The 71466-nt window shown below is 39.3% G+C and overlaps 6 protein-coding genes across 11 annotated transcripts; 1 reads left to right on the top strand and 5 right to left on the bottom strand.

Annotated features, from left to right (window-relative positions):
- Window positions 1-10877: 10877 nt before the first annotated feature.
- Window positions 10878-14649, top strand: AT-HF (HIS HF). Its single transcript, XM_078999715.1, has 19 exons — window positions 10878-11159; window positions 11255-11337; window positions 11458-11552; window positions 11623-11726; window positions 11812-11981; window positions 12054-12168; window positions 12253-12308; window positions 12377-12415; window positions 12493-12591; window positions 12748-12810; window positions 12970-13032; window positions 13114-13196; window positions 13269-13377; window positions 13451-13504; window positions 13604-13691; window positions 13765-13802; window positions 13911-14016; window positions 14094-14260; window positions 14345-14649. The coding sequence occupies exons 1-19, from the start codon at window positions 11000-11002 to the stop codon at window positions 14402-14404; spliced, it is 1752 nt and encodes a 583-aa protein (XP_078855841.1). The 5' UTR covers window positions 10878-10999; the 3' UTR covers window positions 14405-14649.
- An 8831-nt stretch (window positions 14650-23480) lies between these two features.
- LOC145051885 (uncharacterized) lies at window positions 23481-27596 on the bottom strand. Of its 3 annotated transcripts, none has more exons than XM_078999717.1 (2): window positions 26906-27596; window positions 23481-24122 (listed from the first exon to the last, which is right to left on the bottom strand). In XM_078999717.1, exon 2 carries the CDS (start codon window positions 24031-24033, stop codon window positions 23602-23604), a length of 432 nt encoding a protein of 143 aa, XP_078855843.1. In that variant the 5' UTR covers window positions 24034-24122; window positions 26906-27596; the 3' UTR covers window positions 23481-23601. The 3 variants fall into 3 exon arrangements, with proteins under 3 accessions (XP_078855843.1, XP_078855842.1, XP_078855844.1); XM_078999716.1 differs by having other exon boundaries at window positions 26866-27596; XM_078999718.1 differs by lacking the exon at window positions 26906-27596 and adding an exon at window positions 24307-24444.
- Window positions 27597-28038: 442 nt separating this feature from the next.
- LOC145049308 (uncharacterized) lies at window positions 28039-28521 on the bottom strand. Its single transcript, XM_078997734.1, has one exon. It carries the CDS (start codon window positions 28519-28521, stop codon window positions 28039-28041), a length of 483 nt encoding a protein of 160 aa, XP_078853860.1.
- A 15844-nt stretch (window positions 28522-44365) lies between these two features.
- Window positions 44366-46203, bottom strand: LOC145051886 (uncharacterized). Of its 3 annotated transcripts, none has more exons than XM_078999722.1 (5): window positions 45827-46203; window positions 45298-45711; window positions 45017-45216; window positions 44745-44926; window positions 44366-44588 (listed from the first exon to the last, which is right to left on the bottom strand). In XM_078999722.1, the coding sequence occupies exons 3-5, from the start codon at window positions 45204-45206 to the stop codon at window positions 44418-44420; spliced, it is 543 nt and encodes a 180-aa protein (XP_078855848.1). In that variant the 5' UTR covers window positions 45207-45216; window positions 45298-45711; window positions 45827-46203; the 3' UTR covers window positions 44366-44417. The 3 variants fall into 3 exon arrangements, with proteins under 3 accessions (XP_078855848.1, XP_078855847.1, XP_078855845.1); XM_078999721.1 differs by having other exon boundaries at window positions 45849-46201; XM_078999719.1 differs by having other exon boundaries at window positions 45298-45758; window positions 45849-46196.
- A 3750-nt stretch (window positions 46204-49953) lies between these two features.
- On the bottom strand, window positions 49954-50412 carry LOC145049309 (uncharacterized). The gene has a single exon (XM_078997735.1). It carries the CDS (start codon window positions 50410-50412, stop codon window positions 49954-49956), a length of 459 nt encoding a protein of 152 aa, XP_078853861.1.
- Window positions 50413-57149: 6737 nt separating this feature from the next.
- On the bottom strand, window positions 57150-61300 carry LOC145051887 (uncharacterized). 2 transcript variants are annotated; one of them, XM_078999723.1, is made up of 12 exons: window positions 61011-61300; window positions 60780-60847; window positions 60354-60536; window positions 60124-60215; window positions 59843-60042; window positions 59571-59752; window positions 58644-58990; window positions 58364-58557; window positions 58191-58275; window positions 58040-58109; window positions 57814-57966; window positions 57150-57718 (listed from the first exon to the last, which is right to left on the bottom strand). In XM_078999723.1, the coding sequence occupies exons 1-12, from the start codon at window positions 61126-61128 to the stop codon at window positions 57395-57397; spliced, it is 2016 nt and encodes a 671-aa protein (XP_078855849.1). In that variant the 5' UTR covers window positions 61129-61300; the 3' UTR covers window positions 57150-57394. The 2 variants fall into 2 exon arrangements, with proteins under 2 accessions (XP_078855849.1, XP_078855850.1); XM_078999724.1 differs by having other exon boundaries at window positions 57814-57954; window positions 61011-61299.
- Window positions 61301-71466: the final 10166 nt, after the last annotated feature.

Here is a 71466-nt window from a genome sequence, read left to right on the forward strand (position 1 = left end):
AGGCTCTGATACCACTGTTGGGTTTTGAGCATTCTAACACTCCTAAGTGTACATGCAACCCTAAATACCTTGGATCTATGTTTTCTCTATTATACATGCAAATAAGAACTTCCAAGGTATTATCCTAATCTAGCATACAAAACAATGAGTGTAACAAGATAGAATACATACCTCTTTGATGTAGAAAGTCTTCATGAAGCTTGAGTGCCTAGCCCCAATAGTGTGGAAGCCTCAAATGGAATCACAATTCACCAAAACACTTAGAATAACTTGAGAGAATTCTACACTTCATGAAATCGGCTAGCCCTCTTACTTCACACATTAGTGGCTGATTTTGGTCAAGAATAAGATGCTTATATAGTTAGGGTTACACCATGTAAACCCTAATTGACATGGCCTTTCATTTCCATGATCCATGGGTACAAATACACCATGGAGCATCCATGGAGCATCATATGGGTTTTAGCCCAACTAGATAATCCATGGAGCATTAGCCCACTATACAAGTATGGATGATTTACACAATCAACTCATATATTTAATTAGTCTTCTTTTGATCACTTAATTAATCCTAGATTAATTCTTGATCAATACTAATTAAATAATCTTATTATTCTTATTATTAATATACTAGAACTTATAATATATTAATAACCATAAGTGTCTTATTCCTCTCATTAAAGTCTATCCAAGTGCATGATGCCATGCAACCCAAATGGACCATGCCGGGTCGGGTCAAGTCTTACCAATTATAGTTATGGACTTAGACATTAATCCAACAATGAGTTCTTATAGTTCTCAGTTGGTTGCACAACAACTTGGAAGCAATGGCGGGCCCTTGAGCTGCCAGGTGGCAAGAAATTAAGATTGAGTTCAATCCATATGAGTTTGGATTTGTCATTATCCTTGTCTTGTGACTATGGTTTTGACAGTTCACATGGATAAGAACACATAGACCATTAAATCTAAGGGTCATAAGGATTCTCTCCGATTCATGAAAATGATGGTGAGGAAACACTTCCACCAAGTAGATTTGAAGTAGATAGCAATTGTGATATTTTCATTCTCAAAGTCGTTAGTGGAGCTGTGTGGTTAACCGACACACTAACATGGACTTGTGAGAAGTGGAAAAGGTCTAAACAATTGATACTATGATTACGGCAACCCTTTTCATAGTTCTAAAATTGTTTAGACACACCTGTGAGCTATCTAAAAGAGGTGTATGATTTTGATAAAGTTTTATCAAAACAATCTAGTATCAGAAATCTAAACTTTAGTAAGAAAGTCAGCTAATTTTTGAGTACATGTCAAAGCTAGTGGGAGCATAAGTGTTATGCTAATAATCATCATGTTAGTGGGAGCATGATAATTATGATAAAGGTTGCAAGTTAGCAATGTTAATCATAGAAAACAAAAGTTTCAATTGGGAAAGAGTTGTTTTACTATAATTAAGGGAGAGGAAATTATACTTCGTCTCAAATCTAAAAGCTTAGATTGAGGTTTTAATCGTATTTAGTCAAGGATATATATATGAATTTCATGTTGGAATGGCTCAACATAAGGAAATTCTGTATATGGGTCCATTATTTCCGTTCTAAAATTCGATTATGATTACGGCATCCTTTTTCATAATCTGAATTATGAGAACTTGGCAAATAGAAATGGAAATGTTATAGCAAAGGACTGGTTTAGTCTTTATGTGAGACATCATGAATTGTGTCCCATATGCTTCGGATATAGGATCGATTACATGTGCTATATTTATCCTTTCTAAAATTTTCCTAATGCCTGGGGCATTAAGAAAGGAAAAGGTACAGAATTGGATATGACTAAAAGGATTAAGCAATTGTTGAGGACAATCTAAGGTTTACCAAAGATTTGTTGCTCAAGGACAGTTGGAAGTATAGTGATAATTCTGGAAGGACCATATTGACATAATCTGTAAGGAGGCAACTCTTGTTCAGAAGTGATAGTCAAAATGAATCTGGAAATGTTTCAAAGTTAGAATTTTCAATCTGTGTAAGATTAAGGAAACTTAATGCAAGAAGGATGTTTCCAAGGAGTCGATCTCCTTTGGAATACTTTGTAATGTTTGTTGTCAAGTCCTTGTGATTTTGTGCATAATCATTACAAGAGGATCAATGCATATAAGTTTAGAATCTAACAGATTTCAGTAAATCGTATGAATTTGGAATTTTTGTATTTGCAGTAAGGATTTGGGACTGTGAAAGTGGATCATTGGAGTTATGTTCAAGTGATCTAATTCACAAAGTGAAGATCATAGACAAATATAGTATGCATACTTGGTGTATGGAATGATTAGTGTTTAGAAAACATAGTGTACATGCTTGGAGCATGGGACAACTATTGTTTTAAATTCAAGTATAAAGTTGATAGCTGAAACAGTATACAATGAATAACGTGTAATCATATGGTGATAAATAAAAGGTGTTTTATTTATGTTCATAGGTTTTGATACCATATTGGATTCAATTATTCTTGTGTTTCATTTTGCATGTTTTGACTTCCAGAATAACTAGGTCATTGTTCTGATTGACTAAGTTATTCAAACCATCCACAGTCGGTCATATGTTGGAAGTAGATATGAATTAAGACTGTCATGGGTTGGCTTGTAGAGGTTTAAGGTGTTGGACAAAGGGCTACAACACTCATGAGTGCTCATAAGTTATGAGTATTGGATTCAACCCGCGCTCATTGGAATCACTTCATGGATTTTATCACGAGTGATCATGAGACGATAATATCTTATATTCTTCAAACCTAGAGATATGAGTTGTTACTATGAGTTGGTTGTACATTGATTGCACGGAAGCGCATTGGTAACTCGATGTTATAAAACGTGCCTTTGTGTATGATTCAACAAGTAGTAGAACAAGCCATATGAGTCGAAGTTTATCCATTCCTTTTACCTTCGGGATAAAACCAATATCTTTGATGATGACAAATGGAAGTGCTCGGCCGGGCCAGGACTGATTTGATTTGTTCAATTAGTCAGTCGTCATAAATCGGAAATCGGGAAACAACAAATGGACAGAGAGAATGATTTATAATCCATGTATCAGTCCATATGATATCTAGAATGGAGGAATATATGATCCCTTATCTAATGGACAAGTCATTGACAAAGGTCAGAGTTCATCTACAAGGTCAGAGTTCGACAGAAGCTTTTGAGAGGTACGGTTGCTAGTCGGTTCTTAAAGTCATACGCAATAATAGTTTTAGACTTATCCAAGTGGGAGACTGTTGGATTAATGTCTAAGTCCATAACTATAATTGGTAAGACTTGACCCGACCCGACATGGTCTATTTGGGTTGCATGACATCATGCACATGGATAGACTATAATGAGAGAAATAACACTTATGGTTGGTTAATATATTATTAGTTCTAATATATTAATAAGATTATTTAATTAGTATTGATCAAGAAGTAATCTAGGATTAATTAAGTGATCAAAAGAAGACTAATTAAATATATGGGTTGATTGTTTAAATCATCCATACTTATATAGTGGGCTAATGCTCCATGGATTATCTAGTTGGGCTAAAACCCATATGATGCTCCATGGATGATCCATGGTGTTTTTGTACCCATGGATCATGGAAATGAAAGGCCATGTCAATTAGGGTTTACATGGTGTAACCCTAACTATATATGCATCTTATTCTTGACCAAAAATGGGCACTAGTGTGGGTAATAGAAGGGCTAGCCGATTTTCATGAAGTGTAGAATTCTCTCAAGTTATTCCAAGTGTACTTGGTGTTGTGTGAAACATTTGAGGTGTCACACTTGAGGAACTTGGCACTCAAGCTTTATGAAGACTCTCTACATCAAAGAGGTATGTATTCTATCTTGTTATATTCATTGTTTTGTATGCTAGATTAGGATAATACCTTGGATGTTCATATTTGTATGTATAATAGAGAAAACATAGATCCAAGGTATTTAGGGTTGCATGTACACTTAGGAGTGTTAGAATGCTCAAAACCCAACAGTTTATTCGGCCGAGCAGCTCACCGTGGGGAGCTCCGACCCTTTTTGTCAAGAAAAAGGATGGTTAACACCGGATGTGCATTGACTACCGAGAATTGAACAAGTTGACGGTCAAGAACCGTTACCCTTTACCGAGGATTAACGATTTGTTCGATCAGTTACAGGGAGCGTCTTGGTTCTCCAAGATCGATATGAGGTCTGGATATCATCAAGTGAGAGTGCGAGATGATGATATTCAGAAGACGACATTCAAGACTTGTTATGGGCATTACGAGTTCGTGGTGATGCCTTCCGGGCTCACCAATGCACCAACAACGTTCATGGACCTCATGAAGAGAGTGTGCAGGCCGATGTTGGATCGTTTGGTGATCGTGTTCATTGACGATATATTGGTTTACTCGAGATCCAGAGAGCAGCATGAAGAGCATTTGAGGGAGAACCTCGGAGTTCTGAGATCGGAGAGGCTTTATGACAAATTCTCCAAGTGTGATTTCTGGTTATGACAGGTTCGGTTCCTAGGACACCTCGTAAACCAGAATGGGATATTGGTCGATCTGGCTAAGTTTGAGACAGTGATGAGTTGGGGGTGCCGAGATCCCCCACTGAGATCAGGAGTTTCCTAGGGTTGGCCGACTACTATAAGAGGTTCATCAGGGATTTCTCCAAGATTTTCGTGCCTCTCACCAGGTTGACCCGGAAGGGTGTTGCTTTTACGTGGGGTCCGGAGCAGCAGACCTCGTTTGAGACTCTTCGCCAGAGATTATGCGAAGCCTTGGTGGTAGCCCTTCCGGAGGGGATGGAGGATTTTGTGGTGTATTGTGACACGTTGATATCGGGATTGGGAGCGATGCTGATGCAGAGAGGGCATGTGATCGCATACGCATCGAGGCAGCTGAAGCCTCATGAGACAAGATATCCCACCCACGATCTAGAGTTGGGGGCCATGGTGTTCGCCCTCAAGATCTGGCTTCACTATTTATATGGGGTCCGGTGTACTATATACACGGACCACAAGAGTTTGAAGTACTTGATGAATCATCCCAATCTGAATATGCGCCAGAGAAGATGGTTGGATGTGGTAAAGGATTACGATTGCGGGATCCTGTACCACCCTGGCAAGGCTAATGTTGTAGCCGATGCCCTGAGTCGTAGGGTGGAGAGTGCCCCGATACGAGAAATTTACATGAGATTGACAGTGATGACTCCAGTGTTGGACACCATTCGAGAGGCCCAGGTTGAGGCCGGGAGACCAGAGAACCGCAAGAGAGAGCGGGTAGTCAGGCAGGTGACCGAGTTTGTCACTGACAGTCGAGGGCTTTTGACCTTTCAGGGTCAGATTTGGGTGCCGTTTGAGGGTGGGGCACGCACCATTCTGATGGAAGAGGCGCATAGGTCGCGGTTCTCGATCCATCCCGGGGCCACTGAGATGTACTTGGACCTGAAGAGATAATATTAGTGGCCCTGTATGAAGAGGGATGTCACATGGTTTGTAGAGAGGTGCCTAACCTGTCGCAGAGTCAAGGCTGAGCATCAACGTCCGCATGGCAAATTGCAGCCATTAGAGATTCCCGAGTGGAAGTGGGAACAAATTTCCATGGATTTTATCACCAAATTGTCGAGGACTGCGAGAGGCGTCGATGTAATTTGGGTGATCGTTGATCGGTTGACGAAGAGCGCTCACTTCTTTGCTATCAGTGAGAGCTCTTCTGCTGAGAGGCTGGCGGAGTTGTACGTAAGGGAGGTGGTATCGCGACATGGAGTTCCAGTGTCAATTGTTTCAGATCGAGATCTGCATTTCACTTCCAGATTTTGGAAGAAATTCCATGAGGAGTTGGGTACGAGGCTGCATTTTAGTACCACATACCACCCACAGACGGACGGTCAGAGTGAGCGGACGATTCAGACACTCGAGGATATGCTTCGGGCATGTGTGTTGGACTTCGGGGGAAGTTGGGATACGTATCTGCATTTGGCTGAGTTTTCATATAACAACAATCATCATTCGAGCATTGGTATGCCTCCCTTTTGAGTTATTATATGGGAGGAGGTGTCGGACCCCTATTTGTTGGGGAGAATTCGGGCAGCGTGTGATGTGCAGCACAAAGATAGTGCTTCAGATGACTGAGCAGATTCAGCAGGTCAGGCAGAGATTGCTGACAACTCAGAGTCGTCAGAAGAGCTACGCGGATAGGCGTCGCTCGGAGCTCGAGTTTCAAGTTGGTGACTTCGTACTCCTGAAGGTATCTCCTTTGAAAGGAGTGATCCGATTCAGGAAGAGGGGCAAGTTAGGGCCCCGATATATGGTCCATTCAGGGTAACCGCAAGAGTAGGTAGGGTAGCATGTCGGTTGGATCTACCTGCGGAGTTAGGTCAGATTCATGACACCTTTCACGTATCGTAGTTGAGGAAGTGTGTGGCCGATGAGTCAGCAGTGGTACCATTAGAGGATATCCAGGTGGATGCGAGCATGAGCTACGTTGAGAGACTGGTTACAATTATGGATCGGGAGATCAAGGTTCTGAGGAACAAGGAAGTGCCCCTGGTGCAGGTTCGGTGGCAACATCGGAGAGGGTCCGAGCTGACTTGGAAGCCGGAGCGAGAGATGCGTGAGCAGCATCCAGAGTTGTTTGCGGAGAGAGACTTCGAGGGCGAAGTCTGATTCTAGTGGGGGAGAATTGTAACATCCAGATTTCTAGGTATATTATTTTATTCATTTAATTAGAGTTTGGGGAGGAACTCGGCGAGTTGATGCTTAGACTCGCTGAGTAGGACCGCGGGTTCTTATCCGGATTGAAGACCGGACTCGACGAGTCGACTCGTGGACTCGGCGAGTCCATGCTGTTAAGTGAAACCCTAATTTTTCGGGTTTGGTATCTATTTAAAGGCTCTTATAGCCTTCAGTTGCGGCTACCAGACCCCAGAGAGAAACCCTAAGAGAGCTAGAGCGTTTGTGAGGAAGGAGAGACCATTTTTTAATCCTTGTGTTGGTGTTTTTGCAAGAAGAAGGTGACCATGGCAAGAGGGAGCTGAAGAGGGTGCTATTCTGTAGATTTCAGAACCAGGGACTTCATATTTGAGGTATAGATTTGATCCTTCTTCAGTTTTGGTGTTAACCTTTGGAGTTAGGGTTTTCTAGACCCTTTAGAGGCTTGATTGGATGAGCATTTGGTCCCTTCTCGTATTGAGGCTTTGGATCTGGATCCAAAGAGGTCCAGAGACCTTAACCCTTTGATCTTTATGATTGATATTAGGAGTCATGAGCTTAGGATGTCATATTTGAGGTTATTTCTCCAAATAGAGCCTTTGGGCCTTTGCATGAGCATTAAGATCTGAACTTTACGTAATTATCGTGCTTGGGAAGGTCAGATCTATGGATTAGAGGAACAAATCTAACCTCAGGAGGTCATTTGAGTTTGGGCATGGCATGAACTCGCCGAGTCCAAGATCAGACTTGACGAGTAGGATTAGGTTCCCCGAGAATCACTCAGTTGGTGACTCGCTGAGTTGGGGAAATGACTCAGTGAGTCAGAGGGGATTTAGAGGACTTGAGTTCATGACTGAACTCGCCGAGTCAAGATCCGGACTCGACGATTTGGGACGGGTTGTCCCGCGATTCACGATCAGTGATGATTTGAAGAGTGGAGGGTTGACTCAGTGAGTCAAGTGAGGACCAAGAGTGTGAAGGACACGCATGGACTCGCCGAGTCACATTTGTGCACTCGACGAGTCTGGTCAAGGTTTGACCGTTGACTTTTGTTGACTCTTAGGGATTGGTCAACAATTGGACTTGTGGACCGTTTGAAGGGTAAAATGGTCTTTTAGCCTTCTTAGAGGACATATGAGGATCTAGTCTAACCGGAGATCCATTATTGATTGAGATGATTGTTTATGTGTTTAGGCAGAGGCTAGATTAGTGTTTGCGCGAGCGAGAGATTACCGAGACATCTGGGGTGAGTCTTCTCACTATACTTTATCTTGAGTGGTAACCAGAGTTATGTGACATAATATCTTGTATGCTATTTATGTGATGTGTTGTACTGCATTATTTCTATGTGATTTATGTTGTGTGTATTCCAGAGTTAGGACCAGAAGGTCCACGGAGTTAGAACCAGAGGGTCCACAGAGTTAGGGCCAGAGGGCCCACAGAGTTATAGCCTCGAGTGGCTAATATGTGTTATATGTGGTATTTTGGGGAACTCACTAAGCAATCATGCTTACAGTGTTATGTGTTATGTATTTCTGGTACTAGTGACGATCACGGGAAGGCGCCGACATGATTCGTACACACACACAGAGTTTTATATGTTTTGATCTTGGGATACGTTTTATGAATTGAGATGTGATACATTGAGATTTTTATAATAATTATGAATGGAAACGTGTTTTGAAAATGTGAAAAATTGTTTAAATTTTTACGGCGTTACACTTTTAATTTTATATAGCATAAGGGTGTATTTTAAACTTTTAATATACTTGATGATTTAATCTATTATAAATTATACTCTTAATTTAATTAAACTTAAACCATATGATTATAGATTTATAATACTCTTTTAATTAAACATTTAACTAACTACTAATAAAGTCATTAAGAGTTAATTGAACTATTCAAAAACATCAAGATGCTAAATCAAATAAAAACTATTTAATTAATTTTAAGTTATTAACCCATGAGTTATATTTTTTGAAAACTTTTCAAATTACTTGGGTTTCTATGAATTCAATATTTCTTAATTGAGACTTTTCAACTTTTAAAACTTAAGGGCAAGTTTGGTAATTCTTGAAAAACTTTTGAACTTCATAACTTAAGGAGTTAATTTGTTTTATGAAGATGAGACTTTTCAAGTTCCATAACTTATGAAACTCTTCAAAAACATTAAGATCAATTTCACTAATATTTATTTGTAACTCCTTAAAAAAACCTTTTGAGTTCTAAATTTGATGACAAAATTTGTAACTCCTTAAAACATTTAGATCAAATTATAAACTTAATAAAATAACCATTTTATCTTTTACCAATTTGATCATAATACAACTTTTGTAGTAAGATAATTTCAAATCAAATTACACTAATAATTAGTTTATCATATAATCTATTAATTATCTTAAAATTTGACAATTTATCTTTTTTAGTTTTGGATGATGAAAATCATTACCTTATTACAAAAGCAATTTTTAATAGTCAAAACAGTTTGTGGTAATGATTATAATCCAAAACTTGGCCAAAAAACAGAAAAAATCGTCCACTGAATAGTCACCACGTCATGGTAACTTTGACCACGTGGTGATCATGCAGATTCCAAAAAAACAATTTTTCTTGCTTTGAACAATTAACCAATGCATCAATATAATAGAAAACACCCATGACTTTGATACTACTGTTGAGTTTTTGTCTACTATAACACTCCTATGGTGCACATACAACTCTAATAGCTTTGGATCTAAGTTTTCTCTAGTTATGCATGCAACAAAAATTTCCAAAGCTTGAAGCCTACAATTAGCATACAATTTGACATATAAATCATAAAAGTATGTTAGAATATTACCTCTTTGTTGTAGCTTGTAGGAATTGGTCTTTCACGAGCCTAGCACCTCAAGTGTGATGCCTCAAATGTCTTATAACAAACCAAGAACAAGAGGAGGAACTTGAGAGAGAAGTTGGAGACTTAAACTCGGTTATGATTCTCTAAGAACACACATCGAACGATTATGGCTTTAGAGGAATACATATATAGTGTAGAATTCCAAAAGTTATAAGCAAACCCTAATTCTTATCTTAGGCTTATGATCCATAACTTATATGGACTAATACTTCATGGACATTCATATAAGCTTAGCCCATTACAAATTAACCATGGATCATTAGCCCAAACTATATGTCTCACTGATTTACATAATCATTCCTCGTTAATTTAATTAGTCTCTTTTTATTTGTAAATAAATTCCAAATCAATTCTTGATCAATACTAATTAAATAATATGATTTCTCAATAAATATATTATACTTATAATATATTAATAAATCACAAATAACCTCTTTCTCAAATATCCATCCTATCAAATTGTTCCAGAGTGTTACAACCCAAATGGACCATGTTGTATCGGGTCAAATACATATCAATTATAGTTATGTGCTTAGACAGATAGTCCAACATGGCGAACATTGGTTGTTGATGGTGGTCAGTTCTTTCCTTTCTACTCTCTTCCTTGGTGGTGGTCGAATTAGTGATGGTGGTGCTGTCCCTCGGAAAAAAGCAATGGTGATGAACAATTGAACACAATGATAAGTGGTTGGAGGTGGCTGTCGGACCTATTTTTCGGGGAGGTTTTGGGTGGTTGTCTTTGGGGGTTTTATGTTAGGAATGAGGGGAGTCATTTGGTGTGGATCTTGTCTACAAAGGTTGACGGAAGTGAACTCCGGTGAGATGACACACAACGACAACGATGGTTGTTTCTTATTTTCAGAGAGAGAGAGAGAGAGAGAGAGAGAGAGAGAGAGAGAGAGAGGTCCCACATTTTTTATTAAGAAAACTTTAAATTAAATAGAAAAAACATAAAAATATTATCAAAAGGGTATTTTAGTCTTTTCACTTTAGTGAAGGACCAAAATCACAAGCAAACTACTTCAAAAGTACCATCAATTCAAAAAAACTATGGCTTATACTAAAACTACAAAAAAATAATACATACATAAGGATATTTTTGTAGTTTTGTAGATACATTACTAATTTACTATTATATAAATTTTAACAACAATTTTTAGCCCAAAAGTGGTCATCGTGTTGTATTTAACGGAAACCCTACACTACAATACTACATGCTCACATTGGATTAACATCCCGGGTACAGAAAATCTTGGCCCATAAATTTGAAAGGGCCGCCAGTGTTGTGCTCGGTTTTAGGTAGGTTCCTGACTTGATTTGAATTGAAGGCTTGAAGCAGGGGCTGAGAAGCTGAGTAACAACCGTGCATTGGAAGGGGAAAAATGGAGGCGGCGACGTTCGGTTCTTCGCAGTTCACCAACATTTCTGGTTCAATGGTTTCACGGAGGAGGTTGCTGCTTAAATTGCATAGAAATAGCATCACTTTCAAATCTCCACCGAAATTCTCTGTCCGCGCTTCCGCTGTTGGAGGCGACGATTCTGGTTCTCTATACGCTCTCTCCATTTTAGTAGTCTTCCGTCAACTTCTGCACATATCGATTCTATTTTTAATACTATTTGTTAACTTGCATGTGCAGCCGTGACTCTCCTTGATTATGGTGCCGGTAATGTTCAAAGTATTAGAAATGCAATCCGGTATCTCGGTCTCGATATCAAAGATGTAAGTTCTTCTGAGCTTCTTTCGGTCTATTTTCTACAACGGAATTTCCGATTCATATGGTGAATATGAAATTTGGGTGTATAACAACAACGCCATATATTGTGATACATTATTGTCCAGGTTGAAACACCGGAGGACATTCTGAATGCAAAGCGCCTTATTGTTCCTGGTGTTGGAGCATTTGCTGCAATGATGGACGTCTTAAACAACAACGGGTAACTTTTACATCATATTTACAATGTTTTTTCATCCATTAACAAACAAAATCCTTTTTGATTGTTTTAGGATGGCTGAAGCACTCTGCACTTACATAGAGAATGATCGCCCATTTTTAGGGATTTGTCTTGGTCTGCAGCTACTCTTTGAGTCAAGTGAAGAAAACGGGCCAGGTGAGTAGTTGGTTGCAACTCTGTTCTATTAATTGACTGAATATTTGTCTTGAATCAATGATTTATTATTGTTTGGTGTTTTCAGTGAGAGGTCTTGGTTTGATTCCTGGGGTGGTTGGACGTTTTGATCCTTTGAATGGTTGTAGAGTGCCTCATATTGGCTGGAATGCTTTACAAATAAAAAAAGATTCAGTTATTTTAGATGATATTGCAAACCGCCATGTATATTTTGTTCATTCTTATCGTGCTGTACCGGTATGTTTCCTTGTCTTTTTTTTTTTCACCAAATACCAATTATACCCCTGACCCTGGTTTTATACACAACAGTCTGAAGAAAATAAAGATTGGGTTTCATCGACCTGCAACTATGGAATTGACTTCATATCATCTGTTAGGAGGGGAAATGTGCATGCAGTTCAATTTCACCCGGAAAAAAGTGGAGGTAAGTTCCATATAAATTGTTTTATTTCTAGGGTGGTTTTTACTTTGTATGACGTTTGTTTTTAATCATTAAAAAAATTATCAGATGTTGGTCTTTCGATATTACGGAAGTTCTTGTTACCAAATTCTTCTGTTGCTAAGGTAACCTTTGAGCTTTTGAATAATTGAATTTGATATATATGTATATATAACAATTAATGTGAAGACAGAAGCCATTGGAAAGGAAGGCTACAAAGCTTGCAAAGAGGGTGAGTTGTGGAATTGTAATGCTTTTGTTGTTATAATAAATGTTGATCATATTTGAAGTAATTGTAATATGTTTCAGGTAATTGCTTGTCTTGATGTGAGAACAAATGATAATGGTGATCTTGTTGTGACTAAAGGAGATCAGTATGATGTGAGAGAGCAGACAAAAGATAATGAGGTAATTTGATGATGATATTATATAATAATATAAGAATCATAGATAAGTAGAGATGGAAACAGCATTAACAAAATAATATTTATGAAAGATGGGTTGAAGATATATTATGTTTTTGTAAGCAGAATAATTTAGAGTGGTATTTGTTATGTTGTATAGGTGAGAAACTTGGGTAAGCCAGTTGAACTTGCTGGACAATATTACCAAGACGGGGCTGATGAGGTACTTACTGTCTCTTTCTTACATATTTACATATTACATATTGGGCTCTGTTTTGGATTGGATAGAATGGAATGACCCATTCCATTACTGAGTTTTGATTATTTGTGGATTCTAAGAGATAGTAACATTAACACACACACACACACACACACGTTGCAGGTTAGCTTTTTAAATATTACTGGTTTTCGTGATTTCCCTCTTGGAGATTTGCCAATGTTGCAGGTATGTGTTTTGACTTTTGACTTACATACAAAGAGATTAACCTTATCATAACAAATATATTTATTTGATTGTAATTCATAGATATTGAAACACACATCGGAGAATGTTTTTGTACCACTTACAGTTGGTGGTGGTATCAGAGATTTCACTGATGGAAATGGAAGGTACTGTTAACTGTGCTTATATAAATATGAGGTTAATAATTAATTTAATAACTGTTTATTCCCATAATATAGGTACTATTCTAGTTTGGAGGTGGCTTCAGAATATTTCAGATCTGGTGCAGATAAGATATCTATCGGGAGTGATGCTGTTTATGCTGCAGAAGAGTATCTAAAAACAGGAGTAGGCAACTAACTTTCATCCTTTATATTTTATTTTACATAATTCATGTGCTTGTGTTTTTTGACTTTTGTAGGTAAAAACGGGAAAGAGCAGCTTAGAACAGATTTCCAGAGTCTATGGGAATCAGGTAGGTGATACACCAATTAAAAAAAAGAGTCTATATACAAAGAAAAGAAAGACATGTAAATATGTGATATGATGTTTTGTTTATTTGTAAATTGTAAAGGCGGTGGTTGTAAGCATTGATCCACGTAGACAGTATTTGACAAGTGAAGATGAGGTTGGATTCAAGGCTGTTAAACTAGAAAATTTGGGTGAGTAACAGTAAATTATACAGTATATTTTATGTTTAATAAATTTGAATATATAAATATTTGGTTTTGTTAGGCCCAAATGGGGAAGAGTATGCCTGGTATCAGTGCACTGTAAGTCTTGTTACCTTTAACTGCATGCACCAAATAGTAATACTTGTTCATTTTTACCAAAAAAAATAAATAAATATATATATATTATTTTTATTTATTAATTAACAGGTGAATGGTGGACGAGAGGGTCGTCCAATTGGAGCATACGAGCTTGCCAAAGCTGTTGAAGAATTGGGAGCTGGTGAAATTCTGCTCAACTGTATCGACTGTGATGGTAACTACTCAATATTATTTATTTATTTATTTTTTGAAAAACTGAATGTTTGAGTTTCTTTATTAAAAAAATTTCAGGTCAGGGAAAAGGATTTGATATCGATCTGATAAAACTAATCTCGGATGCTGTGAGCATTCCAGTGATTGCAAGTAGTGGTGCAGGAACTGCTCAGCATTTCTCAGAGGTCTTTGAAAAGACAAATGCTTCTGCAGCTCTTGCTGCAGGCATTTTTCATAGGAAAGAGGTATTGCACTAGTCTTTTACAGAAAAATATATATATATATATATTATATTATATTAATATTTTTCATTTGTTATTTGTTTGTAGGTACCGATTGAGTCGGTAAAAGAGCACTTGTTAAAGCAAGGGATTGAAGTTAGGATGTAGCCGAGCCATGTGTCAACTAACACCTGGTCAACAATAAGAAGATTTTATGTCAAACTTTCCAATTCAGTATGGATCCTTTAGTGTACCATAAAAATATTGGAACTTAGTTTCTTTGCCGACCAATAATTTCTTGATTAGGTTTTTTTATCATCTTTTTGTATGATGTTTTTGTAACTTTTGTTGTAACCTTGTTCATTGTTCCTGTACTTTTGTGATATTGTTTGAAAATGTGATTGTTAAAATAATCTTGATAGCTTCCAAAGATTTATCAAAACTATGTGAACATTTAAAGGGAATTTGAGGTAACTTCTTACATATAGATCCAGCTGCTAAAAAGTAACTTCTAATAGACGTAGGCTTTTTTTAACTGTATCGAGCTTGAATTGAGATTTTAGGCTTCTTTTTAAGTATTAATTGCAATGAGCACATGAAGTAACATCACAAAATAACTTCTTTTTAGTATTTCTTTATCCATCACTTATTTTTAAGAATTAATAAACTACTGGTTTCATCACAAAATAACTACTTTTTAGTATTTCTTTATCCATCACTTATTTTTTAGAATTAACCAACCACTGGTTTCATCCAAACTCTATATAATGGTTACGATTTCAGAGGCCCATGTCAAATCGTCATAATCTGGAATTACTTGGGGGTATATTGTAGAATGTAAAATACTAGTAATATTTTTGGTGTGTTAATATTTGAACCTTGAACCTACTTAGAACACTAGAAATATCTTTGACGTGTCAATGTTTGAATTCTTAACCTATTCTGAAAAATTAACCACCAACTGGGACAAATAGTATTTCATTGTATTTATTGGGTATTGAACCCATTACATGGCATATCACATAGGGTAAATTGCATAACATTAGGAGGGTGTTTGGGAGTGTTTTTTATACTTAAAAGTGTTTTTTTTAGAAAAGTCTTTATTGGCTTGTAGCTTTTTTCTAAAAGCAGTTTTAAAAATGTGTTTGGATTAGCTTTTAAGAGGGTAAAAACTAAAAAATAATAAGCCTTAAAAAGCCACAATTCTGTTTCTTTTCAAAAACTGTTTTTTTCTTCTTTACCAAAAAGCCCTTTTAAAAACATTTTTCATTTACCCAAACATATTTTCAGCTTATTTGCTTATTAGATAAGCAAATAAACTAATAAGCCTTTTTTATAAGCAATCCCAAACACCATCTAGAATTTGTATTGAAATGCCAAATTTAAACCATAATCCTCTTGTGTCGATTTTGTACCTTCATGACTAAACTCTCATATTTGTTTTATTTTAACCACAAGGATCTTTTTCTTGAGGAGTGAACAAAAAAAATGGTGCCTCACGTAATAATCACATTTTATGAAATTATCATCATATCACCATAATCTTCGAAAAGACCATTTTAAAAAATAATTTCTGACATAAAGGTGCTTTGAAAATCAAATTTTTTGAATTCTGATATAAATATGTTGGAACCCAACCATATGATTTTCTGATGTGAAATTATTTCGAAAACAATTTTATTATAATGTTTGAATCCGTGCCACCTAGAGTAACAAAAATTTATTCCTAACCAAAAGTAATTTTGAAATTTGATTTTTCTATTAATTTTGAACCTCGTTATTATTTAAGAAGTAGATTTTTTGTGAAAAGGTGGTTTGAAAATTTGTATTGAAATGCCAAATTTAAACCATAATCCTCTTGTGTCGATTTTGTACCTTCATGACTAAACTCTCATATTTGTTTTATTTTAACCACAAGGATCTTTTTCTTGAGGAGTGAACAAAAAAAATGGTGCCTTACGTAATAATCACATTTTATGAAATTATCATCATATCACCATAATCTTCGAAAAGACCATTTTAAAAAATAATTTCTGACATAAAGGTGCTTTGAAAATCAAATTTTTTGAATTCTGATATAAATATGTTGGAACCCAACCATATGATTTTCTGATGTGAAATTATTTCGAAAACAATTTTATTATAATGTTTGAATCCGGCCACCTAAAGTAACAAAAATTTATTCCTAACCTAAAGTAATTTTGAAATTTGATTTTTCTATTAATTTTGAACCTCGTTATTATTTAAGAAGTAGATTTTTTGTGAAAAGGTGGTTTGAAAATTTGTATTGAAATGCCAAATTTAAACCATAATCCTCTTGTGTCGATTTTGTACCTTCATGACTAAACTCTCATATTTGTTTTATTTTAACCACAAGGATCTTTTTCTTGAGGAGTGAACAAAAAAAATGGTGCCTCACCTAATAATCACATTTTATGAAATTATCATCATATCACCATAATCTTCGAAAAGACCATTTTAAAAAATAATTTCTGACATAAAGGTGCTTTGAAAATCAAATTTTTTGAATTCTGATATAAATATGTTGGAACCCAACCATATGATTTTCTGATGTGAAATTATTTCGAAAACAATTTTATTATAATGTTTGAATCCGTGCCACCTAGAGTAACAAAAATTTATTCCTAACCAAAAGTAATTTTGAAATTTGATTTTTCTATTAATTTTGAACCTCGTTATTATTTAAGAAGTAGATTTTTTGTGAAAAGGTGGTTTGAAAATTTATAAAATTTTCAAAATATCTCTCCATTTAGTCCATTTAATTTTACATCTTCGGTCTATTTAAGGGTATATTTATGTGATTCAATACATTATTAGTGTACAACTGTATGTAACATAAGAGCCTTCTTAATGAGATGTGTTGGGGCTACAAATAAACACCATTCAAATTCATCAGCAAAGAGATTATCAAAACAAGAAAATCCTCCTCCTAGAAGAGATCTATGAATCTGTAGTAGGCCAATGACACACAACATGTGGTCCCCAATGCTTGAATAATGATCTATAATGCCAGATTCTTAAACTACATAAACAAGTTTAAATGATTAAGTTGTGAGAGATCAAGCTTTTTGACTTAATTCTTAGTAGTAAAATATGGTTGGGTTTAGTCAGATAGTAGGGATATAACAGCAATAACAACGATTTAGGAAATTTATATCCACTTCTTGGTTCGATGGCAATTTAAACAAAAATGTGTTGGAGACTAAATTTTTACGTAGATTGTCATCGTCTAAGAAGTAGTTATATATTCATAGATCTTTAGAAAAATGTTGTTACGAAATCACAATAAGAAACAATTTATATTCCTTTCGATTTGTGATATGCACACATTAGTTACATTAATAATTTAAGATGCTTTCTAGGAGTTCTTATTTATAATATTCCATTTATGAGTTATTATTTTTTTCAAACAAAGTCAAGTAATGGAAATACAACCATCATAAAATCCTATTTTACATAATAAAACACTTTTATTTATAACCAAATTTCTTCTATAACATATTTCTTAGATAATGGATTATTAGGCGCCAAAAAAACTAGAAATGAAATTATATCTCTTATTCGGCAACCTCTTTAGTAAAAGATTACTTCCCAACATTAGAGGTGACAAAAACTAACACGACATGTTAATCAACACGAATCCGACATGAAATTAACGGGTTTTAGTAAAAGTTTTCAACCCATTTTATTAAATGATTAAGGTTTGGATAAGACTTAATTTATATGCAAGTTTTTTTTTGTTTTTTTTGTTGATAAATAAGAAAGATCCAAATCTAAAACGAGATATAAAAGAAAAAGTACTTTGGTTGAGTCACATTGTAAAGTCTTGATCGGCCACTCCTCCTCATGATCTCTCCCTACGCTTTCCAACTCCTACCTTTTCCAGTTACGTAGTGTTTTAACCCAAAATGATACGACACATTTACAAGGTCTATAGCCTTACTGTTTGAGTGTCAAACCAACAATAAAAGAATAAAATAATAACAATTTAGAACAAGTCACTCTTACAATATACTAAGAGATAGTATAGAATAAACAGGGTTGAACCACTGAGATACGAGACTTATTGTTTAACCATATTGTCACACAACTCAATATCATTTGTTAAAACGGAGGAGTTTTGTTGGCATCAAGTTTAACTTCATCAAACGATAAATTAAAGATTACAATTCATAATTTAAAAGACATTTCTGATTCTAATTTCTATTCAAGTACTATGTTGTAAGGTGTAATATGACAATAATTCATGTTCAGTCTAGATTGGTAATCAAGATATTAATAAGCTCTAATATCCAAATTGACAAAAATATTTTACTCAAAACATCTATTCAAATACTATGTTGTAAGGTGTAATATGACAATAATTCATGTTCAGTCTAGATTGGTAATCAAGATATTAATAAGCTCTAATATCCAAATTGACAAAAATATTTTACTCAAAACATGATCCTTAAGTAAAACTTCATCAAGTTGATTTGATACAAATATGCTCTTGGTTTAAATCTTACTAATGACTTTAAATCCATGCAATTAATACCAACAATGTTCAATATTCCTCATATGATTGGGAATGTAAAAACATATATTCTTTGATTTCACTCACTTTGATTCATTTGAAACCAATTAAGTGATTGTCACCAACATCAAATAGCAAAACATTTACGAATTTCATAATTTGACTAACAAGAATGATATGAAACCTAATTTCATTTATCAAGTGAAAAGAGTGCAAATCAAATATATAATGAAAACCAAATCAAAGATTACTAACTAACAAGAATAATAGAAACATAGAGTCTAGTATGTAAGATAATAGGGATAAAATAGCTTTGGAAATTCTGAGAATTGTGATTTCACTATCAAATCAAAGTATTGGGTGGTACTCCCTAATCTTTGATTGGATAAGACTCAGAAGAGAAAAGAACAGAGAATGAGTATATGAATTTTCGTAAGTACCAGAAAAAACTGACCAAAATCGGTTAAATACCTTCTTTGTCTGAAAACTGTCATAAAACAGTTTGGCAACAGTCAACAAACTGTCATAAATCCGGGTTTTCTATAAGAATTAATACCAGCCAGGGGCTCTGACCCTTGGACCCCGCCAGGGGCTGCCGCCCCTTGGACCCCGCTCCCAGGGGCGCTGCCCCCGGACCCCCGTTCGTTCAGGGGCTTCGCCCCTAAATGACAGTCTACTTTTAATCTTGAATAAACTTAAACAAGTGTGCACTCCACACCTTCCTTACTTGTTTAATATTTATCAAGATCACTTTTTCTCAACAAAAGTAATCCCATTACACTTAAATTACATTAGTGAAACAAATCACCAACATAGTACATATCACAATCTAAACAACATGTAATTAAGGATCTATAACCGGAAATGATGAGAAAAGTTAGCCACACATGACTAACTTAGAACACAAATTCAACAAGATTTGATCTTAAAACAAACTTACAAAATCAAAGAAAAAGTGTTTCCAAAGTGCTAAATGATGATATGATCTCTCAAAATTGCCCCTTCAAAGTACTTGGTCGAAGTCCCCTAAAAAATGACAATAAATCTCCTTTTAATCGTAAGTTGCAAATCTAAGATAACTACCAGATCATGTTACACAACCCATGTAATGACATACCTTACATTACATGTAACAACCCGTGTAAAAAATTATTCAATTTAACCTGATCAATGACATGACTCATTTACAACTCCTACCTTTTCCACGTAACAACAACAGTACCAAAGCGTGGTTCGTTCTTTAACCCGATCAATGTCCATTTTTTGATTTTCCAAACTATTCAATTTAGCTCCAAAAATTTCGAAACTTTAATGAGAGCTCCCTCGAACATCCTAAGCATGCTCCAATCTTCAAATCGTCTTGAAACATTCACAAAACCGTGAAAAGTAGATAGATCCTCGATTTGTCCCGAAAATGCAAAATACTTGTAAAATTACACTAAAATACAATGCAATGCTATAAATAAACATGAAATGAATATGTAAAATGGTGCAATTCATGCACCTAAAACTTACCCTCTAACTCGACATAAAAATAAACGAGTTGATACACCACGATATGTTATTAAACAACGGGTTATAGTTAAGTTCTCTCAACACGTTTAATGTTTAAACTCGACATGAACCCGACACAACACAACACGTAATAAAGGGTTGTTGTGAAACAAAAAACTAGTAATGAATTTCTATCTCTTTTTTGAGTATCCACGTGAAAGTTTATCGATATTTTCACTTAGAAGATTGTCAAAACAAGAGATAGAAAAACATTAATGTTTTTATATCTCCCTAGGGATCCTATCTACATCCTTCTAGATCCTACTTTTACTAGATCCTTCATATGGGACGTTTTATTACCAAAAAAAAATAGTTCCCACACAATATTGGCGATGAATCTTGGCAACAAAATCCACCAAGGCCTTTAACTCCAGTTATAGGCGACATTCCCTGAGCCTAAAATACACCATATCATATACATGAGTGTTTGATTCGTTGGCTCCATTTTTCATGTTTTTGTAATATCTTAGAGCACACACACATGGATTTTTTGTCCCAACCACCCCCCCCCCCCCACCCCAAAAAAAAAAAAATTAAGATTAGTTAAAAAGTCATAAGAGAATTCGAAAATAGTCTATGATTTTCGAAGAAAGAATAATGTCCATCTTTTTGCAAAAAGATTTCGAAGAAGGAACTTCATCAAATTAAAGACTTGTATAATGATTTTCGAAAATGTTTTAAAGCATTTTTTCATAGATTTTCAAAGGGAAATTTTCGAAGCTATGAACAATATTGTGAAAAGGATATCACCTTAAATAGAGGACTTTGAAAAAGCTATCTTTGGAAATCATCACTTCGAAAACATTACGAAAGCAGTAGAGTATAAATTTGAAGATCCAGATTTTCAAACATCGCGGTAATTTTCTTATACTTTTGAAAAGAGTGGGTAATATATGAGATGTTTATTTTTGTGGTTATTTATGATATATTTTTTCTTACTTAATCATTAAAGGTTTTTCTTAAAAGGCCATAATATTTTCTATGACAATGGTAGTTTTTTAGTGTACAAAAATCAATTTACGTGTCTTTCGGAGGGTATGAGTGAAGTAACAACGTAAAAGACGTTGCGACATGCACAGGAAAGGCGTGAATACTGACCCATTTTGTGCGATAACCCTCCCATGTGGCATCTATTTCCCCATCATCTCTTATGTGCACATATATACCTATTTTCAATGTGAATCTTTAAACACTTAAGGTAATCATTTTCACTTGATATACTTTAGGTGAATAGGGTAATCCATTTTAAGGTGAATAAAATGGATCTATTTTCAAGATAAATTCATATAAATAAATCCATTTCGTATATCATGATACTATTTAAATTTAATGCTTTATATTTTTTAGTTATTTAATCAAAATTGAGTCTGTGAAATGAAGGAAAGAAAATATATAACCATTTGCATATAATTCAGGAAAAGTTTAGAAAAAGGAATAAAAGAAAGAGAAATAGTTAACTTTAAAAAGCTATATATCGACTTTAAGGATATTTTTGCTCTCACTCCTGGTTTGCACAATAATATTCTGTTTTGGAAAGACATGTGGTGCAGTAATATTCCACTTCATCTCAAATTCCCTCATCTGTTAGCGCTAGTAACAGTTAAAAACTGTTGATTGGAGGATAGATTTTCTAGTAACGGGTTTTCATGGATGTGGAGACATGAACCAACCGGTAGTATTGAACTGAATGAATTGTTGGAGCTATATTTGGACATTGGTAACATGACCATTAAGAAAAATTCCAAATATGGTTTCAGATTCATTCTCAACCCCACGGGTGAATATATTGTGAAAACAATGAGAAATCTATTGGAATTAAAATTGATTCCGTTCAAAGGGCCGACAATTTGATGGTCCAAGTTAATCCCTTTGAAAGCAAGTGGATTCATATGGAGAGCTGTGCTGGGAAGAATTCCGGTGGCATATACTTTGGCAACTAGGGGAATTAACATCCCCCATAATTTTTGTCCTATGTATAATAAGGTGACAAAACTGTGGATCATATAGGTGTTACATGTGAGTATTCTAGGGAGATACAATATTGGATACTTAAATGGTGCGGAATTGAAGAGATTGGGTTCACCAATGTGAGAGAATTCATAGATTACGCGGCTATCTGGGGAAATTGTCCTAGGAAGAAATTAATACTAAACATGATGTTTCATGTCTCATCTGGAATTTATGGCAAACCAGGAATGATAAGATCTTCAAGGGAATTGGAGTGCATCCGACGAAAATTGCAGACAATATTCTCTCTCTCTCTCTCTCTCTCTCTCTTATGTTTTGTGCAAGCACAGAGGTGGACTTGGTTGTGAGAATTGGATCGAGTGGAGTATATTGCCTTTCACTCGTCTCTCATCTTAATCATGTTTATTTTTTTTCCCTTGTTCTGTTTTTCTCGTTCCCTTGCTCTGTTTTTGTTTGTATTGTTGATTTTTCGGTTGTTGTAGCTTCTTGCTACGTGTCTTCTTTAATGATATTTGTCTTTTCTAAAAAAAAACATGGAGCTAATAGGACAAATGTGAACCAAGGAAAACATATCATCCATCCTACTAAATTATTGCAAAAAAAAAAAAAAGAACAACGTTCAAAAAGTATTTTTACTGTTAACTTTTTGTTAACTCAAATGTTTCATGGTTAAGTATTAAAACAAATTATTTTGCAAGTTAAACCGAACAAATTTCAACTGAATTTATTTTTGTTAGGGATTCTAAGTTTTACATAGTGTTTAAAACAAATAAAAGCCTCAATGATAATGAGAAAGATATTCTTGTGATGCTTAAACCACCAAAAAAGTTATTAACCTACACTCGTTTGATGGTTTGAGTGTTTGCCTATTTGGGACTTTGGGGCGTTGAGCAAAATAATCGTTGGAGTCGGACCGATTTGGAACCAAATACGCAATTTGACTTGGTTTCCGGTTACTTTATATCTATAAATTCGGTTCTTTATTTTTCGGTTCCGCATCTAGTTGATCTAGTTCTAGAACTGAGCTCCTCTTATTTCTATCACTGATCAGTAACTTTTAGGCTATATAAATTTTATATTTTTAGTACCAATTTTTCGTAAATAAATAAAAATGGTAATTGGATGGCTGCATTGCATGCATCAAATTCTACCAAAATAAATTATAATATGAAAACTGCATCGATCTGCATCACTGAAGCATGCATGGAAAAATTCTTATTTATCACAAATTTAGCTCCTTAATTAAGCTGATAACATCCATTAAAACACAAAATCCCTATGCTTGCAAAACACGCCGGACACATGCTTACGGCTGCCCATCCATACCTCCTCCACCAACACCACCGCTGCCAATCCCACCTAGACCACCACCACCAATACCGGCGCCAATCCCCGCACCAATTCCTGCGTTACCCAAACCGGTGTTACCTGTTCCAATTCCACCACCAAGTCCAATGCTCCGGCCAAGCCCACCACCACCAAACCCTTGATCTCCGCCTATACCACCACTGCTACCAGCTACACCTCCACTTCCGAAACCCTGACCACCATTCGACCCACCACCTCCAAACACTCCACCGCCACCAAATCCTTGACCAAGACCCCTGGATCCGCCGCCGGGGCCACCAAGTCCGCCTCCCGGAATTCCAACACCAGGTCCGAAACTACCACCGATTCCACCGGCGACACCCGTATTCATCCCAGGAATTGCTCCTCCTAGAAGGCCACCACGACCCATGTTGGCTCCAGCTCCGATACCAAAGCTTCCAGATAAAGCATTTTCTTCCACCTCCGTTGCTGGAATCAACGCTAGCTTCCTGGTCGAGACTGCGGAAAGAAGAGCACCGGTGATCAAAAAATAGAGAACTTTAGCTGAAAAAGATGACATTTTTGCACGCAATGTTTTTGGGGAAGAAAAACGATGCTTTTATAGAGGTTTTAATTCGTGTTGCATGCATGAACATTAAAGAGAAAATTACACGGATGGTCCCTGTGGTTTGTCGTTACTTACATGTTTGGTCCCTAAAAAGATTTTTTTTAACTCGGATCACCCCCAAAACTTTAATTTGTTATCTGCCCAGTCCCTCTGTTAACTTTTCTGTTTGTTTTCATAGTGGGGGCATTTTTGTCCTTTCACCATTGCAAGGCCTTTAAAACCATCCCTTCATTTTTTTTCCAGTTTCTTCTTTTCATTTGTTTCCTTCGTCTTCTTCTCCTGGTGTATGCGATCCAAACAATCTAGACAAGATGGTGAGGAAAGACAAGAAAATAAATTTTCTGAGTTGCCTTAAAAGCTAAAACCATGATGTACATGTTGGAACCAAAGAAGCCTTATGTTTTTTTTTTCTTTGAGATCAATATAATAATAAAAGAACGTGAAGTTTAACTTTACCCTCGATTCCTCAAATTCTCCATATTCTTCCCCCTTTTCTCTGTATTATCCTCCACCACAATTTTGGAAGGGGTAGATCACTCCCTTCTTCCTTCCTTCTATTATATCTCCCACTTCAATTATTTGGAACTGTAAATCGATTATTGATTAAGAGTTGAACGGAAAACCTAAAGTTTTGATCTTTGCAGATACTCAGGTTCGTTTTTATGGCCATTTTTCTATTTTACTTTTCATAAATGCTCATCTGATTGTTAATGGAAGTGGGTTTTGCTTTTCTTGTGTTTTTGGTTGGTTTTTAGATTATGGTTCTTTGGTAAATGTTTTAATAGAAAAGAAGTGAGTCTATTTTCTTCTTATCTTGTTGTAGACTTTGATTTTTATGTGCAAGATGTTGATTTCATCACATCTATTTCGAAATCTAGTTACCATTGAAAACTTACTCTTCTATTTGAGGTTAATTTCTAATTTGAGTTTGTATAATAACATAAAGCTCGATCTCAAATATAGTGATTTAGGTGTGCAAATAATTTCTACAGTTTTTTATTGGCCAATTTTTTCCATTAGTAATAGCTTCTCCAATTTGTAACTGGATCGCATGGAGAAGAAGGCGAAGGGAATAAGTGAGAAAGCATAATTGAGAAAAAGAATGAAGGGGGTGGGTTTTAGAGGCCTTACAATGGTGAAAGGACAAAAATACCCCTGCTGTGGGGGTTACTAACACCTAAACAAACGGAAAAGTTAACAGAGGGACTAGGTGGGTAACAAATTAAAGTTTCAGAGATGGTCCGAGTTAAAAAATCTTTCTAGGGACCAAGCGTGCAAGTAAGCACAAACCATAGGGACCATCCGTGTAATTTTCTCAACATTAAATGTTGATGCATAAAAGATGTCGTTGTCACAAAATTTAATTAACACTGATCAACGAACTAAAATTAGTACTCAAATAGATCGTAAAAATATTACATTATTAATTATTGGCATGATTTAAAATCCCAACTACCTTTTGTCTTGGAAATAGAAACTTAAATTATGAATTTCAAAGTTTACTAACTTTCACAACGTTGGCTTAATTTCTTGAACTGTTAATGACATCAACACTTGGTGGAAAAATACAAAAAAATTTCCAACGAACACAAATCAAATCGTCATAAATACTAAAATTAGTACTCGAATAATAGATAGTTTATTTTCATATTTCATATATTAATAATATATATAACTTTTTTTTATATAAAAAATCATTGAAAAACCGTCGACCGTTTTTTACATGATCCCAGAATTAGAAATTTCATAAGCAACAAAACTAAAACATAAATGGATATATGAAATTAAAGTTTATTTATTTTGGTGAGGTAAAAAGTTTAATAGAAAGAAACGACAAAAGTGAGGTACAAAATCTTTTTGCATGGCAGTCTTCAGTTTGACCTTCCTGCTTCCATGCATCATCAACAGTGTCTGTGTGTTCATGAATGGTGAGTTTTTGAGGCCAATTAAATGAAACCCAAAACCAGTACTTGTTTTAAAGTTTACAGAGTAAATTACAGTTTTAGTCCCTACGTTTAGCACAAATTTGTAGCTTTGATCCTAATTTTGAAAATTTGACATGGATGATCATATGGTTGACATAAGTTGCATTTTGGTCCCAACAGAGTAGAGCCGTTAATTTTTTTTTTAACCGGCGAGATTTTATTAACCAAGTTGAGCAAGGAGCCAAGCTGGAAAGAAAACTTAAAACAAAAACAGAATACAAAAAAGAAACGAAAGAAAAAAGACTCCAAATGACCAATACAATTCTATATTTTACTCATGAAGTTTAGCCATTCGAACTCCACCGAGATCACCGAATCTACCTTTAACATTTCAATAAGATGTGAGACTATAATCCTCGATGTTTATCTGGTTCAAGAAGTTACAGGGTATCAAGCAGATTGCAGCACCGATGAGTCCAATTGCAGATTCCCATTTTACCCCTATGTTTTATCCACCCATAAACCATAGACAAGAGTTTTCAACTGTCTACACGTATGCTAGCTATTAGACAGAGACAACTCATGAAGTTCATAGACTTCCAAGTTCTTTTTGCTTATTTTACTTTGTGATCAGATTTCAACTTTTTATTTTTGTTTATTTTACTTTGTTAGATAAAATGAGAGAAACAGAGAAGTGAAAGCGCCATACCTTTGAGCATATGAAAGAGAGATATGAGAGGAGTGCCTACCCCGGTGATGAATTCGTAGCACTCCGACAGGAAGAACAAAGGAAACAACGATGTTGTCTGGTCCGGCGTGTCACTTAGGAGAGAAAGATAGAGAACAAGAAAGCGACTAAAAGGAGATGACCAAACCCCGGTGATGGAGAGGGTGACTTTAGGGTTTCTTATTTTAAATCTTGAAGTCGCGATTTAAAAATCAATCTTTTGGTATTTTCATAGAATTTGTTTTTTAATTTCCGATTTCTCAGTTGATAATGTTTATAATAATATGATGTTAGTTAGGACTTTTTTAGTTAAATTGGCTGATAACAAAAATATGGAAGGGCCGATGAGTCTGATTCTTTTAAAATTAACTTGCATAATTATGGATAATACAAGTAGTTGATATTCAGAAGATAAAAACTTAGGGGGCCATGACCCCCCTAGCCCCTTCTAAGTTCCGCCCCTGAATGTCAATTTTAGATCAATATATTCCCTAATCAGGTCCACTCAGAATTTACCATCGGGGGATAATGTAAAACGTCAGGAGTCCCGTTCCCTGGAAAGTTCAGTCGAGTCGATAATCAAGTGAATTCGGGAGAGCTCGTCAGCCTCGAACAAAGTTGAAGGCTTTCTTTTCCAGGCTGCATTGAAATCTTCATTGCAATTCCTTTCCGCTATATAGGTAGATTTGCATTTCTCCAAAATGAATAGGTGTGGGAATCGATCGAAGAGTGTTGAACTTCCAAACCATACATCCGTCCAAAAGCAAGTGTGTTCTCCATTACCTACATTCACAGAAAACATATTACTTGGAGCAATCCCAAGTGACTCTATATCACCCATTACCTTAACAATGTTACCCCAAACCATGTTTAAAGACTTTTTAGATAACGATGACAATGGCTTCCTATAGATGTTATGTATTCCCATAATGATAGTTTTCCATATTGAGTTCAGGGGACCTTTTAGCCTCTAGATCCATTTCATTAGAAGTGCATAATTTAGGGCACGTAAAGATCCCACACCAAGGCTTCTATTTTCTTTTTTGGCTTGTATTTTCTTCCAAGCTACCCAGTGGATTTTACTTTTTCCCTCATTTCCACCCAACAAGAATCTCCTTTGTGGTTTCTCCAATGTCAATCACTTCGATAGGTGCTTTAAATATGGAAAAGAAATAAAGTGGAAGGCTTCCCTTTACCAACTTCACAAGGGTGAGACGCATGCGGATAGAAAGAGTATTTGCATTTCCAAGAAGAAAACCTAACTTGAATATGATCAATAATAGGTTTCCAATTTTTAATGAGGTTCATATTGGCTCCTACCGGGACCCCCAAGTAGGTGAAAGGAAAAGCACATGCGTCACATTCAAGTAGACTAGCGCTAGATGTTAGTTCACGATCGGATACACCAATTCCAAACACCTTTGACTTAAAGAATTTTACTTTTAAACCAGAAGAAGCATGGAAACAACGAAGAACTCTAGCCAAGTTTTTAAGATTTCCTATCGTACATTCACCAAAAAACATCGCATCATCGGCGTAGAAGAGGTGAGAAAGGCTAGTATTACTCTTTGGGATGTTAATTCCATGGAATAGACCTTTACCGCAAGCATCCTTCATGGCAATATTTAGACCTTCCATTGCTATTATAAAAAGGAATGGGGAGAGTGGGCCTCCTTAACAGACCCCTTTAGTGATGGGTAATTCCTTTGTAGGAGCACCATTTAACAACAGTGAGGCACGGGTAGAAGCAAAACACCCTAAGATCCAACTTATCCATTTAATTCCAAACCCCATTTGAGACACGACTGAGTCCAGATATCCCCAAGCCAGTAAACTGTCAGGTATTTTTGTCAAGTACAAGTAAAATGACAATTTACATCTGTTTTCTCTCCCATGGTAGTTGTAAGGATGGTGAATTCATTTCAAAAATTTAAAAGTATGGCTATAAAACTTCAGATTTGTGCCAATCACAGTAAGATACTGAAACTAAAATTTACTCTATATAATCCTTTGATCTTTGCTAATATATGTATAATTGGTAAAATACCATATAGTATATACTATAAAATTGCGGACGCATAACCTGCACCACATTAAATAAATTTAGAACAAATTATTGAAATCGTCCTTGTGGTTTGAGTAAATTTGTGTTGGGTCCCTAACGTTTTTGGCACTCGGACAGTCCCGAACATATTATTTTATTGTGTTTTTCGTCCTTTGCATATTACCCTTTGTATTTTCTCTTTCAGTTTTTTTATTTATTAATTAAAAAAATCAATTAATATACATGGGTCCCACCGTTACTCCTAACCCTACACAACAATCTCGCATTTCCTCATATCTGATAGAGAAAGTAAACTTAGCCCCCCCCCCCCCCCCCCCCCCCCCCCCCGCGGCCACCGGAGATACCAAATCACGACCATCAATATCACCGAATCATGTCGGAACCACCAGATTGCCAGCGACAGAACCCACTAAAAACCCTTGGACATCCATCTGCTTCATATTTCTTGACTCTTTCTTCTCGTCGCATCTATCTCTCTTTTCGGAACTCGCTGAAAACCTTTGGACAGCCTCCCAACGTTGATTTCTCTCTACTCCGTCTTCCTCCTGTTAGTTTGTCTCAAACCACAATAGTAATAACCAAACAGAGAAAACAGGTTATGCCAAAGCTTTAAGCTTTTCTTATTGAATTGAAACAGGAAAATTGACAATACATCACGTACACAATGCTAGTCTATTTAAACTAAAGAAATTGCATAAAAATAGGAAGCGACTCCACTAGGATTATGACCAAGACTTTCAAACACATAGTTTAATTTATTCCACACTAAAACAAAGGACACGTGCAAATACTCTTTGTAACATGATTCTGAATTACTTCTCAATATTTTACCCCTTAATTTAGAGGCTCAAACCTTCTTGACTCCAATGAGACTTCACATCTCTTCATGTTTGACTATTCCCAGTGTCTTGGTGAGTATGTCAGCCTTTTGTTCCTTACTACTTACATGTCTCACTATTATTTCTCCATTCTCTATGCACTCACGAATGAAGTGAAACCATATATCTATGTGCTTGATCCTTCCATGAAAGACTGGGTTCTTCATGAGATCAAGGGATGAACGATTATCAACAGACAATGCTACAGGTGGCACACATTTCCATGTAATTTCACCAAGAAGCCTTCGAAGCCAAAATTCCTTGGCAAGCTGCCAGAGTGGCTGCCATAAATTATGCTTCACAAGAGGATAAAGCCACACATCTTTGTTTTTGTGAATCCCATGTAATCAAGTTCCCATTCACATAAAATGTCATGTGGTTACTATCCCCTGTATATAGATAATACATACATGACTGGTTGAATGAGTTACCTTGTGATCTTAACTGTGGGGTCACATTCTCTTCTTTTAGGAACACTTTCTCACCATGTTCGAAAGTTGACAAGAGTAAAGCATGCTCATTCTCACGATGATCTTGTATTGAATTACTTTCTTGATTCCTTTCTCTTCTTGGATTCTTGCATTTGGCTGCATAGTGTCCAAACTCTTGACAATTATAGCATTGGATTCCACTTTTGTCTTGACTACCAGATGTTTGATGATTTCCTTCCTTTTGATGGTATGAAACACCTTTTCCACGACCACCACGGCCACCATTTTTCGCTCTACCATTGCCTCGGCCACATGAGCTTCCAAAACCACCTCTATTCGACTTTTGTTTGGTGTCTCCCTCTGTTTTCGTCTTATTCCTCTCTGACCAATCCTTATGAGTCAAGAGAAGTTTTCTCTCCATGACCTTTCATCCTTTCTTCGTGGGCCTTCAATCTTTCAATCACCTCCTCGACTGTCATTATTGATCTAAGTCCCCAAATTGCTCCAGCGTAGAGGAAATTTGAAGAAACTTAGATGGCACCGCCCTTAGCAGCTTCTTCACCATATAGGACTCTTCTATGGTGTCTCCCAGAGTGCACAAAGTACTTACTGTGTTGATCACATTCACAGCAAACTCATCAACACCTTCTGTCTCCTTCATACTCGACGCCTTAAATTCAGTTTTCATGTAGCATCCCGACTCCCAGGTATAATATTTAATTAATTTGCATTCATGATGTTAGAGCAAATCGACGAGTTGGATGCCCCAACTCGCCGAGTAGATGAGTTAATAGCCGCGTGATTTTTAGAGTCTACTCGACGAGTTGGAGGACCCCAACTCGGCGAGTAGGAGCTGAGTGAGAAAACCCTAATTTTCAGGGTTTGTGTCCTATTTAAAGGACCTTAAGCCTTCATTTCCGCCTCCCTTATCATCTTAACACTCTGATAGAAACCCTAATCGAGTTATATCCTTGTGTGAGAGAAAGAGAGGCTAATATTTCATATTTTAGTGGATTTTTTGAGGAAGATTGAGGAGCAAAAGGCTTGGGACGAGGGGGAGCTCTTGTGTAACGACCCGTTTCCGGTATGTTAATTAATGTGTTTTGGGCTAAGTTTTCAAGAGGGACTCGGCGAGTTCTAGCCTGACTCGCCGAGTCGGGTCGCTCATCTTGTGCACGCGGAAGCCGGCGACTCGGCGAGTCCATCCGTCTGGGTGAAACCCTAACTCCCCGGGTTTTGCTCACTATTTAAACCCCATTATAGCCTCCATCTCGTCACTTTCCCCCTGAGAGCTCTGTGAGAAACCCTAAACCTTCCTCTTGTGAGCTTATAAGTGATCTTGTTCCATTTTGTGAAGGGGTGAAGAAGGAGAAGAAGAAGGAAGCAAGGAAACGAGTTCTAGTGCCAAGATCCAAGATCAAGTGTGAACTTATTCAGGTATTTTCGGAGTTCTCTTCTGGTTTCATGCTTAAACTTCCATTAGAACTCTTTTAAGGGCTATTTGATGCTTGTTCCAAGCTTTATGCTTGCTTGATTGTATTATTAAGCCGAAATACCTTTGGATCTGAGTGTTGGGGTGTTGAAGAGTCCAGATCCACTGTCTTTTTGGGGTTACATTGCTTATTAGCCATGGATCTACCCTTATTGTGCATATTTTAGTCTTATTTCCCTCATTCATGTGGTTGTACACGTAAAGTTGGAAACTTTACGTGGTAAAACAGCTTATTGGACCTAGATCTATCTTTTGCATGTGTTGGATTCAAGAGAAATCGAGTAAAAATATGTTGCATGGAGGCGACTCGGCGAGTCGGAAGAACGACTCGACGAGTCAGGTCGCGAGTCCCGAGTTCTCCAGTTTCTTCAGTGTCGAGTGGACGAGGTGAGTTAGGGAGTGGACTCAGCGAGTTAAGAGTAGACTCAGTAATGGAGGGACTCGGCGAGTTGTTCATACAACTCGGCGAGTCCAAGGCAATCTCCTTGAGGATTAAGAACAACTCGTCGAGTCTGTTCATCTGACTCGGCGAGTCGGATGAAGATCATCTGAGTTCTTGGATCCAGAGGGTACTCGTCGAGTCGATGCCACACTCGACGAGTAACAGCATGTAAGAGTTGAACGGAGAGTCTAGGACTCGGCGAGTCGGGTATCCCGACTCGGCGAGTCAGCCCTGAGTAAGTCAACTTTGACCAAGGGTAAAAGAGTCATTTTACCCTGAGTATAGTGCTAGTGATTGATTGAGTGTGTTTATGGATTTGTAGCCGAGGAGATTCAGGAGCAGCAGCCGTTAGCTTTCCGAGCCACGCACTCATCCGCTAGCTTACGAGGTGAGTCTCCTTTCCGTAGGGGCGGGTCTAAGGCCACAATGCCGGCCCGTCCAGTTAATAGTAGTTTCCGGACTTCGGTCCGATGTAGTAGTTCGTATGTTTGATGCCTTCGTGGTTCAGACATGTTTTATGTGCTATGTGTATGTGTTTATGTTCCGGGCCACGGCCCGATGCAGTATGCAATATAAATGGTTATGATATGCTATGCTATGTGCAGTCAGTCCCGGACCTCGGTCCGATGCAGGGGACACGGTCCCAGTCAGTTCCGGACTTCGGTTCGATGCAGTCAGTTCCGGACTTCGGTCCGATGCAGTCAGTTCCGGACTTCGGTCCGATGCAGTTAGTTCCGGACTTCGGTCCGATGCAGGGGACAAGGTCCCAGTCAGTTCCGGACTTTGGTCCGATGCAGTTTCCGGGCTTCGGCCCGATGCAGTGGGCAAGGCCCAATATGTGTTTATGTGTTATTGTATGGTATGTGGTGGTTTGGGGGAGCTCACTAAGCTTCGTGCTTACAGTTTCAGTTTTGGTTTCAGGTACTTCCGCAAGCAAAGGGAAGAGCTCTGGATGACGGCATCGCACACACCACCGCCTCAGCGTTAGCCTGGGATTGATTTAGATGTTTGACTTGATGTAGTATGATACAGTTTTCCGCACAGTATTTTATTATGTCTTGGAATACATCACGTATGGTTTTATTATATGATGCTCTGATTGCAGTTTTGATTATATTAAAAACAAAAAATTTTGGGTCGTATTTTTGGGTCGTTTCAAGTTGGTATCAGAGCCCTGGTTTGAGGGATTCGGATACACTCTCGGGTGTATCTGAACTCAAACTAAGGGGAAAATAAAAGATTTTTAATAAAATGTTTTTACAAAAGAATTTTGAAAACACTTAGGAGGAAAAGAATTGTTTTAAGATAAAGGTGTGTGCATGCGGTCAACCGAGCTCAAGTAAGTACTCCCAAATTACCCATACAAGTTATTTGTTCAATTTCAGTTTAGTAGAACAGCATGCTAGAATAGGACTAAGGGTGTAGGAGAATGCCTTATGTGCCTGCTTATGTGTTACAGCTCTATGAATATTGCATGCTAGAATTGAGTAGACAGCAGTAGGATAGCCTGTTTAGGTTATGCCTGATAGTGTGAGCTTAGCATCCTATGCTAGTGCAATTTCTTGTTATAAGAATAGCTTGCGTGAGTCTGTTTCCCTTGTCCGAATGCTGCTTGCTTTGTGCTTAGTGGGATTCGAGTAATGGGAGTTAGCCATTAGGTGGACACGTCACACCACATGTAATCAGGTTTGAATAATCCCAGAGTGCTGGAACTGGCCCTACTGCGCAGCTCTTGTTTGAGTCCAACCGTTGTAGGGACGGATCTTTTACTTGAAGGATTATCCGACCCTCATCACATGTGATGGTGTTCAGGTGATGGCTAACTGGCAGTGCAAGGAGACCTACAGCAGCTGAGGACCAGTCGTATTGAGCTCGAGTTTTCTCTAGGGCAAGCCTAGGGTGAGGGTAGCAGAAAATAGCAGCGGTAGAAGTGACTTGGGGAAGTCGAGGCAGTTCTTGAGGAAAGTACGGATAGATGTGGAAGGTAGTAGGGGCCCATACTACTGGAAACAGAGGATCCATACTCGAATCAAGGAAGGCCAAGATTAGACCAGGAAGCTAGTAGTCGTACTATGATCCCTTGAAATATTTCAATGTTCTGATGTTGTTATGATATGTTTCAGAATGGTAGTTTTGCGTCCGAGGCCAGCAGCCGGCAGTTCAGATGCCGGAGGAGGATCAGGATCGGGATCCGACCCGGAGGTCGGACAGATGGATGAGCAGACCAGAGAGTTCCTTTCTTCTGAGATTACTCGCATCATACTTGAGCAGACTCCTGTGATCTTCGGTTCGATCAAGGAGGGCATTTTGGAGATGATGGATGAGAGACTGAGTACCTTCCGTACTGAGATGGCGGCCGTGATGGGGTCGCGCACACTCACTTTCAGGGAGTTCAGGGCGTGCGGGGCTCCTGACTACCACGGGGCACGGGACCCCATAGCGAGTACCAGGTGGTTGGCGGATGTGGCCAACGCATTCCGCACTAGCAGATGTCCCGAGGGGGACAAGGTCAGATTGGCGTCCTATCTCCTGAAGGACAGGGCACGTGACTGGTGGGAGGAGGTAGGACATACCATCGGGGATGATGCGGCATTGGATGCCATGACCTGGGCTGATTTTTCTACCAGGTTCAGAGCGGAGTTCGCACCGGTCATTGAGGTGCAACAGTTAGCCAGGGAGTTCCAGGATCTTACCCAGACTACCGAGACGGTGGCGGAGATCACCGCCAAGTTCAGGGAGCGGGCCCTTCTTGTTCCTCAGTATGCAGCAGACGAGGAGATGAAGAAGGCCCGTTATCACGAGATGTTGCGGAGCGACATTCGTATGTTTGTGAGCCGATCCAGTTGCAAAACACTGGACGACATGATTGCTAGAGCCAGAGAGAGGGAGATTGATCTCGAGATGGAGAGGAAGAGGAAACCGGAGGCGGTTTCGGGTGCAGGCAGTGTGGGCAAAAAGCCCAAGGTTTCAGATCACAGATCTAGGAGTCAGCAGAGCCACGGTCGATGTGGCAAGTGTGGGAGATTGCACGAGGGAGCGTGCAAGGCAGGGAGTTCCGGCTGCTACAAGTGCGGTCGGATTGGGCATTTGAGTAGGGATTGTACGGCCCCTGCCGCTACGGTTACAGCATCGGATCTGATTTTCTTTCAGTGCAATCAGAGGGGACACAAAAGGTCCCAGTGTCCCAGTTTAGCTGCAGCAGGGAAGGTGCATGCACCCGCCCCTGCTACCTTGAGGATCACGGATGGCCGTCAGGGCCGAGCTGATGCGCCGGTGGCGAAGAGCAGGGCATTTCAGATGACAGCAGAGGAGGCGCGAGCGACTCCTGATGTGGTGACGGGTATGTATCTCCCCTTTTGTCTCTTTATTATTATTGATTAAATGTTGCTTATGGTTGTATGTTTTATTCAGGGTCGTTCTCTGTGAACGGCATTTCTGCTTTGGTATTATTCGATTCGGGGGCTACCCGATCATTCGTATCTCTTGCGCTTAGCAAGAGGTTCAGTAGAGCTCCAGGGAAACTGGATTGTCCGTTAGAGGTGGAGATAGCAGATGATAGGACCGTGAGGGTCGACAAAGTATATAGAGGGTGTTCCCTTCAGATATTTGAGGAGCAGTTTTCAGTGGATTTGGTTCCGATTCCCCTGCGCGGGAATAAAGTTATTGTGGGAATGGATTGGCTAAGCCCCAACGGGGCGGTGATTGACTGTGAGCTTCAGCTAGTGAGGGTTCGCACTCCCAGTGGGGGAGAGATAGTGGTTCAGGGCGAGAGGCCCCAGCGAGGATTGACCTTCTGCTCGGCCGCTAGGGCGAGGCGCTACGTTCAGCAGGGTTGCGCCGGTTATGTAGCCTACGTCTTGGATGCCCGGGATAAGGGCAAGACGACGATCGATGATGTTCCTATTGTTCGAGATTACCCGGATGTGTTTCCCGAGGATTTGCCGGGGATACCTCCTGAGAGGCAGGTTGAGTTCAGGATCGACCTGGTTCCTGGTGCGGCTCCGATAGCCAAAGCACCATATCGACTTGCTCCCCCTGAGATGCAGGAGTTGTCTACACAGCTTCAGGAGCTGTTAGACAAGGGTTTCATTCGACCGAGCAGTTCGCCTTGGGGAGCGCCGATCTTATTTGTGAGGAAGAAAGACGGGTCGCATCGGATGTGTATTGACTACCGGGAGTTGAACAAGGTAACGGTGAAGAACCGTTACCCACTTCCGAGGATAGATGACTTGTTCGATCAGCTCCAGGGAGCGTCTTGGTTCTCCAAGATCGACCTACGCTCCGGTTACCACCAGATGAGGGTCAGGGATGAGGATGTACAGAAGACTGCTTTCAGGACCCGGTATGGTCATTATGAGTTCGTGGTGATGCCATTTGGGCTCACCAATGCCCCAGCCGCGTTCATGGATCTCATGAACCGCGTGTGTAGACCGATGCTGGATCGGTCAGTGATAGTGTTCATCGATGACATCTTGGTGTATTCCAAGACGCAGGGGCAGCACGAGGAGCACCTGCGGGAAGTGTTGGAGACTTTGAGGAGGGAGAGACTGTTCGCTAAGTTCTCCAAGTGCGAGTTCTGGTTACGCGAGGTGCAGTTTCTTGGGCATCTCGTTAATCAGAAAGGTATTTTGGTTGACCCGGCCAAGATTGAGGCCGTGATGCAGTGGGAGGTCCCGAGGTCTCCATCTGAGATTCGGAGCTTCCTAGGATTGGCAGGGTATTATCGGAGGTTTATTCAGGATTTCTCCAAGATAGCAGTGCCGCTCACCCGACTAACCAAGAAGTCGGTAGTTTTTCGTTGGGGGCCTGAGCAGCAGGCGGCGTTCGAGACTCTCAGGCAGAGATTGTGCGAGGCTCCGATCCTTACCTTGCCAGAGGGTGTTGAGGATTTCGTGGTCTATTGTGATGCTTCGATCACAGGTATGGGAGCAGTGTTGATGCAGCGAGGCCATGTGGTGGCTTATGCTTCGAGACAGTTGAAGCCTCACGAGGCTAATTATCCTACCCACGACTTGGAGCTGGGGGCAGTTGTATTTGCCCTCAAGATTTGGAGGCATTACCTGTATGGGGTCCGCTGTACTATCTACACGGACCACAAGAGTTTACGATACCTGATGGATCAGCCGAGTTTGAATATGAGACAGAGGAGATGGTTGGACGTGCTGAAGGACTATGACTGTGAGATCCTGTATCATCCAGGGAAGGCCAACGTGGTGGCCGATGCCCTGAGCCGCAAGGTGTCGGCGGCCCCTATCAGGGATTTGTGTATGAGGATGACGGTAATCACTCCTTTGTTGGAGCGGATCAAGGAGGCTCAGATGGAGGGTCTCAAGGAGGAAAGGCAGAAGTGCGAGAGGATAGTGGGTCGAGTAGCTTCGTTCGACTACGACAGTCGGGGTTTGATGACGCTTCATGGTAGGGTGTGGGTACCGTACTGGGGTGGGGTACGGCAGGTATTGATGGACGAGGCTCATAAGTCTCGATTTTCTATCCATCCAGGGGCGACGAAGATGTATCGGGATCTTCGACCTGATTATTGGTGGCCCTGCATGAAGCGAGTAGGAGCTGAGTGAGAAAACCCTAATTTTCAGGGTTTGTGTCCTATTTAAAGGACCTTAAGCCTTCATTTCCGCCTCCCTTATCATCTTAACACTCTGAGAGAAACCCTAATCGAGTTATATCCTTGTGTGAGAGAAAGAGAGGCTAATATTTCATATTTTAGTGGATTTTTTGAGGAAGATTGAGGAGCAAAAGGCTTGGGACGAGGGGGAGCTCTTGTGTAACGACCCGTTTCCGGTATGTTAATTAATGTGTTTTGGGCTAAGTTTTCAAGAGGGACTCGGCGAGTTCTAGCCTGACTCGCCGAGTCGGGTCGCTCATCTTGTGCACGCGGAAGCCGGCGACTCGGCGAGTCCATCCGTCTGGGTGAAACCCTAACTCCCCGGGTTTTGCTCACTATTTAAACCCCATTATAGCCTCCATCTCGTCACTTTCCCCCTGAGAGCTCTGTGAGAAACCCTAAACCTTCCTCTTGTGAGCTTATAAGTGATCTTGTTCCATTTTGTGAAGGGGTGAAGAAGGAGAAGAAGAAGGAAGCAAGGAAACGAGTTCTAGTGCCAAGATCCAAGATCAAGTGTGAACTTATTCAGGTATTTTCGGAGTTCTCTTCTGGTTTCATGCTTAAACTTCCATTAGAACTCTTTTAAGGGCTATTTGATGCTTGTTCCAAGCTTTATGCTTGCTTGATTGTATTATTAAGCCGAAATACCTTTGGATCTGAGTGTTGGGGTGTTGAAGAGTCCAGATCCACTGTCTTTTTGGGGTTACATTGCTTATTAGCCATGGATCTACCCTTATTGTGCATATTTTAGTCTTATTTCCCTCATTCATGTGGTTGTACACGTAAAGTTGGAAACTTTACGTGGTAAAACAGCTTATTGGACCTAGATCTATCTTTTGCATGTGTTGGATTCAAGAGAAATCGAGTAAAAATATGTTGCATGGCGGCGACTCGGCGAGTCGGAAGAACGACTCGACGAGTCAGGTCGCGAGTCCCGAGTTCTCCAGTTTCTTCAGTGTCGAGTGGACGAGGTGAGTTAGGGAGTGGACTCAGCGAGTTAAGAGTAGACTCAGTAATGGAGGGACTCGGCGAGTTGTTCATACAACTCGGCGAGTCCAAGGCAATCTCCTTGAGGATTAAGAACAACTCGTCGAGTCTGTTCATCTGACTCGGCGAGTCGGATGAAGATCATCTGAGTTCTTGGATCCAGAGGGTACTCGTCGAGTCGATGCCACACTCGACGAGTAACAGCATGTAAGAGTTGAACGGAGAGTCTAGGACTCGGCGAGTCGGGTATCCCGACTCGGCGAGTCAGCCCTGAGTAAGTCAACTTTGACCAAGGGTAAAAGAGTCATTTTACCCTGAGTATAGTGCTAGTGATTGATTGAGTGTGTTTATGGATTTGTAGCCGAGGAGATTCAGGAGCAGCAGCCGTTAGCTTTCCGAGCCACGCACTCATCCGCTAGCTTACGAGGTGAGTCTCCTTTCCGTAGGGGCGGGTCTAAGGCCACAATGCCGGCCCGTCCAGTTAATAGTAGTTTCCGGACTTCGGTCCGATGTAGTAGTTCGTATGTTTGATGCCTTCGTGGTTCAGACATGTTTTATGTGCTATGTGTATGTGTTTATGTTCCGGGCCACGGCCCGATGCAGTATGCAATATAAATGGTTATGATATGCTATGCTATGTGCAGTCAGTCCCGGACCTCGGTCTGATGCAGGGGACACGGTCCCAGTCAGTTCCGGACTTCGGTCCGATGCAGTCAGTTCCGGACTTCGGTCCGATGCAGGGGACAAGGTCCCAGTCAGTTCCGGACTTTGGTCCGATGCAGTTTCCGGGCTTCGGCCCGATGCAGTGGGCAAGGCCCAATATGTGTTTATGTGTTATTGTATGGTATGTGGTGGTTTGGGGGAGCTCACTAAGCTTCGTGCTTACAGTTTCAGTTTTGGTTTCAGGTACTTCCGCAAGCAAAGGGAAGAGCTCTGGATGACGGCATCGCACACACCACCGCCTCAGCGTTAGCCTGGGATTGATTTAGATGTTTGACTTGATGTAGTATGATACAGTTTTCCGCACAGTATTTTATTATGTCTTGGAATACATCACGTATGGTTTTATTATATGATGCTCTGATTGCAGTTTTGATTATATTAAAAACAAAAAATTTTGGGTCGTATTTTTGGGTCGTTTCATCTTGGATCCGATGCTCTTTCATTTCTAGCTTTTGTTTGAATGTAAAAAGCTACCACCTTGATCATTGTTTGGTTAGATCTCTTTTCTAGGGAGTTTAGGGCCTTTTTCCATCCTTCTTTGAGTTCTAGAGTTGTTGAGCTTGCCATGGAGTTGAGACTTCAGATCTAGACAATAGGAGGTACCGTGAGCCCAAAGATCCAAGATTTATCAAGCTAGTGGCAAGCTTTTATGCATTAAACCCTATATAGAGCTTGTTTTTGCATTCCGATCCCTAGATGCCATGCTTGGACGTAAAGCTTGCAGTTTTACGTGGTATTTCAGCCTTAGGAGGCAAGATCTAGAGTTTAGGACCTTATTTCTGCTTAGAATCGTCTGAATTAGAATTAGTCTAGAGGGACTCGACGAGTGCATGAGCCAACTCGACGAGTCAGCTAGGGTTTTCCCCAATAGTATGGACGCGCTACAACTTGGCGAGTTGAAGAGACAACTCGACGACTTGAGTTGGATTTTCCTGTTACTTTAGAGAAAACGAAGGAACTCAATGAGTTGCATAGATGCACTCGACAAGTCGGGTCAACATGGACTGTTGACTCGGGTGTTGACTTTCGTTGACTTTTAGGGTTTGGTCAAAACATGAGTGAGGAAGACCAAATAGGGGGTAAAATAGTCTTTCACCCTTTCCAAGAGTAAGGAAAGAGGTTAGCCTAACTTGTAAGAGTTATAATTATAAAGTGTTAATTAGAGATGATTATATTATGTAGGCGGAGTCTAGACTGTTCGTGGGGTACTAGATCTACTTGCTTACTTACGAGGTGAGTCTTCTCACTATACTTACCTGAGCGGTAATAATGTGACCGGAAGGTCTTATCTAAGTTATCGACCGGAGGGTCCTATGTGCTTATACTGAGTTATGTGATATTATGCATTTTGTCTATGTGATATATGTTATATTATTCTATGCCTTACTGAGTTAGGACCGGAGGGTCCAAAGTGAGTTGTGAGACCGGAGGGTCTTCACTGAGATATAGGACTGGAGGGTCCAACCCGAGCTGTGAGACCGGAGGGTCCACACCGAGCTGTGAGACCGGAGGGTCCTCACCGAGATGCATGACCGGAGGGTCCATGCCGAGCTATAGCCCCATGAGAGGCTTATTATTTGTGTATGTGGTATTTTGGGGAACTCACTAAGCTTCGTGCTTACCGTGTTGTGTGTTATGTGTTTCAGGTACTTCTCAGGATCAGTGGAAGGCGTCGGCTTGATTGTTCACACCTGTTCAAGATTATATTTGAGGATTATGGGATATTATCAGTTATTTTGTTGATTTGTGTTTTGACAATTGATACATTGGTGGTTTTTGAGAAATGTGACATTGAGTTTTATGTGATTTAAAAATGAAAATTTTGTTTGAAAATTTAGAGTGTTACATTTCAACGTCTGAATTCCTGTAGCCTTTACTCTATCTGCTCCCACGAACATTGTTTTTAATGCTTCCCAGGCTTTTTTAGTTGTTTTCTTCTCAGCCAAGGATAGTAGAAGGTCTTCTGGTATCCCTTGATAGATGGCTGCGAGTGTCATCTTATCCTTCTTCATTTCTACCATAGTATTTGATGTTCTGGGTTCCACTGCATCCCACACTCACTAGGCTTGCATGAAGACCCTCATTTTGATGGCCCATGTAGAGTAGTTACTTATTGATAGCATCGGATAATAGAGAGTGACCAAACCTTCTTTTTCATCATTACCACTGTTTCCTAGTCATCTCTTTACGTGGTTGGTACTTTGGCATACACTAGGTTAAGCTCTAATACCAAGTGTTAGTTTCTCTCAAACCACAATGGTAATAATCAAACAGAGAAAACAGGTTATGTCAAAGCTTTAAGCTTTTCTTATTGAATTGAAACAGGTAAAGTAACAATACATCATGTAAACAATGCTAGTCTATTTAAACAAAAGAAATTGCATAAATATAGGAACGACTTCACTAGGCTTATGACTAGGACTTTCAAACACATAGTTTGATGTATTCCACGTATATGGCAACAGTGTGACAGACAACGGCTTCGGCTGTAACTCTAGTAGTGGCAAAGATGGACGTAGTTTGGTCGACGACTGACTGTTTATTGAAGTGGGTGGCACCAATGGGAATCCAAAGTAGTAGATGGTTGTAGGAAGATGGAAGTATCTAGTTGATGGTGGTGTGACAAAGCCAACGACTCAGACAGCAACTCCAGTGGTGGCTCATGTGATAGCTTGGGTGGTAGAGAGGAAGGAAGGTCAGTCGATGGAGAAGAATAAGAAGGAAGAGGCATATTAGGTTTATCTTTGTTACTGTTAGATGGGCCCACGTATATTAAATCATTTCTTTTAATAGGTTAATAACAAAGGAAATAAACAAACTGAAAAAAGATAATATTAAGGGCATCATAGTCATTTTGTATTAGATAGGGATTTACACCGTAACAAAATCAAAACCTAAAGGAGTACAAAAGAAAAAATAATGACTAAACGTGAAATTTTTGTAAATCATAAGGACAATTTCAGTAATTTGTTCCAAAATTTATAGAAATGCCCGGTGGATTATTGGAGCAATTATTTAGTCTCTATAGTTTTTAATTTAAAATAATTATATTTCTAGACCCTATTGTTTTAATATGCATTAATTACGGGTTTAATCCTTATAGTCTTTAATTTCAGTTTTGGCAAATTTTAAGAAAGTTACTATAACATGTTTAACATATTAATTAATTGTAAGATTAAAGAACAACAAAGATCGGTATGTGTGCAACCCAACATAACATGTTTCATCTTGTACTAATCTAGCATGGTCTTTCCATTTTGTCACAAAGCTAAAAAAAATTAGATTTTAATAGTCACATTATAGGGGAGGAAAACCGATAATGAAGTAGGGTCCAAGACCAATAATTTAAAAAACACAAGAATGACAAGATTCCCTCGTTCCCTAAAATTTCATAAGATAACCACAGTTTTGTAGTAATAAAATTTTAGTTTTATCTTGGGACATTTAATCGACATCTTTATATTCAAAATACTATAGAATATGTATACTGTCGAAGGCAACCTGTTCACACGCAAAAAAAAAAAAAAAAAAATCTAAACCAAGAGCCTCTACTTTAGTAAACAATACAAAACAAAAAAAAATATATATATATCACTCGTTGATTTTTAGATGTTTTTTTTAATATAAGATTTGTAATATTAGTATATTACTACTATGTATAATTATGATACCAGTAAATCATGATAAACACACACATTCGCATTCGCAACCAACTAAAGTCTAAATAAACAATCTTAATCTAATAAATAAGTCACTAGCAGATTGCAAGAAGAATGGTAATGAAATATATAATATTGGGAAATTGGGATATATAATTATATTGTATATGCAAATAAAAGGTTTGGGCCAAATTTGAGTGGGGCAGTTAGTTTTAGTTGGAAACAAATTTGGTGGTATAACTATAAGTGTATGTATGGCCGATGGCGTACTACAGTTGTATGTATCAGTATGTGTGGTTGAAGGCAATGTAGTCTTGTTAAACTCGTGGATTTTGTGAAAGAAACAGTTGGGGAAATGCAATTGGAAGATCCATCTATTTTTTGCACTTTGCATTTATTACTTAATTTTAAATTTAAATCTCTGTGGTTTTTGTTAGTGAATTGTACCGTACAAGTTTTTGTTGCATAATTTAACCTTGTATAAATGCAGCATCAACAATCCATCGATCTTCACATCTTCATCATCATTATCTCAGCTGAAAATGGCTTCTTCTAAATTCTTTCTTCTTGTTGTTTTTGGTGCTCTGGTTTGTACATCCTCGGCTCGGAAACTGAGTTCCAATGGCTCCAAGGGGACTCTTCGGGATGAGAAGAACTTCTACTCTGGTGTGCTTGGTGGTGGTGGATTCGGCGGCGGTGGTGGCGGTGGGTTAGGAGGTGGTGTTGGTGGCGGTTCTGGATTGGGAGGTGGTTTTGGTGGGGGTTCTGGATTAGGAGGTGGTGGTGGTGGTGGAGGGTTTGGTGGAGGAGGTGGTGGTGGATTGGGAGGCGGGTCTGGATTTGGAGGAGGAGCAGGTGGTGGTGTTGGAGGTGGTTCTGGGATTGGAGGGTTAAGTGGTGGCGGCGGCGGCGGTGGCGGTGGTGGTGGTGGACTTGGAGGTGGTTCTGGTGGAGGATTTGGTGCTGGTTCCGGTGGAGGTTTTGGTGGTGGATTGCCTTGAGTGCATGCATTTGTACGTATAATTACAATGTGCATGACATGGTTGAGTTAGTTGTGGTTTAATTTGTTTTTTCATTATTTTAATATTTGGAACTATGATTAATTTATGATTTCATGTTGTAATAAAATAAATAAAGCTGTTGTCTGTAACTTTATATTATAATAAAGATTTGTGAGGTGAGGTGTTGAGATTTTTTATTCTCTATTTATAATTATTATTGAGGAATTAACGATCATTTAAGAGTAATTCATTACAGACTCTACTGATGATGACGTACGTCGTTTTTTTCTTGAGATACAGCAATTGATGACCTGTAACTGTTGATACAACAGACAGCAGTTCAAATCTGGAATTTTGTTAACTGGGATGCCAGGAATATGCTGTCCATCACACCATAATCTTCTCAACTGCACACACCAAAAGTTCAAAATCCATCCATACCAGTATATATATGTCCCCGTTATTAAGGAAACACGAAGATCTATCTGTTAAGATTAAATTATGTCCCCATAAAATGAAAAATAAGCAGCACAGTAATTTTAAAACTAGAGGAACTCACTTACTTCTGCAACAACCCTGTACCAAAAAGATGCCATTTTCCTTAGAGTTTTCAAGCATCCAATTGCTTCAGCAAGCTCTACAACAAAGCTGTCAGGAGGGGCAGCATGAAGGTCTTTAAGCAAAGATATAATTGTTGGATTTGTCTCCAATTTAGGCGTACTCTTCCTTCCAGAAAGATGCCCTTCTGTGATTATCTTGCAAGGAATTGAAAGATCATCAAGGGCAATGATTGAATACATCTACAGACATTTACCAAAAGAAAGAAAAAATCTACCTGCACCAAGTAGTGAACTGATAAGTGACACAACTTTGACTTTCTCATCAGTACCAAACTCCATATCAATCTTATCTTCCTTGTCCCTCAGTACTAATGATTTCACTGTGGAGAAGTTTAAACCAGCTTTCTCCCTCACAGGTGAAGAATCTCTTGATGACATCAGAAGATCTTTCATTGACCTCACCATTCTGGTCGTCCTGCAGTTCAGAAGATCTTTCATTTACACAAAAATCACAAGTTGGAAATTTTACCAAAATCAAACAATGGGAACAACTTACTCAACACCTACTGCCAATTGCCTAAGCCAGGAGGTGCATCCCTAGTTACTTCAATTCAAAACGATTGGATAGGTGTTAAGATGTATAATAATCATTCTTCATTGCTAGATTTAATTCTAAATTCTTCTTCAAATAATATGAGAGCTAGAGAGAGTTAGAGAGAGAGAGAGAGAGAGAGAGAGAGAGAGAGAGAGAGGTAAATTTAATTTGTTGTTCTTGGGGAGATGGATGGATGGATTGTGTTTTTCGTATACGGAAAACGGGAAACTGTATATTATCGTTGTTAAAACACAAATTACAAATTACAAATTACAAATTACAGTTTACATGAATGGAATTGTCACTTGAATCCTTCCTCGTTAGGGTTTTCATCTTTACTTGCATCGTCAGATTGGAGGTCCTTCATCACGAATCCTGGCACCACAAAGTTGGCAATCCAGTAAAGAAATAAGAACGCCAGACTGTAATTGTAAACCATATAAACACAAAATCATTACAGATCTTCAAACAATATCACACACACACTCACACACACAGATTGAAGAGGAAACCTTGTGGGAATCAAGACTGTTAAATCTCCGGTGGTGGCGGGTGAATTGACACTGAGAACCACCAGATGAGAGGTGGTGATAGCCATGGCCTTGCTCCTCACGGGATTTACTACTGGCAAATAAAAATTGTATCTTGGAAACACCCCACCTGATCCTGATGGTGCATGCTGGTGATTCAAGGTGGAGAGTGGTGGTGGTGGATAGTGGTGATGGATGGACCTCATTCTTCAAATTTCAGTTTAATTTCCACAAATCATAGGCACATGCCTGTGAGAGAGTCTTGGGTGTGGATAATGTTTTTTTGGTTTTAGGTCAGCTGATCTTTGGAGATTGGTTGTGGGGGTGTTTGCGTAATTTCACACTTTATCACGTGATGTTATTTTTTTATTCCAACTATCATCTTCTAGATTTTGTCGAGACTATAGCATTTTGTCACGTTACTTTTTTTGATTCACTTTATTTTTATCCGTTTAAGCATTTTGTCACGTTACTTTTTTTTGATTCACTTTATTTTTATCCGTTTAACATTTAATTTTAGGATTTGATAGGAGTGGTAATACTCTTAATATTTAGAGTAAATTACATGGATGGTCCCTGTGGTTAGGGGTAACTTGCATGTTTGGTTCTTAAAAAGATTTTTTAATTCGGACCATCCCAAGATTTAAATTTATTACCCGCTTAGTCCCTTAAACTTTATTTTGTTGCGTATTTGGTCCTCACTAAACATAAAAAGACAATTTTACCCTTATCAATTTTATTTTCAGATTTTGTTAATTAGAAAAACATTTTACAAAAAGCCCATGTGGGTCCCACCGACCCAATTATTGTTCTAGTATAGTCAACTGCTCCTCCACTCCTCCGTCCTCTTCATTATCCTCCATCTTCAGCGGCTCCCAATTATTGTTCTAGCATGGAAAGCTCCCATCTTCCTTTACCTTTGTCGGAAAGCTCTCAGTCACCTTTTTACCATTTCACGTCGGACATCAATTTCAACCTAACAACCTCTCCTCCATCAACACCATTACTTTCTTCACCCTCGATCGAGAAGAAGGGGTGATGACGAAGCTTAGGGCTCCACACTGCTGCTCAATCCCTACATCGGAGGTTGTGTCAGCGACCTACTAGTGCTGCTTGGACCACCGTCGACCTATGGACAAACGGAGCCCTAAAATCACAGGATTACATATATGTCTCCTAACTCTCTTGGTTATTTGGGTATATTAGGATATGAAGCATTTGGTTAATGATTTGTGATTCCTTTTTTCATCAGGTTGGTTATTCAACTTGAAAACTCAAATTTTAGGTATTAGAATGTACACCCATCACCGATGCTCTTCATCTTCACAAACATCGATCTTTGTCTTCAAGACCAGGGTTGATTTCTTGGATTCATCATGGATTAGATTTCAAACATTTTGATTTATGTGGTCATTGTGGGCTTTTGATTTTAATTTCGATTTTGATTTCTGGGTTCATATGGAAAAACTCTATTTGTGGGTTTCATCTAGATTGTATCAGCGAGTTTTTCCTGGGGATTTTAGTTTTGGATGTGAGTTGTATATTGGATTTTTGTTTGGAATTTAAGTTGTTGCTTTGATTTCAGATGTATTTCATATTTATGGTTGAGTATTAGGTAATTTGTGTTGATCTTATGGTGATTTCTTTGATACCTGATATGTGGTCGGAGATAGTGACCGGAGCCGGTGTCGGGAAACAGGATAATCTTCCTTCATTGGGGGGGGGGGGGGGGGGGGGGGGAGGAAAGAAGATTAAGTTGGGTGGATCCATTCAAACAATTATTAATAATTTATTTATTTAATATTAGGTGAAGTAATAAAAAAGAATTAACAAAATAAAAATATATCATTAAGGGCAAAATAGTTTTTTGAAGTCTGCCAGGGACCAAACGCGCAACAAAATTACATTTTAGGGACCGTCCGAGTTAAGAAAAAGAATTAGGGACCAAGCGCGCAGATTACCCCAAACCACAGGGACCATTCGCGTAATTTTCTCTAATATTTATTTTCTTTAGTTTAATTAAATTATTTTATTTTAATATATAAACATTTTTTATGCACAAATATTTAAAAAAAATTATTTTTTTAAACCACAAACAATTTTAACAGTTGAATTGTAATTAAATTTTTTTAATTTTTATAATAAAAACTATTATTTTAATTAAAATGTATATAAATGAGGAAGTGTTTGAAAGTTAAATGAGAAAGTATCAAACTCTTTATAAAAGTATATAAAATAAATTAAGCTGTGGAAAATAAATGAGAAAACATTGGCAAATAAATGGGAAGTATATGAAATAAATTAGTTGGAAATGAGAAATCATTGACAAATAAATGGAAAATATATGTAATAAATTAGTTGGAATTGACGTCTTCCACCAAAGGTGTCTTCCACCAATCACAAGAGGCTCTTGGACTCTCTCTCCCCTCGCTACAATGGCAACGACCTTTCCTTAGCAAGCCCCCTAGCGAGACCTAAGGGTGGTGTTCATCAACTTGCAGCCTGGCGAATTGTTTTAGTGATGTCACTCTCCTTAGCCTAAAAAGTTACAAATGTTAGTGATATGTATTAAAGTGACCATCTATTCAGTTCAGAATAAACAACATAGGGTAATTTGCGTGTTTGATCTATAACTTATTTTTTTAACTTTGAGTAAATTACATGAATGGTCCATATGGTTTAGGGTAATTTGTGTGTTTGGTTCCTAACTTATTTTTTTTTAACTCGGAAGGTCCCTATTGTTTGTTTTTGTTACACGCTTGGTCCTTGTGTTGCCTAAAAATATTATTTTGCTCTTGGTTTTTTCATTTATTTAAATAAACACAACCTCAACCACCCCCCCCCCCCCCAACCTCACCTTACCTTATCTATCCCACCATTTTTTTCATATTTAAATAACAGTCTTTTTAGATAAGACAGAGACTAAAACAAATATTAGGGACCAAGCATGTAACAAAAATAAACAATTGTGACCTTCTAATAAAAAAAATAAGTTAGGGGCCAAGTGTGCAAATTAGTCCAAACCATAGGGACCATTCGTGTAATTCACTCAAAGTTATAATAACACTCTAAAACAAACATCAAAACAAAACAACCTTAGGTTTATCCTGAACTGGACAGATGGTTGGTTACTCATTTAATACATATCATTTGTAACTTTTTATCGTCTTTACCAAAATCGACAACATAATTTGAGTAAAAGAAATAACAACTAATTTCACACGTGATAAAGTGTGAAATTACGCCCATGCCCCACAACCAATCTCCAAAGATCACCTAAACTAAAACCCAAAAACATTACACACCCAAAACTCTCCCACAGGTATGTGCTTATGCTTTGTGGGAAATTAAACTGAAATTTGAAAAATGAGGTCCATCCACGAACACCACTCTCCACCTTGAACCACCAGCAAGCATGCACCATCAGGATCAGGTGGGGTGTTTCCAAGATACAATTTTTATTTGCCAGTAGTAAATCCCGTGAGGAGCAAGGCCATGGTTATCACCAACTCCCATCTGGTGGTTCTCAGTACAGTCTTGATTCCCACAACGTTTCCTCTTCAATTTGTGTGTGTGAGTGATTGATAAGCCAAGAACAACAACAGAATACGAGATAGACCACAAATGATAAATTCCATGCTTTCGAGAGGCAAGGATCTCTCCAAAATAGTTTTCACTACAAGTTTTTTCAATGGCCCTACTCAACCAAAACTGGGAGTTTAAATACTACACTAAGGCAAAAAGCAAATACCCTCCAGCACCATACCGGTCCCCTGGGACAGAACTGACATCTAAGGATAATGCTCACAACAAAATAAAGAACCAATCACAAAAGAAATGCCCCTCCCCCACGATTCTAACAGTTGGCCTCCTGAATTGGACTTGTCCCCTGTTTAGGCTTCCTAGGTCTTCTTTGATAAACCAAGAATGGTTTGGGCTTATCAATACCCGCGGCCCAAACTTTGACCTTGTCCTCAAGGTCGAATTCTGGAAACTGCAGTTTGAATCTTTCATAGTCTTCCCATGTAGCTTCGGCATCGGAAGTACCTTGCCATTGAATGAGGACTTCCAGTTCACCCGTGTCGCTTCATTTCTTGAGTCTTGCTCCCTTGAACTCTTCTGGTTTGACCACAAGCTCCAGTTCAGCAGTCAGTTGGGGAGGTAGCTGGGCTGGAGTAAGGGGGGCCCCAAAAGCATGCCTTAATTGCGAGACATGGAACACCGGATGAATTGAGGCTGTTTTGGGCAATTCTAACTTGTAAGCAACCGTTCCAATCCTCCCAATGATTTTGAATGGGCCATAATAGCGAGCAGCTAGTTTTTCATATCGGTGTCGAGCTAAACTCTGTTGTCGGTATGGTTTCAGCTTGAGATATACCAGATCTCCTTCTTGGAATTGTACATCTCTTCGGCTTTTGTTTGCTTGGGTCTTCATTTTCTGATGGGCTCGCATTAGATGGATTTTCAAATCATCTAGAATAGCATCCCGATCTTCCAACATCTTATCCAAGGCATCGAGCGAGGTCACTTGACCTTCGTAACGCATGATGGGTGGAGGATCGCGACCATACAAAGCACGAAAAGGAGTACATTTGGTAGACGAGTGGAATGATGTGTTGTACCAGAATTCAGCCCAAGCTATCCATCGTGACCATCGCTTGGGTTTTTCGGAACAAAAACATCGAAGATACGTTTCCAGACAACGATTTACCACCTCAGACTGCCCATCTGTTTGCAGGTGGTAGGCGGTGCTTCGTTTTTATTGTACACCGTGTAGTTTGAACAACTCCACCCAAAACTGGCTTAAGAAAATACGATCCCTGTCACTCACTATTGATTTTGGCAGTCCGTGAAGCCTAACGACCTCCTTAATGAAGGTTTGTGCCATCGTCGCTGCACTGAATGGGTGCTTGAGGAGTATAAAGTGAGCATATTTGCTAAGCCTGTCTACCACCACCCAAATGGTATCCCAGCCGTCTGATCTTGGCAAACCTTCGATGAAGTCCATAGTGACTTCATCCCATGTATTATCGGGAATCGGAAGAGGTTGTAGAAGACCCGCTGTAACGACCCAATTTTCACGTCCAAAAATTTCGTTTTTAAAACATTACTTTAGAAAACATTAATAATTAAAACATTGCTTAATTAAACCATTTCACATCGAAAACCGAATTGAAATCCATAACAGTTAAACAACCAAAATGTCAGAGTATCAATCCGAGGGTAAACTCATAAATGCGGAATCAAAGAGTGTGTGTGATGAGCCGCTACCGCGCCTGCTCCTTCCCCTTGGCTGAAGAGGTACCTGAAACAACAACTGAAAAACGTAAGAACAAAGCTTAGCGAGTTCCCCCATCGTACCACATACCATACAACGCATAACATACATACTGCCAGGCTATTTTGGGGTGCCTGACTACCCGGTACGGCCATTCTGGGGTGCCGACTACCCGTGCGGTCATTCTGGGGTGCCGTCCCACCCGTGTCAAGCCATTCTGGGGTGCTGACTACCCGTGTCAAGTTATTCTGGGGTGCTGACTACCCGTCAGTCCTGACAACCGATCCTCGGGGACTATTTCACCCCCTACTGCTACTATCACATATATCATACATAACATATTATCAAATATATCTGGGGTGTCTGAACTACCCTTCGGTCCTAACAACCGAACTCGGGGACTGGTCCCCTCCTACTACCTCTATTGCATATAACATAACAAGCCAGCATGCAAACACATAATCATATACTGTCAGACATTTCTGGGGTGTCCGAACTGCCCTTCGGTCCTAACAACCGATCTCTATCTCTATCACATAAAACATATCATGCTAGCATATAATATATCAGGTAGCAGCAAACCTAGATGATATCACAAAGACAATCATCTAACATACGACTCCTACTGGTGGGTCGGCATTGTGGCCGTAGACCCACCGCTACGGGAAGGTAACTCACCTCAAAGTAGCTGCTGATCTGATCGGGAACTGACTGTCTACTGCTGCTGCTGCTGCTGCTCCGGAAATCCTCCGACTGCAATTCCCACAACATACTCAATCAAACACTGCTAACTGCCCTTTGGGTAAAATGACCATTTTACCCCTGATCATGTCATGAGTTAAAGTCAGAGTCAACTTTCAGTTGACCCGACTCGCCGAGTTGGCTCTCCAACTCGCCGAGTTCCTACCCAAACGATTGCCCTGAATCCCATTTCTACTGGTCGAGTTAGGCGCTGACTCGACGAGTTCTCCTTCTAAACTGATGTTCAAGTCCTTCATCCTATTCGCCGAGTTGTATGAACAACTCGCCGAGTTCGTCTTCATCTGAAGAACACTTATGTTGCGACTCGCCGAGTTGTATGAACAACTCGCCGAGTCTGTTCGTGATCTAAGGAGATTGCCTTGAACTCGCCGAGTCTAGGCATCGACTCGCCGAGTTCCCTTATGGGTGGGTTTTGGCTTCCAACTCACCGAGTCCACCCTGGACTCACTACACAACTCGACACGACGAAAAAGGGGACAACTCGGAGACTCGCGACTAGACTCGCCGAGTCTGCTTCATGCAAGAGCCATATACGCGATTTTACTCGAATCCAGTCCATGCCATTCATAGATCTGGGCTCCTAGGGCCTGGTTTACACGTAAAGTTTCCAACTTTACGTGTAGATCATCACCAATAAGGTTTTTAAGGCTTAAAGTGCACTAAAAGGGGTAGATCTAGAGTGTACAAGCAACATGGGTCCATAAAGGCGGTAGATCCATGTTCCAAGGACTGAATAGGGTCTAGATCTAAAGGCTAAACATCTTGAATCATCCAACAATGCACAACCAAACTTGGGGAAGGGCTCAAGAAAGACTTTAATGGAGTAATAAGCATAGAAACAGAGGGAAAACGAGTTTTACCTCAAAGAAATCACTGAGAGAACACTAAGATGCTTGGCTTCCTTCCCTTCCTCTTGATCTACTCCACTTCCTTCTCAAAATCTTCAAGAACACACACTAAAATGTCTCAAACTCACAAGAACAAGAGCTAGAATGTAAGGAGAGCTTCTGAGGGTGAAGGGGGGCTGGCTTGGGGCGGACATGAGGCTTAAATAGGGTGCAAACCCCTGAAACTTAGGGTTTCATCCAACAGCGGTGACTTGCCGAGTCTAGGATATGGACTCGCCGAGTCGCCAACTTAAACGTGTCCCGGTTCCCGTCTCTACTCGGCGAGTCGGACCTATGACTCACCGAGTCCAAGGCTAAAAATGGAAAATACTCAAATAAGATTTACGTACCAGGAACCAGGTGCTACACCCGCTGGTGAAAGACTACTATGCTTGCATTGTTGACAAACAGAGCATTCTTTCACATACTTGCTAATATCGACTTGCATTCCTGGCCAATAGAGTTCACTCGTGACCCTCTGGTAAGTCTTCTTCTCCCCCGAGTGGCCCCCCATAGGAGAATCATGAAATTCCTTGATGATAGCCGAAATCAATTTCGATTTCGAGGGTACCACCAATCGTTCCTTATACATCAAGCGGTCCATATAGATGCTGAATCCTTTGTAATTTCCAGGTTCCGTTTCGACCCCCAGCTTGATTTTTCCAATAAACTCATCTTTTTTTATCTCCTCCCACAACTAGTCCCAGAAGGTCCAACAACCCACTGAAATAACATTGCACACTGGTGGATGTTCCTGGCGAGACAGGGCGTCTGCTACACGATTACTAGCCCCGGTCTGGTACTGGATGTCAGATGTAAAACCCATCAATTTGGAAACCCATCTTTGGTAGTCGTTACCGATGACTCTTTGCTCCAGGATATACTTGAGGCTCAATTGATCGGTTCGAACCACAAATCGTCTTCCAAGGAGATACGGACGCCATTTTAGGACCGCCTTGACAATCGCCATTAATTCTTTTTCATAGATCGATTTTAACCTTGCCTGTGTTCCCAAGGTGCTGCTGTAGAAGGCCACAGGTCTACCCTCTTGCATTAGAACCGCTCCTAGACCGGTCCCAGAGGCATCTGTCTCGATCACAAAGGTTTTTGAAAAGTCCGGCATTACTAACACCGGAATCGAACTCATGGCCTGTTTCAGCTTTCCAAAAGCTAGCTCCGCCGCCTCATTCCATCCAAACTTGTCCCGCTTCAGTTGGTCAGTCAAGGGCGTCGCTATGCTAGTGTATCCCTTCACGAACTTTCGATAGTACCCTGTGAGGCCGAGAAATCCACGCAAAGCTTTGATATTTTTAGAAGTTGGCCATTCCACTATAGCCTTTATCTTAGATTCCTCGGCTGCTACCCCCTCCTTGGAAATCTCGTGACCCAAGTATGAGATTTTGTGTTGGCTAAATTCACACTTCTTATTGTTAAGATAGAGTTGATTTTGTTGTAAGATTTCCAAGGTGGCCTCCATGTGTATGACATGTAACTCCTCACTCGAGCTATAAATGAGGATGTCGTCAAAGAACACCAAAATGAACTTCCTCAAATAGGGTCGAAATAAATCATTCATCAAGGATTGGAAGGTTGTGGAGGCGTTCGTAAGCCCAAACGACATGACCTTGAACTCGTAGTGGCCATCATGGGTGCGGAAAGCGGTCTTGTGAGTATCCTCTGTCCGAACTCTAATCTGGTGATAAGTGGATCGTAAGTCCAGTTTGCTGTAAATCACTGATCCGTGTAATTCATCAAGGAGCTCATCAATCACAGGAATGGGGAATTTATCGGGAATGGTTACCCGGTTTAGGGCTCGATAGTCCACACAGAATCTCCACGACCCATCATTCTTCTTCACCAAGATGACTGGGCTAGAATAAGGGTTGTTGCTGGGTTGTATGATTTCAGCCTTGAGCATCTCCTTGATCAACCGCTCAATTTCTTCTTTCTGAAAGTGGGGGTATCTCTAAGGTCTAACGTTGACTGGGGTGGTACCCTCTTGAAGCACAATTTGGTGCTCTATGTGCCTCCTCGGTGGCAGCCCTTCTGGTTCCTTAAAAACGCCCTGGAACTTATGTATGACTTGTTGCAAGAATGATGGGATCTCTCGTCTTTGGGTTTCCATTGCCTCAATGTGGCTGAGCTCGATCATCACCCCTCGTTTCTCCTTTCGCAACTCCCTTTCCATGGACTTAACTGATATTAAGGAAGTACCTAGAGAAGGATCTCCTATAATCGTAACGAGTTTGTCTCCCAAAGCAAATTCCATTGTTTGCTCCTTCCAATTTGTCCGAGTGGTCCCCAATGTTTCTAGCCATTTCATTCCTAGTATCACGTCAGAACTTCCAAGTCTCAGGGGAAGAAAGTCTTTTATAATGTCGATCTCTTGCAATTGTAGGACCCCTTGACATATACCACGACCATCTTCCTTGTCTCCCATGCCCATTCGTATCCCATATGGTTCAGTGTCACTAATTGGAAGCTCTAGGGTAGCAACAAGAGTGGTGGAGATGAAGTTGTGGGTGACCCCTGGGTCAATTAGGGTTACCACCTGATGGTTGCCAATAGAACCTCGGATCTTCCATCGTTTTCGGAGACGACAACCCCGCCACCGAGTTCAAGGAGACCTCCATAGTCGGCCCTACTTCGGTGGAGTCCATGTTGGGTTCGATACCCCCAGTCGCTTCTTCCCCTGGCGTATATTCGTCTTCTTCCACCAGAATAACGTTGACCTGTGTTTTGCATTTGTGACCATGGAACCATTTATCATCACACTTGTAGCACAATCCTTTAGCCCGCTTTTCATTGATCTGAGCTTCCGTTAGCGGTTTGTCTTCTAGATTCCCGTTTCTCTTGTACCCGATGCCAGATCGTGACCAGGTCCCCGTTGTTTGGACAGACGATTTCCCCCCAAATGTGCGAGAGTTAACCACAGACTCGTTTTTGGGACTCAAAAGACCGAATCCGCTGTTTAGAAGAGACCGGTTCTTTTCTTCAATTTGTTGGGCTAAATGGAAGGCTTTGCCCAAATTTGCAGGCTCTCACATCCGTAATTTTGTTTTAATGGGGGATTGAAGCCCATCTATAAAGTTCCCCAAGGCGACTTGCTCCGTGACGCCGTCCAAGGGTGCCGATAGTTCGATAAATTTCCGGACGTACTCCTCTGTTGTGTCCGTTTGTCGGAGCGCCGACCACTGTTCGTACAAGTTTCCCCCATGGATCGGCCTGAATCTCTTGAGGAAGACGGTTTTCATGTTTTCCCACGAAGATATCATTTGTTGTTTGCTTGCCCACCTGAACCACGCCAGCGCATCCCCATTCAGACTGAGAACCGCCGCTTCAATCTTCTCTTCATTAATCAATTGATAAATGGCAAAGTATCTTTCGGCTTGCAAAATCCACCCATCTGGGTCACGTCCATCAAAGGTGGGCATATCCACCTTCCTGTGTTTGTATTCAAATCTTCCCCTTCCTTGATTCACTCCCTCGAAGGAGCCGAACACAAGTTCTGGGATTCCACTGTTAGACCCACTAGGTCTTGGGCCTTCGTGGGTGAGATTTTTATCCACCCCAGTCAAGATTGGGGTGTTAATACCAGAGTTTGGAGTTTCAGCACTCTTACCTCGTTCAAGCTTATCCATCTTTCCCATCAGCACGTCGAGTTTCCGGATAATTTCATTATGCATGATTTTGTTGTCTTCCGTGGCTCTGGCTTGTTGCTGATTCACCAGCTTTTGTTGTAGTTGCTCATCCAAAATGGTTCCCAGGTTCTCTTCTACCGTCTCCAACCTCTTCTCCAAGGAAGTTGTATTCTTTTGGGGAGCGACCATTGCTCTGATACCAATTGATAAGCCAAGAACAACAACAGAATACGAGATAGACCACAAATGTCAATTTAATTAAAACTGATAAATTCCATGCTTTCGAGAGGCAAGGATCTCTCCAAAATAGTTTTCACTACAAGTTTTTTCAATGGCCCTACTCAACCAAAACTGGGAGTTTAAATACTACACTAAGGCAAAAAGCAAATACCCTCCAGCACCATACCGGTCCCCTGGGACAGAACTGACATCTAAGGATAATGCTCACAACAAAATAAAGAACCAATCACAAAAGAAATGCCCCTCCCCCACGATTCTAACAGTTGGCCTCCTAAATTGGACTTGTCCCCTGTTTGGGCTTCCTGAGTCTTCTTTGATAAACCAAGAATGGTTTGGGCTTATCAGTGATATCGTTTGAAGATCTATAATGGTTTTGTGGTTATATGGTTTACAATTACGGTCTGGCGTTCTTATTTCTTTACTCGATTGCCAAACTTTGTGGTGCCAATGCAAGTAAAGATGAAAACCGACGAAGGATTTAAGTGACAATTCCATTCATGTAACCTGTAATTTGTAATTTGTGTTTTAACAACGATAATATACAGTTTCCCTGGTTTTAGTTTTCTGTATACGAAAAACACAATCCATCCATCCATCTCTCCAAGAACAACAAATTAAATTTACCTCTCTCTAACTCTCTCTCTCTCTCTCTCTCTCTCTCTAGCTCTCATATTATTTGAAGAAGAATTTACAATTAAATCTAGCGACGAAGAATGATTATTATACATCTATCCAATCGTTTTGAATTGAAGTAACTGGGGATGCACCCCCTGGCTTGGGTGGTTTCTTTGAAAAAATTGATGTGATTGATTGGCGTAGTGGGTTGTTGTGGTTTTCTTCTGTATTTTTAGGGGGTGTTTTCCCATTATTATTAGTATTATTATTATTATTGCTCTTGTCCTTGTTGCCAAACACGAAGCTTAGCCTTCTAAATCGAGCTTTTAGTTCACTGGAGGAGGCAGGAGTGTCTTCAGTTTGCTGATTCTTTGTGAGCCTTATGAACTCATTTGGGCTTAATACCATCATTACCACCGTCTCATACACCTACCCAATACCAACATAAACAAAAGTCAAAAATAAATTAACAAATTCTTTCACATATATAAATACAGATATTATAAGAAATAAGAATACCATACCTGACATATATCATCAAGTTTCTCAAACCAATTTTTGGCCTGACAAGAGGCCACAATGTAGTCTTTGCACTCCAGGAACATCTTGTACAAATATTCATTGCTCGAGGTTCTCGCCTCAGCAATCGCACATCCCGAACACACCTGAAAATCAACCTACCTAATTAATTTAACACACCCATTTTCTAAAGTCTAAACAAACAACATCTCAATGAAAAACATGACTTACAACACAAACATATAGTTGTTCAAACAAATCTGAAGGCGACAGATCCTCTAGCCCATGCAAAATGCCTTCCCTATAATAACCACACACACACACAAACATTCATGCACCCTGGCTTTCATCATCAACACACACATCAACAAATCTCACTTACACAGACAAATCTTCATCATATAACGGAGACTGTTTCACAGCTGGCACCGGTTTTGCAGTTTCCCATATCTCTCTCCACAAATTCCCTGAACACCAACCATCATGGCATCATCATCATTTCCATTCCACATATAATTATCGTACATCATTAACTCCATTTTTTAAATAATATACCTTCTTTCTGCATACGCATACTCAAGTGTCCTCTAGAAGACGAATCAGAATCATCTTCTTTTCTTTCAACATCTCCAGCTGGCTCCCAATCAGGGGGTGAGTGCCATCTAACAAAATCTTCCAATATGCACCCTGGATTTGCAGCCTTGAAAGCTTGCATGTCTGAAAGCAGTTGAGAACACCCTGCTCCAACACTGACTCCATATATTTTTTTATTAAAAAAAAAAATCATCCATTTTCTTAAATTTAAAAAATAAAATAAATAAGGCCACCAACTAACCTCCCTGTACGTAATATAAACTCCTCTGTTTCCTTGACAAGATCCTCTGTGAGCAACGGCTCTTCCTGCATGACAGGGGCGTACACAGGTTCACCAGTTTCCAACAATGTTAAATTCTCGCATTCTTTTTCAGCTCCTAACCGAACCACAGATTCCCCAGATCCAACTTTAGCATACATCATTACAGACTCTAATGATGATGACGTGGCAATTGCACGCCGTTTTTTTCTTGAAATACAGCAATTGATGACCTGTAACTGTTGATACAACAGACAGCAGTTCAAATCTGGAATTTTGTCAACTGGGATGCCAGGAATATGCTGTCCATCACACCATAATCTTCTCAACTGCACACACCAAAGGTTCAAAATCCATCAACACTAAGGCCTGTCTGTTTCCTTTTTCATTCTTAAGTGCTACTACATATGAATATGAAGAAAAAAACCTTCTGCCCCGAATGAATTATCTGGATATGAAAATTTGACCATTTTACCCTTCTGTCTAAATAAAAGTATATGTTATTGTACTTTCCCATTAATAATTTTATAATCTAAACCATCACTACAGAAAATTCCGTTTTTCCCAAACTCATAGGATTAGTTTTTTAAAGAGGTTACACCCAAATATAAAGGGTCAATGTCACAAAATGGGAATCAATAACTCTTAATTAGCTAGCTCTTTAAGTCGCTTATCTTTTAGAGTTCTAATTGTACTCAGTAGGCCAATAAAGTCTTAATGGATAAGACACACTCCTTTCACTTAGCCCATAAAATCCATCTCTTTATATTAAGTCAAAAAGAAACACCAGTATATATATGTCCCCGTTATTAAGGAAACACGAAGATCTATCTGTTAAGATTAAATTATGTCCCCATAAAATGAAAAATAAGCAGCACAGTAATTTTAAAACTAGAGGAACTCACTTACTTCTGCAACAACCCTGTACCAAAAAGATGCCATTTTCCTTAGAGTTTTCAAGCATCCAATTGCTTCAGCAAGCTCTACAACAAAGCTGTCAGGAGGGGCAGCATGAAGGTCTTTAAGCAAAGATATAATTGTTGGATTTGTCTCCAATTTAGGCGTACTCTTCCTTCCAGAAAGATGCCCTTCTGTGATTATCTTGCAAGGAATTGAAAGATCATCAAGGGCAATGATTGAATACATCTACAGACATTTACCAAAAGAAAGAAAAAATCTACCTGCACCAAGTAGTGAACTGATAAGTGACACAACTTTGACTTTCTCATCAGTACCAAACTCCATATCAATCTTATCTTCCTTGTCCCTCAGTACTAATGATTTCACTGTGGAGAAGTTTAAACCAGCTTTCTCCCTCACAGGTGAAGAATCTCTTGATGACATCAGAAGATCTTTCATTGACCTCACCATTCTGGTCGTCCTGCAGTTCAGAAGATCTTTCATTTACACAAAAATCACAAGTTGGAAATTTTACCAAAATCAAACAATGGGAACAACTTACTCAACACCTATCGCCAATTGCCTAAGCACAGCAGCTGATGGTATGATATCAATATTTGAATCGTCTGAACCCAACAAACCAACTTCTGCCTCCTAAAAGATATGAGAATCACTTTCAGTTGTATGATATGGAATGTAAAGATTCTTTAATACTAGAGTGCAATAATATCACATACAAATGAACATAACTAAGTCTTAAGAGAATCGATGTGAAGTGATTATTTTTGTTACCTTTGGCATAGGACTCAAGCTTGGTAGGAACATATTTTCATCGAACATTGGAAAAGATATTGATGTATCATCGGATTTATCAGCTTCCGGAACTTCCTTTTTCCCAAACCTTATGTTTTTAAATCTATCCTGCCAATCCTGCTTCGTTTTAATTGGCTCAGGTCTCCACCTTGCATTCTTTTCCTGTCGATGATAAGTCCAGAGTCAAATTCAACAAAGAAATCAGATTCAACATAAGTTGAATGTAAGCAGCCAATAACTAAAGCTGAAATTGTTCACTTTTGCAAACCAGACCACTAATAGAAGGGGAAAAACAGCAAATTCCGATTCCTTTTTGTCTCTATCGATCATCCATGGAATTACAAAAGTGAACATCATAATTCCACTTGGAAATGAGAAAACGGTATAGACTAGGATTAGCTCTACCTTTGTAACGATCACACCGCTGGGAGAATCGTCTTTCTCAGAAATCGGCGATTGTTTACCGAGCTCCTCTTCAGTGTCAAACGATGCACAAATCAAGTCAAGATCCAAAGGATTAAATAAAGTAAACGAAATAAACCCCAAACTTCCAAAAATAGCACTTGCGATTTCGATTGTAATACGGAACTTGAGTTGGAATGAGATGAAATTTAAACAGAGAGAGAAGATTCAAACCTAGATCGGTGGAAGAATCGGATTTTTTAATATCGGTGAAGACTTTCTCGGCCTTGGCAGCGGCAGAATGGAAGGCAGTCCTTGCTTTAGACACAAATCCAGTGGAAGACGCCGCCATTTTCTGCAGTGTTGCGAATTTTGTTTACGAAAATGAGGGCATGTTTGGAGGGAAATGGTGTTTTCACCCAATCGATTGAAGAACAAATCAGAAAAAGCACACACACAGTAACTGCATGTGTAGATGTATTGTGTGTACAAAGAAAGAGATTCAAGAAACAGTCAAGGAGTGCGCATCTCGTATTTCATTGCTATTATCGAATTGGATATTACAACAAAGTTTATTTTATTTTATTTTTTTTAAAACGTTTTATAAATTATGTTTTAACTTTAATAAAAGCGTTTATATTATAAGTTTATAGTTAAATGAAAACTTCAATTATCTAAAAAAATAAAAAATTAAATGTAAAATAAGTTTATCTTTATGTGCAAATTGTCCGGCATTAACATAAATTAGGTCAATACCTTTTAAACAGCTTATAGACATAGTCAAATACATATCCGATCAACCCCTAAGGCCTAAGATAGTCAATAAACACATAAATTGACGTTATTAAATATTTAATGTTTTAACATAATTCATATTCATAACTAACATTAATTTCAGTCTTCTCCAAATGTTACACCATAAAAACGGATTGGATTGGTTTGTATAAAAGGAATGATGGTATCAAAAGTCTCAAATGCACGTCTCCCACTCTATATTGAAGATATACAAAGTGTATTTTGGAATTAGGTGTGATTACTTAATCATTAAGTTATGATTAACTTTACATTATATGGGATATCTAATCATCAACTAATAATTCATGTTTAATTATTATGTATTTATGTTTTTCTTTTGAAAATATGTTTAATAACCAAAATTTTATAAGATCAAACGGGATTAAGTTGTCTTATTATTACATAGTTTTACATAGACCTGGTAATTCATGTTTTTTTGTCACAAATTTACACAACACGAATGTGTGAAACACAAGCATGACATGAATTGTAAACCGTGTTTTGGGTGTCAAACATGAACATAACACGTAATTAATTTGTGTGACATGACATGAATAGACACGATTTTAACCGTGTTACACGAATTTATACACTCATTGAGATTTTATTTTGGCTAGCCCTATAGATGGGCTTGGCCAACATATGTCTCATGTGGAGTATCATATTATCCTCAAATATCGAATCATGGTCCCAATATTCTCAGCTGATGAGATACGTCTGGTGTGCCGCAAGGCATGTTTGGACTCTTTTGGAGAGCATGCAGTTCACTATAAAGACATTCCCTTGTACTGGATATTGATAATGTCCTTAGGGGCATTAAATCATTCCCTGAAGGAACCTCGTGTGGGAGAGATGTGTTGAGAGTTCAACATATTTTGGATGCTCTTTGTGGAGAATGCTCAGTTATAGCCAAAGACCTCATATATGTTATTACATATGTGTTTAATCTATGGCTAGGGGGAAGATGCCCTTCGAGTTTGGCAGAATTTGTTGTCTCTGCTCCTCTTACGCCGCTCTTAAAACCTGACAAGGGAATAAGATCTATTACAGTAAGCACTATATGGAGATGTTTGGTTTTCAAGTTGGCCATGAAAGGTGTTGGTAAGGAAATGACCAAGTATCTCAATGATTTTCAGTTTCGGGTCGGGGTGTCGAGTGGCGCCGAGTTCGTATTACATAGCACCAAAAGGGTGTTGAGTGAGTGTCGCAATGACGAGTCTTTTTCCATGCTTACCGTGGACTTCTCCGAATGTCTTTAACCTTGTTGACAGATCCGCATTACTTCATGAGGCCATATTGAGGTGCCCTTCTACCATTGTGGGTAGAATTCATATATGGTCAATGTAACATCCCAAAATATGGTCCCAAAATTTTCATTTTTAAAATAGATAAAATAGTATTTTCCAAACATCATACATGCATCCCAAAATATCCAATGTATCAAATGTCATAAAAATCAGAGTAAAACATCATATGCGGAAACCCAATTGTGTGTGCGATACAATCAACGCGAGCTCTTCCCTTTGCTACTGGAAGTACCTGAAACATAAACTGAAAACAGTAAGCACAAAGCTTAATGAGCTCCCCAAACTATCCCATATCGGTACATAATAAATCACATAATGGGTCCTCGCACGACATCGGGCCTCGTCCGGCATCGAGCCCCGTTCGGTTTACAGATCTGTTATTTTTAGGCCTCGCCTGCCATACTCATTCAATCAATATCACATAATCATACTAATACACATAACAATCATAAACTCTAGCATATGTTCCAATCTTCAGGCCTCGCATGGCATCAAGCCCCGCTCGGTATATATAGCAGCACATAACACATGCAAGAGTCACGTAGACTCCTAGCATCCTAGCATAACCAATAAGGGTCGGTATTGGTGCCTTATACCTGCTATAGCTAGACCTGGCAAAATCTGGCACGACACGAAGTTAGCGGGTTAGGGTCAGAGATTTCGACCCGTTTATGTACACAGGTTGACACGACACGACACGATAATTAAACGCGTAGGGTTAGGGTCAAGACTTTCAACTCGAAGATGACCCGTTTAATTATATATATATATATATATATATATATATATATATATATATATATATATATATATATTTTCAATATTATACATTTGAAGCGGCCCAAATTCAAGAATTAACAGTAAAATTCAAACTTTCAAAGTGACTTAATTTTGCTTCATAACTCTTAACTCTTTCCATTTTGCTTTTAAAGTTACTAGTATAATTTTTTTCCGTTCCACCTCGCAACTCCAGCATTTCATTTTTTCATTTTTTTCTCCATGACTCTTACTTTTCAACCTTTAAAATGCTTCAAACCGACATGACACGACATATTTATAAGGTTTAAACCTTAACCCGAAACCCGACACGAAATCGACACGAAAATAAACGGGTTGACACGATACGACACGATAATTAAACGGGTCGGGTTAGGGTCAAGCACTCTCAACCCGTTTAATGTCTTGACACGGCACAAACCCGAAACAACATGACACGTTTGCCAGGTCTAGCTATAGCCTAGTGAGGGAACTCACCTCAAATGCTGAATCTCACAGATAGAAATCCCTAGCCGCTGTCCTGATGACTCCTCGGTCTATTAGTATAAAATAACACTCAATCAATACTTGGGTTCCAATTAATATCCAATAATTCATTCTTGGGGTAAAATGACCATTTTACCCCCGTCCTAATATGATCCATGGCTAAGGCCCAAATCCATCACATAAAAGGCAAAACACTAAGTAATCTACTAAGGCCTACTAATGACCTACTGGGCCCAAAATCCTCCAATGGGCCTTACCCTAAAGTCCAAACATATTCTTAGCCCTGAAGTATGATTTATCATGACCCACTAAGACCCAAAGCAATAATGTCCAAGGAATGGCCCAAACCAAGGCCCACATGTGCAAATCCCACTCTGACTAAGTACGCAGGGCGTACTCAACTATACGCAGCGCGTACCGACTTCATGACCTGTACGCTACACGTACTAGCTTGTACGCCCAGTGTACTTCTCTATTAAGTCATTTTCGTTATTAAGCACTTAATGCTTCAAACCAAGGGTCCAAATCACATATTTGAGTCCTACTTAACGTCTAAACCTATAAAGTCACTAACTTGGTGACTTTACAAGACCCAAATAGATCCAAACTCAAAGTATAACATCCTTCTTTCATGAAAGAGGCCCTAGCTCATGCATGGGTGGATTTCAACCCCAAAAATGGCAACTTTATGATTCTAGGTCCCAAATAACACTAAGAGTGGCAACTCTAAGCTCTAAAAACAACATGGACTCATGGGACTTCATCAATGGGGCCAAAAGAGTCCACAAACCCAACCCAAAAGAGATCTATGCAAATAAACATCAAGTTCAAAATGAAAGTTGTATCAATCGTGTATATAGAGAACGTCCAAAAATAAAGTGAGAATTAGCCAACAAATTCTAAATGAAAGTTGTATCACTCGTCGATAGCTACTTGTGGATATAAAGAACGTCGAAAATGGAGCTCGTATGAAAAATATACGATTTTCTGAAGTTTTGCAATAAGCGTCACACGCAGGTAGGCACGACGTGCGCTTCTAGAAGGTGGAGGTGTGGACCACCAGTTGCTCGACACATAGCAACATTTCGAAGAAACGACGTCGATGAGAGGGCGCGGTGCGCACCCTAATAGGCGCGACACGCCTGCTAAATTGTCACACCCCAAAACCGGAACGGCAGAAACGTTCGGGGATGGAGGACGTCATGTTTAGTATCACAAGACATGCATCATAGTAATCAAAGTAATAAAACAGCCATTTCATTAGAAAGAAAGTGTTTACAATGTGTGTTTTCACAAAACATAGAATACATATGTATATAACAAAACACGACATGAAGCTATACTGCTCCATCTTCTAAATTCCCAACGCAAGTACCTGTCTACTAGTTTCCTGAGAATACAAGTTGTTTTGAAAGAGTTGATCAGCAATTAAGCTGGTGAGTTCATAAGATTTTAGTGATGTGAGTAAGTTGTAAGAAAGTTTAGTAAGTTGTAAGTTCTATTTAGAAAACTTCGCATGTTCCTCCAGAAAATCCTATATTTCCTGCTTTGATGAAAGATAAGTAAAAATGACTCTACAATCCTTTCTATGAGTACTAAATGGATACAAGCTATGTAAAACTCAGAGTAAACAAACAATCGATTGTGTGTATCTGCCCTAATCCCACAACTAAACAAGGAATAGGGAATGAGGCGGATGGAACACATCCCATTGGTTGTTAGATCATCGTTGTATATAACCCTGGTGTATTCACTTGGTACTCACGGAGTTAACTGTAATAGTTCCTTATTTGATGAAAAGATTCTTTAAGAAAACCCTTATTTCTTATAATAAAAATAGTAACCACAGTGGTTCCTTCTATAATCACTTAGTTTATACTAGCTATATATAATCTAATATCGAATAGATAGTTAATTGTACGAATTTTCCTTAAGCTCACAACCAAACAAGGAACAGGAAATGAGGTGAGAAGCACACATCCAACTACCTATCGGATATTAGTTATATATAACATTGATGTTTAAACTAAAGTATTATAGGATTAACCACCTAAGGTCCTTTAAGTTATACTGGTTTAATAAAATGGATCAAACCCTTTACTGGTAAGTTTCCAGTTTAGTCTACTTCGTGTTCTTCTGAAAAGTATATTCTTGTACTAGAAAGCGATGTATTTGAATTAGTTTACTATGACCTGACCTATACCTGGTACTCCTTATGATTACTTGGTGTAAACGGAATACATATATAGCTAAGATCGGATAGATAGTAGACTGGGTGCATCTGCCCTAAGCTCACAACCAAACAAGGAACAGGAAGTAAGGCGGAAAGCATACGTCCTACTATCTCCTAGACCTGATTAATATATATATCCTTGATGTATACACTAAAGAATCATAAAGTTAACATTATAGGTCCCTTTCCACTTAATGTTCATGTTATGAATAAGTTATGTATCTTATGTATTATCATCGGGTACCTTGCAGATGTAACCCTTATAAATAACTTAGGTTGGATATAATTATCATCTCGTGCCCGCTAACCCTAGTACGTGAAATCGTACTGGTGTCAACGCAAACCCGAAAAGATATATTATTACGTTTTATCACCTCGTGTCTGCTAACCTGGTATGTGAAATCGTACTGGTGTCAACGCAAACTCGAAAAGATATATTAACGTGTTTTTCCCGGTACTTGTTATAGTATGTTCCTCTCTGTACTTGTTATAGTATGTTCCTCCCTGTTTCTCTTTATAGTATGTTTTCTTATGTTATCGTGTATTGTACCTAGTATGAACTGAACCTCTAAACTATACCCCTTATAGTTTACTAGTGTTTTACTTGAACTGTTTTTGAAAAGACTCATTTTACTACTAAGTTATGCTTATACTTTAAAAATGGAGTTTTGTTAAACTAAAAAGTAACATAACTTTAAAAGAGTTTTTGAAATGTTTTGATCACTTATAAAAGACATAAGCAATTTTTTGAAAGATGTTTATAACAAACATTTACACAATTATCATTGTGTTCAACTTGTATTCCCCCCCCCCCCCCCTTAAAACATTTAAAACAGTTAAAAGATTCATTACGGGGTATGAACTCACCTAATGTGGGTGATTCAACCGAATATGCGCGTAAGGATAAGAAGCTCCACGAATGAAGTCTCGAGACTTAACGAGTCCTAAATGACATATAATGGCATATAATGACATAAATAGAGTGTTTAAAAGCAACAAAATGCAAGGAAACACCTCACGGGACTAGGAAACACTTTGACCAAGTGTTGGAATCACATGTGATTCACTAAAAGGGAGTGTACGACCAATATGAAGAGTGTGCGACCGCACACTCATGGTAATGAGTGCACAAAAGTGTTTTCCAAAGGTAGGAATGCTTGTGGGACAATTGCTCTTCAAGTGTTGAAGCTAGGAGTGCATTTTGAAGGCCCTTTAAGGGTGTTTTTGAAGGGTGTATGGCCACACATAGGTGTACGGCCGTACACACGTTATGTTCATGAGTTCCGGCATTTTCAAGGTGTTAACCTAGTGTTCTAACATGTACTAAGTGTAGGGAAGGAGTACTTACGATATGAAGGCTCAAAAGGGTTCACAATCTGTAACGACCCAAAATACGACCTAAAAATTTTTGTTTTAATATTACTAAAAATCACATCGTTGAATGTCATATATAATAAAAACCATGGAATGAGTAACTCAAAAGTCATAGTAATTGTGTCAAACAAAAAATGTATCAATCATATCATAATATTTGAATAGAATCCCTAGGATAAAACTGAAGTTGTAGTGTGTGCGATGCCATCAACTCGAGCTCTTCCCCTTGCTAGCGGAAGTACCTGAAACCAAAACTGAAACTGTAAGCACAAAGCTTAGTGAGCTCCCCCAAACTACCACATACCAAACAATAACATATAAACAACTATTGGGCCTTGCCCACTGAATCGGACCGAAGTCTGGAAACTGCATCGGACCAAATTCTGGAACTAACCAGGGCTTTGCCCTCTGCATCGGACCGAAGTCCGGAAACTGCATCGGACCGAAGTCCGAAACTAACCAGGGCCTTGCCCTCTGCATCGGACCAAAGTCCGGAACTGAATGGGACCTTGTCCCCTGTATCAGACCGAAGTCCGGAAACTGTCTGAACATAGCATAGCATAAACATATCAACTAGCATGAACATATATATTGCATACTGCATCGGACCAGAGTACGGAACACATAACATAAAACATGCTTGAATCACAAATACATTAAGCACTCTAACTACTACATCAGACCGAGGTCCGGAACTACTGCTAACTAAATGGGTCGGCATTGTGGCCATAGACCCGTTCCTACTGGAAGGAAAAACTCACCTCGTAATGCCGGCTGCTGATATGCTAACTCTAAAACTGGCTGACTGCTGCTCCGGAACTATCCCGCTACAAATCCCAAAAACACTACATCAGGTACTGATAAATGCCCTCAGGGTAAAATGACTATTTTAACCCTGGTCAAAGTCAACTCCCTGGTTAAAGTCAACTTCCTGGTCAAAGTCAACTTTCAGTTGATCGGACTCGCCGAGTTAGGGCGTAGACTCGTCGAGTCCCTCCATCACTAGATCTGACTCTAACTCATCGAGTCCCTTCCCCACTCATTGATTCACCCTGAACTCTCAAATCGGGGAAAAACGGGGACTCACAACTCGATTCGTCGAGTCTGAAGAACAACTCACCGAGTCCTAAGCATGCAGATTCCATACAGTCGATTTTAATCCACTTCAATGCATCTAACTCATAGATCTAAGCTCTTGGGACTATCTGAACACGTAAAGTTGCTAACTTTACGTGTAACCAAGAAGAAATGAAGCAATAACACTCAAACTTTACTATTATGGGGTTAATAAGCCAAAACAAAGCCATGGCTACCAAAAAGGTGATCTCCTTGAGCTTCTGGAGCTCAAGAGAGGCTAGATCTGAAGTATGATTCGGTTATAAGGCTTTATCACAAAGTATTTGGGGTTTTTGAGCTTAAAACCAACAATTTGGGGACAAACTAGATCTATTAGCTCAATAAGCAAGATGGAAACTTTATTAGCAGAAAAATGACCATAAAGGAGTGTATTCTGGATCTACTTCTTCTTCCTTGAGCTCTTCAACCTTCTCCTTCTTCTACTTGCTCCAAAATGCACTAAAAGCTCCTTCACAAGGCAAAGATCACTCACACACACACTTCAAGGAGGCTAGGGTTTGATAAGGAACACTCTGAGGGCGATGGAGGCTGTGTTGGGGCGAAAAAGTTGTTTAAATAGGGTGCAAACCCTTGAAATTAGGGCTTCATCTAGACAAGCAGACTCGCCGAGTCCCAGCATATGGACTCGTCGAGTAGCCAATTTAAATAGCGTGAACATCTCGTCTCTACTCGACGAGTCGGGCTACTGACTCGTCCAGTACCCCTTAAGAAATGAAAAAATAATTTATTTAAATCACATACTAGAAATGGGGCGTTACACAATCACCAAGAACAAGTGTGTGTTCTTGGTGTTCTTGGTGAGATGGATGAAAATTTGAAGATATAGTCAAAAGAGATGTTTTCATGGATGAATAAAGAGATGATTAAAAGACTAGGAAGGATATCTAGAAAGATGGAAGAATCACTTACCACTTTTGAAGATCAATATGAGAAATGTGATGATAGTTGAGATAAAACTCGATGTTCTTGACCTGGAAACTGATGGAATGACTTGGAAATAGAAGGATATCATACTTAGGGAGGGCTTGTACGGCTCAACATGGGTGTACGCCCGCACATACATGTGTACGGTCGCACACTCATGTATACGACCGTACACTCCCTCACATGGAGTGTATGGCTTGATTTTTATGCGTAGAACTTATGCGACTCGATCCTATACCCAATGCTTTGAATTTACTGAGCTTTGAACCTTTAAAGGGAATCTAAACAAGGCTAATTGATAGCATAAGCGATTCTGACACCCAGTTGAGTTGACTGGATGGGCTTTACAAGGCAAAAAAAATTGTATTGTCACATAAATTCACTTATAAATAAGCTACGAAGCAACCCCATTTCTCATATTTCTCTCTCAAAATATTTCCCAGCCTTGAGCCCGACTTTTTCTGGACTTCTGGATATTTTAGATAGGCTCTGGAGTAAATAGGAGCCCTAAGAAAAGAAGTATTTGGGTTAAAGTTCTGCCCGTACAATTTCCCGGTTTTCGCTAAAATTTCTGTAAGTTAACCTATTGTAACGAACCAAAAACAGTGATATGATTTTCATTTTTCAAATACCCCAAAATATAACCAATTTGTCTCAAAATCAACCAGAGTATAAAATACTCTCAATATCAAAGTAAACATAAAATGTCAATGCGGAATAAAAATCAAGGAGGGGTGTTGTGTGATCATGTCGGACCCTTCCTTTTCGAACTGAAAGTACCTGGAAATCTTAAACCAAAATACCGTAAGCACAAAGCTTAGTGAGTTCCTCAAAATACCACATATGTAACACCCTGATCCTCAGGTATTAATATTAACATTTCGGTTTTGGATTTTTGGAAAACCTACTCGGCGAGTTGGCCTCTCTACTCGTCGAGTAGTAGCGGGTTTGGGCGCAAGGTTTAATGATCTACTCGTCGAGTCCATTATGGTACTCGACGAGTAGATGCTGGCAGATGAAATCCTAGATTCCAGGGCCTTGCACCCTATTTAAAGGGTCATTAGCCTCCCTTGGCCTCCCCTTTACAGCTCTATACCTCCTTAAAACCCTGATTTGAGTGTGAGTGTGTTCTTGGTGATTTTAAAGCTTGAAGGAGGGATTTGGTGAAGGAATCACTTGAGGAATCAAGCTAGAAGAAGCAAGGGCTCGTGGGGATTCTAGATCTACTTTTATGGAGCACTTTCTGAAGGTATTAAGCTGTCTCTTGGCTCATTTCCACCTAAAACCCTCTTGTGCATGGATTCTAAGAAAGGGATTTTGTGTTTAAGGCAAGATCTGAAGTTGTAACTTCAGATCTTAACTCCTTTTGTCCTTAAGATGCATAAAGTTATCAGTTGAGCTTAGCATGTACCTTCCCTCAAGTGTATGACCCCATTCCAAGCTTAGATTTGCTATTTTAGGGCCTTAAAGCCTTGTATGCACGTAAAGTTTGTAACTTTACGTGGAAAACATGCCTCAGGAGCCTAGATTTGTAGTTTGGAAGCATTGCATGGCTCAAAAAGGGTCTGTATGGCCTGAGATCTGATAGGACTCGGCGAGTCACAGGGGGTGACTCGGCGAGTCATTTGAAGGCAGGCATGGACTCGACGAGTTGGAT

Source organism: Lactuca serriola, chromosome 5 (genome assembly GCF_051521515.1).
Source record: "Lactuca serriola cultivar US96UC23 chromosome 5, Lser_US96UC23_V15, whole genome shotgun sequence".
Taxonomy (NCBI): Eukaryota; Viridiplantae; Streptophyta; class Magnoliopsida; order Asterales; family Asteraceae; genus Lactuca; species Lactuca serriola.

What these genes read in the sequence shown, in the direction of transcription:
- AT-HF (XM_078999715.1), top strand. Translation starts at nt 11,000, where the DNA reads ATGGAGGCGGCGACGTTCGGTTCTTCGCAGTTCACCAACATTTCTGGT. An exon ending in TTCACTGATGGAAATGGAAG is followed by an intron (nt 13,197 to 13,268) that starts GTACTGTTAACT and finishes CCCATAATATAG; the next exon opens with GTACTATTCTAGTTTGGAGG. An exon ending in GCATTTTTCATAGGAAAGAG is followed by an intron (nt 14,261 to 14,344) that starts GTATTGCACTAG and finishes ATTTGTTTGTAG; the next exon opens with GTACCGATTGAGTCGGTAAA.
- LOC145049308 (XM_078997734.1), bottom strand. Translation starts at nt 28,521, where the DNA reads ATGGAAGGTCTAAATATTGCCATGAAGGATGCTTGCGGTAAAGGTCTA.
- LOC145051886 (XM_078999722.1), bottom strand. Translation starts at nt 45,206, where the DNA reads ATGGTGAGGTCAATGAAAGATCTTCTGATGTCATCAAGAGATTCTTCA. An exon ending in CAGTTCACTACTTGGTGCAG is followed by an intron (nt 44,927 to 45,016) that starts GTAGATTTTTTC and finishes AGATAATCACAG; the next exon opens with AAGGGCATCTTTCTGGAAGG. An exon ending in GGTACAGGGTTGTTGCAGAA is followed by an intron (nt 44,589 to 44,744) that starts GTAAGTGAGTTC and finishes TGGTGTGTGCAG; the next exon opens with TTGAGAAGATTATGGTGTGA.
- LOC145049309 (XM_078997735.1), bottom strand. Translation starts at nt 50,412, where the DNA reads ATGCGTTACGAAGGTCAAGTGACCTCGCTCGATGCCTTGGATAAGATG.
- LOC145051887 (XM_078999723.1), bottom strand. Translation starts at nt 61,128, where the DNA reads ATGGCGGCGTCTTCCACTGGATTTGTGTCTAAAGCAAGGACTGCCTTC. An exon ending in GCTTGAGTCCTATGCCAAAG is followed by an intron (nt 60,216 to 60,353) that starts GTAACAAAAATA and finishes CATATCTTTTAG; the next exon opens with GAGGCAGAAGTTGGTTTGTT. An exon ending in AACTTGATGATATATGTCAG is followed by an intron (nt 57,719 to 57,813) that starts GTATGGTATTCT and finishes GGTATTGGGTAG; the next exon opens with GTGTATGAGACGGTGGTAAT.